Genomic DNA, 71,768 nt, shown 5'->3' with positions numbered 1-71,768 from the left:
ACCAAGATATGAGTCATGTTTTCTCTTGCCGTTCTGAATGGACCAACCATGTCCAGGCACCATACCGCAACATGCCAAGTTATCGTTATCATTTTTAAACCGGATGTTGGGGTATGATTTTGCTTGGCGTACCTCTGGCACCCATTGTATTTCCGGACTAAGTCCTCAGCATCCTCCAAAGAAGTGGGCCAATAGAACCCATGCCGGAACACTTTTGCCACCAGCGCCCTGGATGAGGCATGGTGCCCGCACTCCCCTTGGTGAATTTCCAGGAGCATCTCTTTTCCTTCTTCCGGTTCCACACATCCCTGGAGGACACCGGTAACACTTCTTTTGTACATCTCACCATTGATGATGGTGTACGCCTTGGACCTTCTTTGGATCCTCCTCGACTCGGTTCCGTCTGTCGGTAAGCCACCGTTGATTAGGAATTCCTTAATAGATTTCACCCAAGTTGGTGCTTCCCGAACCAGAAAAACTGGCACATCAATCTCCATGTGGTCCACCATCATGGTTTCCTTCGGTTTCGATCCCGAAGTCCCCGTGTTAGATGAAGCAGTCCCCAGGTTTCTTTCATCAATGTCCATTGGCACAATATGTGACTCCGGTACGAAAATTGACTCGGACTCCGGACTCGGTTTGATCGATGGTTTCCTCAGGTGAGCCAAGGCTATTCCGGAATGAATTTCTTGCCTGGACGAGCCCAACTTGGAGAGTGTGTCCGCGGCTTCATTTTCCAGTCTCGCGGTACATGGCGAAATTCACATCCCTCGAAGAATTTGGCAATCTTTTGCACGTAGAACCGGTATGCGGCCATGTTGTCATCTTTTGCAACCCAATCTCCGGAACACTGCTGTACCACCAGATCTGAATCGTCGTAACAAATGATCCGATGTACGTCAATTTCTTTTGCGACTTTGAGCCCATGGACCAAAGCTTCATACTCAGCGACATTGTTTGATGCCCTGAAGTGTATCTGCAACACGTATCTCATATGACCCCCTTTTGGAGAGGTGAGAACCACTCCTGCGCCGAGACCTTCTTTGAGTTTGGACCCGTCAAAGTGCATCTTCCAGTAATCCACTTGTAGTGACCTCACTTTAAAAAGAGTGCAAGTCCCTGTGCATTAGTGCTAGTCCCTGGATCGAACTGCTAGCACACACAGTTTAAGATGAAATACCAAGTAGCAAAGGTCTTTATTACAACCTAAGATCCAGCGGAAATAAAATAGTTCGATACAACTTGCATAGCTCAAGGGCAGCATAAACATAAATCAGAGTTCAACATCAAGCGGAAAGCAAATAGCATGGAGTCCTCTTCCTTCACGCATGCCACAGGCAGACATGTTGGGCAAAGACTCGTGATCCTAACATCTTCTTCAGCAACTAGGGATACCTGCAACATGAAACGTTGCAGCCCGAAGGAATCAATACATTTGGAATTGTATTGGCAAGGACACTTTTGTGGACTCAAAAGGCATCCTACACCTACGTGCACATCTGGCAGGTAGAGCTCAGGTTCTTTTTGCATAAAGCCAATTTTTCCCTATCGTTTGTCAAAACATTTTTCTTTCAATCTAATTAATAGTAACATTGGTAAATCCCCAATGTACCAATTAATGATAACATTGGTAAAGCCCCAATGTACCATCCTACCCTTGTTCACCCACCAGTTTTTATTTAAGAAATTGGGATGAGGAGATCTTCGAACAAGGACTTGTCGGTTCGCTCAAGTTGTCCATAACCGGGGACACGGCTAAGTACTTAGATTTTACACTCTCGAGAGGTTGTACACCTTTACCCACATGGCCAGGTCAATCCTTCTACCTCGATGCACATTTTGCTCGGAGGACGAAGTGCGGACCGTGGCCGAGACCTTCTGTGTGTAATCACCCGAACCATTCTCTAAGGGCCCCGTTCCACCTACGAGTATCCCTCTACCACCACCCGGCCCCTAGGATCCGGGTTCATACAACATACTTTGTCAAGCCAGAGCCATAATAGCATGTGGTTGTACGGAAAGCTAATGAGCAAGATTTGTCTACAATCTCTTTAAGCCTGGGTGACTTTCCGCAAGTGTGCGCTAGCACCAGGGTCTCGCCCCCTGATACAGCCACCCTCTCCATAACTCCACCATTCACCCAGGTAATTCATTAAACTTAGTTGTTTTTCCTTAACCAATATGAAAACCTTTTTCATGGCATAGCAGGTAACAACTAAATTTAATGGCGGCTAAGGAAGTCTAGGAGTGGTGTAGCTAAACTACTAGGATTTAATAGCAGGCATAAATCATAAACCCTAGACATGTCTACTATAAAAACACTACGGTGCAAGAATTAAAACTGGGACTTTTGGTGTGTGTCACTTGCCTTTTTCAGCGGGAAGAGTTGCAATCTTCGCAGTCACAACGGTTGCAGGTATCACGAGTCGCAATCTACAAGCATTCATACATAGCACGATAAACACAATGCACAACACAAATGCACAAGCATAGACATGAGATGCATATGATATTTACACAAGTTCACTCCATTTAATGATCTCTGGTTGTCACTATATGCATGATGCCATGGTCAAGTTTTATGGTCGGTTTAATTATTGCGAACCATCTATGTCGCACTAGCGAAGGGCAACTACCATTAATTGAAAAAGGTGTTTTGGTACAGTAGACAAAAGATGATTTGGTGCTACTGGTCAGAGGATTCTATTTGGGAGCATACGCAAAAGGAATCACTCGAAAAGAGTGTGCAGATCTCATTTTATGAGTAAAATACTCCGATTAGGCATTTAAATTTGAATGGTTTTCAAACTTCTGTAAGTCCATGTTTTATTATTCCAAAATGTTCCTTATATTTTTAGGAATCCAACGGTATATGATTTGTCATTTTTGGACATACAGAACTCTGGTTGTGATTTTTACAAAGCGCGGACTATCGAAACCGAGACTAAACGCAAACTAGGGTGGTCACTGGACATGTGGTGCTTTCTCACTGGTGGATACCTCTTCGCTGCGGATCACTACTCACGGTCGTTAGATCTTCATAAAACCTATGGCCGAGATCTGATGACAGAAATTGGGAAAAGAAATAAAAGAAAAGGAGAGACTTACGTGGCGCTGACTGGGCGCCAAGGTGGAGGGCGACGTGGCGATGACGTGGTGATGACGTGGCGCCGGCGTGAGGGAGTTGGCCGGCGCTGCCTGGTGGCGGCGACGGCGGCAGGTTCCCGGCGTCTACCGGCCTGGCCGAGACGGGGACGGCGTGCAGAGCGGCGAGGTGGACTAGGGGCGTCGACGGCGCGGCCCAAGGTGGTCCCTGCCGGCGGCGAGGGGTGGCTGGAGTTGGCGCGGCGGCGAGCTTTTCCGGCGAGAGATCGGGGCAGCCTGGGGGCGCAATACGGAGGGAAAAAGAGGGGAATGGAGAGAGGAGGGGCAGGGCTTTATGGGGGCGGCCTCAGACGGGAGAGGGAGGCGCGGGAGAGATCGTGGCGAGTGGGGCGGTGGAGGCTGCGCGTCTGCGTGCGTGCGTGGGAGTTCGTGGGGGCGGGGCGTCGTGCGGAGGTTGGGGAAGGAGAGGCCCGACGTGGTCAGCGCGCTGGGCGCTGCGGCCTGGTGCGGCCTGGCCTGGCTGGGTCGGCCCGTTTCTCCTTTTTTTGTTCTTTTTTTTTCTATTTCTCTCTCTTAATTGATTATGCATTTGAGCACTCAAAAATAGTCGGAAAAATATGAATAAAATATCGTTGGAAACCTTGTAAAAAGGCCATCACTTTGAAACCATTTTTGAAAGAAAAATAAATACTTTTAAAACCAAAGTTCGCATAGACGCATAAGTGGATATTAGCACCATTTTAGGGTTTTCACTTTGCGCTTTTAATTTCATATTTTCCTAAATGCAAAAATGCCATGATGCACATGTATGAAATGCATGCTCTTTCAAATTTAAAATTTTGGGATGTTACAAACCTACCCCCCTTAAGATGATTCTCGCCCTCGAGAATCGGAGTGGCTAGCAAATAGGTGTGGGTGATCTTCACGGAGGTCATCTTCTCGTTCCCATGTAGCTTCTTCTTCGGTGTGGTGGTTCCACTGGACCTTGCAGAATTTGATCGTCTTCGTACGGGTCACTCTTTCTGCTATCTCCAGTATCTTGATCGGCTTCTCTTCATATGTGAGATCGCTCTCCAACTGAACTTCTTCAAGTGGCACTGTATCTCTCAACGGGGTCTCTGCCATTTCTGGGTGACACTTCTTCAGTTGACTTACATGGAACACATTGTGAACTGCAGCTAGAGATTCTGGCAGTTCCAACTCATATGCTACTTCACCTTTGCGAGCCAGGATCTTGAATGGTCCTACAAAGCGGGGTGCTAACTTTCCCTTGACTCCAAATCTCTTCACACCACGTAGGGGTGAGACTCTTAGGTATGCTCTATCACCTATCTCATAGGTCACTTCCCTATGCTTTGAGTCAGCGTAGCTCTTCTGTCTAGATTGGGCTATCTTCAATCTATCTCTGATTAGTCTGACCTTCTCTTCGGCATCCTTGATTAGGTCTGGGCCAAACATGCTTCTTTCTCCTACGCCACTCCATAGCAATGGGGTGGTGCACTTCCTTCCATACAATGCCTCAAAGGGTGCCATACCAATACTAGCTTGGTGGCTATTATTATATGAAAACTCTGCATAAGGCAGATTTTCATCCCAACTTGATCCATAGTCCAATGCACATGCTCTTAACATATCTTCCAAGATTTGATTCACTCTTTCAGTCTGTCCATCAGTCTGTGGGTGAAACGCTGTGCTGAACTCCAGTCTAGTTCCCAAAGACTCATGTATTTGACGCCAAAAGTGAGATGTAAACTGGGTACCTCTGTCTACACAATGCTCTTGGGCACTCCATGCAAACAAATGATTCTCGCTCATGTATATCTTAGCTAACTTGGCACTTGTATAGGTGGTCTTCACGGGTATAAAGTGAGCCACTTTAGTCGGACGGTCGACTACGACCCAAATAGTATCATATCTCGATCTAGTCTTTGGCGATCCGGTGATAAAATCCATGCCAATATTCTCCCACTTCCATTCCGGTACAGGTAGTGGTTGCAACAATCCTGCGGGTTTCTGATGTTCCGCCTTGACTCTACTACAAACATCACACAATGCAATATACTCAGCGATGTCTCTCTTCATATTACTCCACCAGAACCTTTCCTTCACGTCCATGTACATCTTGGTGTTACCCGGATGAATGGAGTATGGTGAATCATGGGCTTCCTGGAAAATCAACTTCCTAAGCTCGGGGTCCTGGGGTACACGGATACGCTTCTCAAACCATATAGTTCCTTGTTCATCCGCATGAAATCCTTTTGCTCGCCTTCGCTCATAAGGACCTTAATCTCTTCTATTTCTTTGTCTAACTTTTGAGCTTCTCTAATTCTGTCCATTAGTGTTGGCTGAACTTCAAGTGATGCCAAATAACCTTTGGGCACAACCTCTAGTCTGAGGTCCTTAAACTTTCACACAGTTCCTCTGGTAATTCTCCAGCGGTGAGGCCGTTTACATAGCTCTTACGGCTCAGCGCATCGGCTACAACGTTAGCCTTCCCTGGGTGGTATTGCAAATTCATATCATAATCTTTTATTAACTCCAACCATCTTCTTTGCCTCATGTTCAGCTCCTTCTGAGTAAATATGTACTTCAGGCTCTTATGGTCTGTGAACACATCACAATGCTTTCCCATCAAGTAGTGCCTCCACACTTTCAGGGTATGAACAACCAGATGCTAGCTCTAAGTCATGGGTTGGGTAGTTTCTCTCATGCTTCTTGAGTTGTCGCGAAGCATAGCACACTACTTTTCCATCTTGCATTAGAACACCTCCAAGTCCTTGACGAGAGGCGTCGCAGTACACTTGGAAATCCTTATTGATATCCAGGCAAACATAGAACCGGTGCACTTACTAGGCGTTGCTTCAACTCTTGAAAACTAGCTTCACACTCATCAGTCCAGATGAATTTCCTCTCCTTCTTCAACAGTTCTGTCATTGGCTTTGCAATCTTGGAGAAATTCTCAATAAATCTCCGGTAGTATCCAGCGAGTCCTAGGAAACTCCGGATCTCTCCTGCATTCTTGGGTGATTCCCACTCGGTCACAGCTGCAACTTTACTCGAATCGACTGCGACTCCTTCTCACCTGAAACTATATGTCCAAGGAATCCAACCCTATCCAACCAGAACTCACACTTGCTGAACTTGGCATACAACTTGTGCTCTCTAAGCTTCTCCATGATTAGGCGCAAGTGCCTCTCATGTTCGGCTTCATCCTTTGAGTATATCAATATATCATCGATGAATACTACTACGAACTTATCCAAATATTCCATGAACACTTTGTTCATCATGGCCATAAAATATGCCGGGGCATTGGTTAGACCAAATGGCATAACTGTATACTCATACAGACCGTATCTAGTGGTGAATGCGGTCTTAGGTATGTCTTGCTCTCTGATCTTCATTTGGAAGTAACCCGATCGAAGATCGATTTTGGAGAACACTTTTGCTCCCTTCAGTTGGTCAAACAGGTCATTGATATTGGGCAACGGGTACTTGTTCTTGATAGTGACTTCATTGAGTGATCGATAATCCATTACCAGTCTCTTGCTAGAATCCTTCTTCATCACAAACAAAACAGGGGCTCCCCATGACGATGAACTAGGTCGGATGAAACCCTTTTCCATCTGTTCCTTAAGCTGCTTCTTCAACTCCTTCAATTCCTCTACATCCATCTTGTATGGTCTCTTGGCTATTGGTCCAGTTCCAGGCAACAGCTCAATGAGAAATTCAACTTCTCTGTCCGGTGGCATTCCTGGCAACTCTTCCGGGAACACATCCGGGTATTCTCTCACAACGAGCACAGTCTCCATGCTAACCCCCTTAAGAGAGTTGACCTTACTACCCTTAAGCTCAAGGGTTGATTTGAAATGGATCCTCTTCATTTCTGGGGTTGTGAGTGTAATTGATCTCTTTGCATAATCTATTATGCCTCCATAAGTGGTCATCCAATCCATGCCTAGGATTACCTCTAGACCTTGGGATTCCAAAATTATCAGTTGGGTTGGATCATGTCTTGGCGGCATTTGTGGTTGTTTAGAATAGATGAGAAACAAGATAGATAGATCTAGGGAATAAAATTTCCTACCCATGCACAAACAAGTCACACAATAAAAAAATCCATAAAATCACGCAAGTAAATATTTTTAAACACTAACAAACTAGTATGGTCATACCGCAATTTGGTATGATCAATGCGTTTTTAAGATATAGTTGGTCTAATAAAAGAGAGAAAGTGGTGGTCTACTCTATTTCCATCTTGGGTGCTTCAAGCTTCTCTTCCACTTCCTTGAGGTCATCAAAGATCGGACGTCTAAAGGATGAAGATTTGTTTTGAAGATGAAATAGGCGAGAATACAAGAAAACCAATTTGCAAACATTTCTTTTCAATAGAGAATGGATTAGATAGATAAGAGGGAATTTCATCATAAGGTCTTCCTATTTCTATCCAAACCTAGGGTCACGAACCTATGGGAAACACAGTGCTCTGATACCATCTGTAGTGACCTCACTTTAAAAAGAGTGCAAGTCCCTGTGCATTAGTGCTAGTCCCTGGATCGAACTGCTAGCACACACAGTTTAAGATGAAATACCAAGTAGCAAAGGTCTTTATTACAACCTAAGATCCAGCGGAAATAAAATAGTTCGATACAACTTGCATAGCTCAAGGGCAGCATAAACATAAATCGAGTTCAACATCAAGCGGAAAGCAAATAGCATGGAGTCCTCTTCCTTCACGCATGCCACGAGGCAGACATGTTGGGCAAAGACTCGTGATCCTAACATCTTCTTCAAGCAACTAGGGATACCGCAACATGAAACGTTGCGGCCCGAAGGAATCAATACATTTGGAATTGTATTGGCAAGGACACTTTTGTGGACTCAAAAGGCATCCTACACCTACGTGCACATCGCGAGGTAGAGCTCGGAGTTCTTTTTGCATAAAGCCAATTTTTCCCTATCGTTTGTCAAAACATTTTTCTTTCAATCTAATTAATAGTAACATTGGTAAATCCCCAATGTACCAATTAACAATAACATTGGTAAAGCCCCAATGTACCATCCTACCCTTGTTCACCCACCAGTTTTTATTTAAGAAATTGGGATGAGGAGATCTTCGAACAATGACTTGTCAGTTCGCTCAAGTTGTCCATAACCGGGGACACGACTAAGTACTTAGATTTTTACACTCTCGAGAGGTTGTACACCTTTACCCACATGGCCGGGTCAATCCTTCTACCTCGATGCACATTTTGCTCGAGAGGACGAGTGCAGACCGTGGCCGAGACCTTCTGTGTGTAATCACCCGAACCATTCTCTAAGGGCCCCGTTCCACCTACAGTATCCCTCTACCACCACCTGGCCCCTAGGATCCGGGTTCATACAACATACTTTGTCAAGCCAGAGCCATAATAGCATGTGGTTGTACGGAAAGCTAATGAGCAAGATTTGTCTACAATCTCTTTAAGCCTGGGTGACTTTCCGCAAGTGTGCGCTAGCACCAGGGTCTCGCCCCCTGATACAGCCACCCTCTCCATAACTCCACCATTCACCCAGGTAATTCATTAAACTTAGTTGTTTTTCCTTAACCAATATGAAAACCTTTTTCATGGCATAGCAGGTAACAACTAAATTTAATGGCGGCTAAGGAAGTCTAGGAGTGGTGTAGCTAAACTACTAGGATTTAATAGCAGGCATAAATCATAAACCCTAGACATGTCTACTATAAAAACACTACGGTGCAAGAATTAAAACTGGGACTTTTGGTGTGTGTCACTTGCCTTTTTCAGAGGGAAGAGTTGCAATCTTCGCAGTCACAACGGTTGCAGTTGTCACAGTCGCAATCTACAAGCATTCATACATAGCACGATAAACACAATGCACAACACAAATGCACAAGCATAGACATGAGATGCATATGATATTTACACAAGTTCACTCCATTTAATGATCTCTGGTTGTCACTATATGCATGATGCCATGGTCAAGTTTTATGGTCGGTTTAATTATTGCGAACCATCTATGTCGCACTAGCGAAGGGCAACTACCATTAATTGAAAAAGGTGTTTTGGTACAGTAGACAAAAGATGATTTGGTGCTACTGGTCAGAGGATTCTATTTGGGAGCATACGCAAAGGAATCACTCGAAAAGAGTGTGCAGATCTCATTTTATGAGTAAAATACTCCGATTAGGCATTTAAATTTGAATGGTTTTCAAACTTCTGTAAGTCCATGTTTTATTATTCCAAAATGTTCCTTATATTTTTAGGAATCCAACGGTATATGATTTGTCATTTTTGGACATACAGAACTCTGGTTGTGATTTTTACAAAGCGCGGACTATCGAAACCGAGACTAAACGCAAACTAGGGTGGTCACTGGACATGTGGTGCTTTCTCACTGGTGGATACCTCTTCGCTGCGGATCACTACTCACGGTCGTTAGATCTTCATAAAACCTATGGCCGAGATCTGATGACAGAAATTGGGAAAAGAAATAAAAGAAAAGGAGAGACTTACGTGGCGCTGACTGGGCGCCAAGGTGGAGGGCGACGTGGCGATGACGTGGTGATGACGTGGCGCCGGCGTGAGGGAGTTGGCCGGCGCTGCCTGGTGGCGGCGACGGCGGCGGGTTCCCGGCGTCTACCGGCCTGGCCGAGACGGGGACGGCGTGCAGAGCGGCGAGGTGGACTAGGGGCGTCGACGGCGCGGCCCAAGGTGGTCCCTGCCGGCGGCGAGGGGTGGCTGGAGTTGGCGCGGCGGCGAGCTTTTCCGGCGAGAGATCGGGGCAGCCTGGGGGCGCAATACGGAGGGAAAAAGAGGGGAATGGAGAGAGGAGGGGCAGGGCTTTATGGGGGCGGCCTCAGACGGGAGAGGGAGGCGCGGGAGAGATCGTGGCGAGTGGGGCGGTGGAGGCTGCGCGTCTGCGTGCGTGCGTGGGAGTTCGTGGGGGCGGGGCGTCGTGCGGAGGTTGGGGAAGGAGAGGCCCGACGTGGTCAGCGCGCTGGGCGCTGCGGCCTGGTGCGGCCTGGCCTGGCTGGGTCGGCCCGTTTCTCCTTTTTTTTGTTCTTTTTTTTTTCTATTTCTCTCTCTTAATTGATTATGCATTTGAGCACTCAAAAATAGTCGGAAAAATATGAATAAAATATCGTTGGAAACCTTGTAAAAAGGCCATCACTTTGAAACCATTTTTGAAACAAAAATAAATACTTTTAAAACCAAAGTTCGCATAGACGCATAAGTGGATATTAGCACCATTTTAGGGTTTTCACTTTGCGCTTTTAATTTCATATTTTCCTAAATGCAAAAATGCCATGATGCACATGTATGAAATGCATGCTCTTTCAAATTTAAAATTTTGGGATGTTACACCACTTCCGGTTTAGGCGGCTTGTATTGCATTTCAGCCCAATCAACCAGGAAATCCGCTAGGGCTTGCGATTTTGTGGCATCTCTTCTTTCGTAAGTCGGTACGTACGGTGACAGCTGAATCGCCCATTTGGCAATCCGGCCGCTGGCATCTTTGTTGCCCATGATTTCCGAGATAGGCGCCTTGCTCACCACCTTCATCGGATGCTCCTCAAAGTAGTGCTTGAGCTTAGTAGCGTCCATGAACACGCCATATGTCATTTTTTGGAAGTGCGGGTAGTTTTGTTTTGAGAGGGAGAGCACCTCGCTCAGGTAGTATACTTGCTTCTGCACGGCTTTTCCTTCCTCCTCTCTTTCTACCACGACCACAACGCTCACAACCCGGTTTGTTGCGGCTATGTAAAGCAACATGGGTTCCCTTTCCAAAGGTGAAGCCAATACCGGTGCTGTGGCTAGCATTTTCTTTAGTTCTTTGAATGTTGCGTCTGCCTGTGGGGTCCAGACGAAAGTATCCGATTTTTTCACTAAGGCATACAGCGGCAAAGCCTTTTCTCCCAACCGGCTTAACCGGCTTAGCGATTTCCGGTAAATTTTTGCACGTCCTTAAGGTCTTGAGGTATGGTCATTCTTTCGATGGCTCGAATTTTTACCGGGTTCACTTATATACCGCGGCTTGATACCAGGAAACCAAGTAACTTTCCGGCTGGAACACCGAAAGTACATTTCTCCAGATTAAGTTTCATCCGGAACCTTCGCAAGTTGTCAAATGTTTGCCTCAGATCATCGATTAAGGTGTCTTTTACCTTTGTTTTTATCACAACATCGTCCACATAGACTTGCACATTTTTACCGATTTGATTATGAAGGCATTTTTGCATACATCGCTGGTATGTTGCGCCAGCGTTTCTCAAACCAAAAGGCATAGTGACATATAAGCCCCGTGCGGGGTAATGAATGCAGTCTTTATTTGATCTTCCTTTTTCAAGGGAATTTGATGGAAACCAGAATAGCATCCAGAAAAGACAACAATTCACAACCGGAAGTGGAATCAATCACCTGATCAATCCGGGGTAGCGGGAACGGATCTTTAGGACATGCCTTTTTCAGGTTGGTGTAGTCAATGCACATGCGCCATGCTTTAGGTGCCTTGGGGTCTTCCTCTTTTTTCTTCTCGACCAGCACCGGATTGGCCAGCCACTCGGTGTGCAGTACTTCCACGATGAAACCGGAAACCAGCAACTTTGTTACTTCCTCTCCAATGATTTTCCTCCTGTCTTCAGCAAACCGGCTTAAAGGTTGTCTCACCGGCTTCGCATCCTTCCGGACATTCAGAGAGTGCTCAGCCAACTCCCTCGGCACACCTACCAAGTCATCAGTAGACCAGGTTAAGATGTTCCGATTCGCACGGAGGAAGTCGAGCGCGCTTTCCTATGCCTCACTCAGGCCGACACAGATACGGACGATGCGCTCTGGGTAAGCCGGATCCAGCACGATATCCTTTGTTTCCTTTGTCGGCTTGAAAGCCGGTGTGCCAAGCTGGTCGCTCATTGCCGCTAAGTTTAGCTGGGAGGATTGAGCCAGCGCAACAGCGGTTTGAATTCTCCTTTTTTCTTCCGCTATCACCAGCGATTCGGCCAGATTTGATCCGGCGGACGCGGTTTCGAGAGACACTTTGTAGTTTCCCACCACAGTTAAGGGTCCTTTTGGTGCCGGCATCTTCATCTTGAGATATGCGGTATGAGTTGAGGCCATGAATTTTGCCAGTGTCGGCCTCCCAAGCAGTGCATGGTAAGGGCTGTCGAGATCAACCACCTCGAAGAGAATATTTCAACGCGACAATTGTCACGCCCCCCGAACAGCACATCAACCCGTACTTTTCCCATTGGCGAACAGGACAGACCCGGAACGATGCCATGAAAAGTCGTGTGGGTCGGCTCCAGCATGTTTGGGGTTATGCTGAGCGTCTGCATCGTGTGCCGGTACATGATGTTTATGTTGCTCCCATTGTCCACCAGCACTTTGCTGAACCGGACTCGCGATGACGGTCCGTGCATGATCGGATCCACCACCAGAACATATCCGCCCGGATTCGGCATCACTTTCAGATGATCCTTGAACGACCAAGTCAGTTCCAGATCTGACCAGAGCATGTATTTTGGTACTGTCGGTATCACTGCGTTCACTTCCATGGAACGGCGGTGCACACTTTACCGGTCCATCGGCTCTGTTACAAACACAACACAACACATATTCGGATCATGGTAAACATTCCGGCCCAAAGGTGCCGGCGGTGGAGCTTGGTTATTGCCTTGTGCCACCTGGTGAACTTCTTGCGGCTGTTGCGGTCGGTTTGGCTGAGCATAAACCGGTTGCGCATTTTCCCCGGTAAGCGGTGGCGGTGGCGGCAACTTTTCGAAACCTTGGTCTCTGGCATCTTTCATCATGCCTCTCTCCATCAACCTCTTGGTCCAGGAGCAATCTTTTATTAAGTGATTCGTCGGCCTTGCTGGATTCGGCGTGTGCCAACGGCACGGCTGATCCATAGAGGATTCCATGGTGTATTTTTCCTGATCTTGCCACGGTTTCTTTTCAACCCATTGCTTCTTCGGACCCGCCCACGGCTGCGATCCGGTTTTCTGTCTTTGGCTTCCGCCGGCACCGGAATTGTTCTGCACCGCGGCTACTTGTTGCATCCCGTATCTCCTATCCGGAAAATCTTCCCTTATTTTATTGTGGTGGTTGTTCCGGTACTGATCTTGACGTGGCTGGGGTTTTGACAAAGGGTCACCCGCGATTGCCGGTTGCATTGGATCTCCCAATGCGTAGCTATCAACCACCCGGATCATCTCAACCAAAGTGGTTGGCATGTTTCTCTGTAGCTTTTGCCACAACGACGAACCTCTCCGGCACCCATTACAGAACCAAGCAATTGCTTGTGCTTCTATCACACCTTCGCAAGAATTTCTCGTGGAGTTCCACCGGGTTAGATAATCCCGGTCGGTTTCGTTCTCGCGCTGCTGGCACATGGCGAGCTGCTGCGGTCTGTTCGGCCTCCGGTACGTGCTGCTGAAGTTACTCACAAAAGCTTCTTCAAAATCAAGCCTGCCGTTTATGCTTCCCTTTGGCAAATTGTTAAGCCAAATGCGTGCCGGTCCTACCAGGAAGGACGGTATGATTCTCACCGCCCAACACCGGTTTCCTCCGCCAGTTGCGGTTCCTCCACCTCCAGCTACGTATACCGCTGTCACATAGTCCGCAAGCCAATCTTCCAGCTTGGTGGTGCCATCGTATGTTTTTGTGTCACGGGGCAACTAAAAGTTGCGTACCGGTGGTTCTTCCCTCATGATCCGTGGGCCAAAGCATTTCGGACCCGGCGGACCCTTAGCTTCAATCATTTCAGATAGATATACCCTGTCCAGCCTGTGCTTCGCATCCCGGTCTGGCAGGCATCTTTCTCCAACACGCTCTCCCAACGGGTTCCGGTAAGCACCGACCCTTTCCATTCCGGAATCGGCTTCATCGTATCGTTCCGGTATCGCAACTTTTCCTCACTGGTACCTGGGTGGAGGCATTTCCTCCTCAGCATAAGCTGCGCTTGCTGCTCGATAATTTTGCCCGGTTTCTCCTTTAACGGCATAAGCGTTTCCGGCATAGCCATTTCCGGCATAGCCACGGCCTGCCCCTTGCATTTTTCTACCGGCATCGTGTTGCCCGGCTTGTTGTTTTCCGGCCAGAACCGGATCGTACATAGTCATTTGTTGTGCATTCGCATCTTTTTCTCTTCTGTCAGGATGGGGGGACGATGCCTGCCCATGTGACTTGCTTCCGGCATTTCTTGCCGAGCGAGCCGATTCTGATGCTGCAGCGTCTTTGTTGATACGAGCCAGCTCAGCGTTTTGTGTCTCGATCATATCAGGTAACTCTCTTACTCGATCTTGCTGCTTTGCTAAAGCCTCACACAAAGCGATTCACACATTTCTACTACAGCCCTAGCAGCTTTTATTGTTTTATTTGGACTGCTGTACTTAGGTTTCTCTACCATGCTCAAAGATACCGACGCACTCTTACCGGAAAGCACTTCCTGATGCAGATCCTGATCTAGGTTGCGACCTCTAAGCCGTTTTCCCGCTACTCTAGTAGGGTTCGCGCTAACAGAAGAAAAGCCATGGGCAACGTTATTGTTGGAGATATGCCCAAGAGGCAATAATAAAGTGGTTATTATATATCTTTATGTTTATGATAAATGTTTGCATACCATGCTATAATTGTACTAACCGAAACATTGATACATGTGTGTTATGTAAACAACAAGGAGTCCCTAGTAAGCCTCTTGTATAACTAGTTTGTTGATTAATAGATGATCATAGTTTCGTGATCATGAACATTGGATGTTATTAATAACAAGGTTATGTCATTGATGAATGATGTAATGGACACACACCCAAATAAGCGTAGCATAAGATCGCGTCATTAAGTTCATTTTGCTATAAGATTTCGATACATAGTTACCTAGTCCTTCGACCATGAGATCTTGTAAATCACTTATACTGGAAGGTTACTTTGATTACATCAAACGCCACTGCGTAAATGGGTGGTTATAAAGGTGGGATTAAGTATTCGGAAAGTATGAGTTGAGGCATATGGATCAAGAGTGGGCTATTGTCCATCCCGATGACGGATAGATATACTCTGGGCCCTCTCGGTGGAATGTCGTCTGATTATCTTGCAAGCATATGAATGGTTCATAAGAGATGACATATCACGGTATGAGCAAAGAGTACTTGTCAGAGACGAGGTTGAACAAGGTATGGAGACACCGATGATCAAACCTCGGAAAAGTAAAATATCGCGTGATAAAGGGAATCGGTATCGTATGTAAATGGTTCAATCGATCACTAAGTCATCGGTGAATATGTGGGAGCCATTATGGATCTCCAGATCCCGCTATTGGTTATTGGTCGGAGAAGAGTCTCAACCATGTCTGCATAGTTCACGAACCGTAGGGTGACACACTTAAGGTTTGCTGTTGTTTTAAGTAGATATGGAATATGGAATGGAGTTCGAAGTTTTGTTCGAAGTCTCGGATGGGATCCAGGACATCATGAGGAGGTCCGGAAGGGACTCCACCTAGCTTGGCCGGCCAGCCAAAGGAGGGAGGAGTCCCAGGTGGACTACACCAAAGGTGGCCGGCCACCCCACCAAAGGGAAAGGGGAGAGTCCCACCCCAAGTAGGATTCGTCCATATGGCAGTTTTGAATTGGGGTCTTATTCGAAGACTTTGGGCAAACCCTTGGGGGTTCCACCTATATAAAGAGGGGCAAGGGGAGGGGGCCGGCCACCACAATCACCACCTTGGCTACACCCCTAGAGGCACCAAGGTCGGCGCCCCCTCTCCCCAAACCCTAGCTGCCCCTCCTCCACATAAAACTCTAGTAGCGCTTAGGCGAAGCCCTGCCGGAGTTCTCCACCACCACCGCCACCACGCCGTCGTGTTGTCGGGATTCCGAGGAGGATCTACTACTTTCGCTGCCCGCTGGAACAGGGAGAAGGACATCTTCATCAACACCGAACGTGTGACCGAGTACGGAGGTGCTGCCCGACTGTGGCACCGTCAAGATCTTCTACGCGCTTTTGAAAGCGGCAAGTGATCATCTTCTGCAACAACGAGATCTAATCTCGTAGGCTTTGGAAATCTTCGAGGGTTATTCTCATCATCTTCTTGTTGCTCCCATCTTCTAGATTGCATCTTGGCTTGGTTTTCGTTCTTGCGGTAGGAATTTTTTTTGTTTTCTATGATACGAATCCCATCAGTGGTATCAGAGTTGTGTCTTTGCATAGATTGGTTGCACGAGTAGAACACAATTGTTTTGTGTGCGTTGATGCTTTGTTGTCTTTAGTTCGTGTACTTTGCATCTTGCGGCATGGTGGGATGAAGCGGCCCGGGCTAACTTTACATGACGGCTTTCATGAGATTTGCTCCACGCTCGACATGCAACTTGTATTGCATAAGTGGCTTTGCGGGTGTCTGTCTCTCCCACCATAGTGAAGATTCAATTTACTCTTTCTATTGACAACACTAGTATCACCGTTGTGGTTCATGTTCGTAGGTAGATTGGATCTTACTCGAAAACCCTAAACCACGTAAAATATGCAAACCAAATTAGAGGCGTCTAACTTGTTTTTGCGGGGTTTGGTGATGTGATATGGCCATGATGTGATGATGAATATGTATGAGATGATCATTATTGTATTGTGGCAACCGGCAGGAGCCTTATGGTTGTCTTTAAATTTCATGTTGATGTATTATTTCAAAGTAGTTGTAATAGTTGCTACATGGAGGAACAACCATGAAGACGACGCCATTGACCTTGACGCTACGCCGACGATGATGGAGATCATGCCCGTTGATGATGGAGATCATGTCCGTGCTTTGGAGATGAAGATCAAAGGCGCAAAGACAAAAGGGCCATATCATATCACATATGAATTGCATGTGATGTTAATCCTTTTATGCATCTTATATTGCTTAGATCGCGACGGTAGCATTATAAGATGATCCCTCTCACTAAATATCAAGATAATAAAGTGTTCATCCTTAGTATGCACCGTTGCTAAGACTTGTCGTTTCGAAGCATCACGTGATGATCGGGTGTGATAGATTCTACATGTGCATACAACGGGTGCAAGCCAGTTTTGCACACGCGGATACTAAGGTTGCCTTGAGGAGCCTAGCATGTACAGACATGGTCTCGGAACACGGGATACCGAAAGTTAGAGCATGAGTCATATGATTGATATGATGAACAATTTGAGTGTTCGCCTTTGAAGTTACATCTTGTCTCGTGATGATCAGACTTGGTGGATTTGGTTCGTCTAATCACTAAGACAATGCGAGGGATATTGTTTTGAGTGGGAGTTCACCTAGTTTAATTTTGTAGAATTAAAATTTGAACTCAATTTGTCATAAACTTAGTCTAAACTTTTTGCAAATATGTTGTAGATCATGGCATCCCCATCAATCAATTTTAACCAGTTCCTAGAGAAAGAAAAGCTTAAAAGCAATGGTAGCAACTTCACCGACTGGTTTCGTCATTGATACGTCTCCGACGTATCGATAATTTCTTATGTTCCATGCCACATTATTGATGATATCTACATGTTTTATACATACTTTATGTCATATTTATGCATTTTCCGGAACTAACCTATTGACGAGATGCCGAAGGGCCAGTTGCTGTTTTCTGCTGTTTTTGGTTCCAGAAACCCTAGTAAGGAAATATTCTCGGAATCGGACGAAATCAACGCGCAGCATCCTATTTTTCCACGAAGCTTCCAGAACACCCGAGAGAGGCCAGAGGGGGCCATCGGGCCCCCAGATGACAGGCCGGCGCGGCCCTAGGGGGGCGCGCCCCCTAGTGTGTCGTCGCCTCGTCGACCCCCCGACTCTGCCTCTTCGCCTATATAAAGGTCCCTGACCTAAAAACGCTACACGTTCGACGAAACCAGAGAAAAACTTCCAGAGCCGCCGCCATCGCGAAGCCAAGATCTGGGGGACAGGACTCTCTGTTCCGGCACGCCGCCGGGACGGGGAAGTGCCCCCGGAAGGCTCCTCCATCGACACCACCGCCATCTTCATCACCGCTGCTGTCTCCCATGAGGAGGGAGTAGTTCTCCATCGAGGCTCGGGGCTGTACCGGTAGCTATGTGGTTAATCTCTCTCCTATGTACTTCAATACAATAATCTCATGAGCTGCCTTACATGATTGAGATTCATATGATGATGCTTGTAATCTAGATGTCATTGTGCTAGTCAAGTGGATTTTACTTATGTGATCTCCGGAGACTCCTTGTCCCACGTGTGTAAAGGTGACGAGTGTGTGCACCGTGTGGGTCTCTTAGGCTATATTTCACGTGAATACTTATTCACCGTTATGAATGGCATAGTGAAGTGCTTATTTATATCTCTTTATGATTGCAATGTGTTTTGTATCACAATATATCCGTGTGCTACTCTAGTGATGTTATTAAAGTAGTTTATTCCTCCCGCACGGTGTAATGGTGACGAGTGTGTGCATCGTGTAGTACTTGGCGTAGGCTATGATTGTGATCTCTTGTAGATTATGAAGTTAACTATTGCTATGATGGTATTGATGTGATCTATGCCTCCTTTCGTAGTGTGAAGGTGACGAGTGTGCATGCTATGTTAGTACTTGGTTTGGTTATGTTGATCTCGTTATGCACTCTAAGGTTATTTAAATATGAACATTGAATATTGTGGAGCTTGTTAACTCCGGCATTGAGGGTTCGTGTAATCCTACACAGTTAGTGGTGTTCATCATCCAACAAGAGGGTGTAGAGTCTAGCATCTATCTATTTATTCTGTTATGTGATCAATGTTGAGAGTGTCCACTAGTAAAAGTATGATCCCTAGGCCTTGTTCCTAAATACTGCTATTGCTGTTTGTTTACTGTTTTACTGTATCTATACTTCCTGCAATATTACCACCATCAACCACACACCAGTCCTGGACAGCAAAGCACTTTTCTGGTGCCGTTTCTATTGCTCGCATTTATTCATACCACCTGTATTTCACTATCTCTTCGCCGAACTAGTGCACCTATTAGGTGTGTTGGGGACACAAGAGACTTCTTGCTTTGTGGTTGCAGGGTTGCATGAGAGGGATATCTTTGACCTCTTCCTCCCCGAGTTCGATAAACCTTGGGTGATCCACTTAAGGGAAACTTGCCGCTGTTCTACAAACCTCTCGCTCTTGGAGGCCCAACACTGTCTACAAGAATAGAAGCACCCGTAGACATCAAGCACTTTTCCGGCGCCGTTGCCGGGGAGGAAAGGTAAAAGGCACTCATACTCCGGTCCCGGGTAAAAGTACTTTTCTGTTGCCGTTGTGTGTGTGTTCGAAGCTATTTCCTTTAGATCCTGCAATTGCATCTTTTTGTTTCTTGTTTACACTAGTTTGGCATAATGGACAACAATGAGCTTCTTATTCTATTTCCTGATTTAAGACATGGATGGTTTGATGCGAACATTAAAAAACCTATGGAACCTTATTTGCATGTTGGTAGTAATATTAGTATGAACGCTTTGAACACCATTGTTGATAATGATATAGAGAGTTCTAAGCTTGGGGAAGCTGGTTTTCATGATCTTTTTAGTCCCCCAAGCATTGAGGAGAAAATTTTCTTTGATGATGCTTTGCCTCCTATTTATGATGATTATAATGATAGTAGTCTTTTAGTACCTTCTGTTATGGAGGATAAATTTGATTATGATTACAATATGCCTCCTATATTTGATGATGAGAATAATAATGATAGCTACTTTGTTGAATTTGCTCCTACTACAATTAATAAGAATAACTATGCTTATGTTGGGAGTAGTAATAATTTTATGCATGAGACTCATGATAAGAATGCTTTATGTGATAGTTATATTGTTGAGTTTGCTCATGATGCTACTGAAAGTTATTATGAGAGAGGAAAATATGGTTGTAGAAATTTTCATGTTACTAAAACACCTCTCTATGTGCTGAAATTTTTGAAGCTACACTTGTTTTATCTTCCTATGCTTGTTACTTTGCTCTTCATGAACTTGTTTATTTACAAGATTCCTTTTCATAGGAAGCATGTTAGGCTTAAATTTGTTTTGAATTTGCTTCTTGATGCTCTCTTTTGCTTCAACTACTATTTCTTGCGAGTGCATCATTAAAACTGTTGAGCCCATCTTAATGGCTATAAAGAAAGAACTTCTTGGGAGATAACCCATGTGTTTATTTTACTACAGTACTTTGTTTTATATTTGTGTCTTGGAAGTTGTTACTACTGTAGCAACCTCTCCTTATCTTAGTTTTCTTGCATTGTTGTGCCAAGTAAAGTCTTTGATAGTAAGGTTCATACTAGATTTGGATTATCGCGCGAAACATGATTTCTTGCTGTAACGAATCTGGGCCTAATTCTCCGTAGGTAACTCAGAAAATTATGCAAATTTACGTGAGTGATTCTCGGATATGTACGCAACTTTCATTCAATTTGAGCATTTTCATTTGAGCAAGTCTGGTGCCTCAATAAAATTCGTCTTTACTGGACCGTTCTGTTTTGACAGATTCTGCCTTTTATTTCGCATTGCTTCTTTTGCTATGTTGGATGGATTTCTTTGTTCCATTGACTTCCAGTAGCTTTGGGCAATGTTCAGAAGTGTTAAGAATGATTGTGTCACCTCTGAACATGTGAATTTTCGATTATGCACTAACCCTCTAATGAGTTTGCTTTGAGTTTGGTGTGGAGGAAGTTTTCAAGGGTCAAGAGAGGAGGATGATATACTATGATCAAGAAGAGTGAAAGCTCTAAGCTTGGGGATGCCCCGGTGGTTCACCCCTGCATATTTTAAGAAGACCCAAGCGTCTAAGCTTGGGGATGCCCAAGGCATCCCCTTCTTCATCGACAACATTATCAGGTTCCTCCCCTGAAACTATATTTTTATTCCATCACATCTTATGTGCTTTGCTTGGAGCGTCGGTTTGTTTTTGTTTTTGTTTTTGTTTGAATAAAATGGATCCTAGCATTCATTGTGTGGGAGAGAGACACGCTCCGCTGTTGCATATGGACAAATATGTCCTTAGGCTTTACTCATAGTATTCATGGCGAAGGTTGAATCTTCTTCGTTAAATTGTTATATGGTTGGAATTGGGAAATGCTACATGTAGTAATTGGTAGAATGTCTTGAATAATTTGATACTTGGCAATTGTTGTGCTCATGTTTAAGCTCTTGCATCATATACTTTGCACCCATTAATGAAGAAATACATAGAGCTTGCTAAAATTTGGTTTGCATAATTGGTCTCTCTAAGGTCTAGATAATTTCTAGTAAAGAGTTTGAACAACAAGGAAAACGGTGTAGAGTCTTATAATGTTTACAATATGTCTTTTATGTGAGTTTTGCTGCACCGGTTCATCCTTTTGTTTGTTTCAAATAACCTTGCTAGCCTAAACCTTGTATCGAGAGGGAATACTTCTCATGCATCCAAAATCCTTGAGCCAACCACTATGCCATTTGTGTCCACCATACCTACCTACTACATGGTATTTCTCCGCCATTCCAAAGTAAATTGCTTGAATGCTACCTTTAAATAATTCAAAATTTATCACCTCTGATTTGTGTCAATGTTTTATAGCTCATGAGGAAGTATCTGGTGTTTATCTTTCATTCTTGTTGGGCAACTTTCACCAATGGACTAGTGGCTTCATCCGCTTATCCAATAATTTTGCAAAAAGAGCTGGCAATGGGATTCCCGAGTCCCAAATTAATTAACTTAAATAGACACTCCTCCATGGTATGTGATTGTTGGACGGCACCCGAAGGATTCGGTTAGCCATGGCTTGAGAAAGCAAAGGTGGGGAGGAGTGTCATCATAATAAAACTAAAATAAAAAAGGCACTCCTTCATGGTATGAGATTGTTGGCAGGCACCCGAGGATTCGGTTAGCCATGCTTTGTGAAAGAAAGGTTGGAGGGAGTGCCACCCAAAAATAAAAATAATTCATGGGAGCCGCTCTTTGAAGGTTTGTCTGGCAAGGGGGTTAGAGTGCCCACTACCATTCGTTGACAACAACAAACACCTCTCAAAACTTTACTTTTATGCTCTCTTTATGTTTTCAAAAACCAAAGCTCTAGCACAAATATAGCAATCAATGCTTCCCTCTCGCGAAGGGCCTTTCTTTTACTTTTATGTTGAGTCAGTTCACCTATCTCTCTCCACCTCAAGAAGCAAACACTTGTGTGAACTGTGCATTGATTCCTACATACTTGCACATTGCACTTGTTATATTACTTTACATTGACAATATCCATGAGATATACATGTTATAAGTTGAAAGCAACCGCTGAAACTTAATCTTCCTTTGTGTTGCTTCAATACCTTTACTTTGATTTATTGCTTTATGAGTTAACTCTTATGCAAGACTTATTGATGCTTGTCTTGAAAGTACTATTCATGAAAAGTCTTTGCTTTATGATTCATTTGTTTACTCATGTCATTTACCATTGTTTTGATCGCTGCATTCATTACATATACTTACAATAGTATGATCAAGGTTATGATGGCATGTCACTTCAGAAATTATCTTTGTTATCGTTTACCTGCTCGGGACGAGCAGGAACTAAGCTTGGGGATGCTGATACGTCTCCGACATATCGATAATTTCTTATGTTTCATGCCACATTATTGATGATATCTACATGTTTTATACATACTTTATGTCATATTTATGCGTTTTCCGGAACTAACCTATTGACGAGATGCCGAAGGGCCAGTTGCTGTTTTCTGCTGTTTTTGGTTCCAGAAATCGTAGTAAGGAAATATTCTCGGAATCGGACGAAATCAACGCCCAGCATCCTATTTTTCCACGAAGCTTCCAAAACACCCGAGAGAGGCCAGGGGGCCACTGGGCCCCCAGATGACAGGCCGGCGCGGCCCTAGGGGGGGCACGCCCCCCTAGTGTGTCGTCGCCTCGTCGACCCCCCGACTCTGCCTCTTCGCCTATATAAAGGTCCCTGACCTAAAAACCCTACACGTTCGACGAAACCAGAGAAAACCTTCCAGAGCCGCCGCCATCGCGAAGCCAAGATCTGGGGGACAGGACTCTCTGTTCCGGCACGCCGCCGGGACGGGGAAGTGCCCCCGGAAGGCTCCTCCATCGACACCACCGCCATCTTCATCAACGCTGCTTGTCTCCCATGAGGAGGGAGTAGTTCTCCATCGAGGCTCCGGGTCTGTACCGGTAGCTATGTGGTTAATCTCTCTCCTATGTACTTCAATACAATAATCTCATGAGCTGCCTTACATGATTGAGATTCATATGATGATGCTTGTAATCTAGATGTCATTGTGCTAGTCAAGTGGATTTTACTTATGTGATCTCCGGAGACTCCTTGTCCCACGTGTGTAAAGGTGACGAGTGTGTGCACCGTGTGGGTCTCTTAGGCTATATTTCACGGAATACTTATTCACCGTTATGAATGGCATAGTGAAGTGCTTATTTATATCTCTTTATGATTGCAATGTGTTTTGTATCACAATATATCCGTGTGCTACTCTAGTGATGTTATTAAAGTAGTTTATTCCTCCCGCACGGTGTAATGGTAACAAGTGTGTGCATCGTGTAGTACTTGGCGTAGGCTATGATTGTGATCTCTTGTAGATTATGAAGTTAACTATTGCTATGATGGTATTGATGTGATCTATGCCTCCTTTCGTAGTGTGAAGGTGACGAGTGTGCATGCTATGTTAGTACTTGGTTTGGTTATGTTGATCCGTTATGCACTCTAAGGTTATTTAAATATGAAAATTGAATATTGTGGAGCTTGTTAACTCCGGCATTGAGGGTTCGTGTAATCCTACACGGTTAGTGGTGTTCATCATCCAACAAGAGGGTGTAGAGTCTAGCATCTATCTATTTATTCTGTTATGTGATCAATGTTGAGAGTGTCCACTAGTGAAAGTATGATCCCTAGGCCTTGTTCCTAAATACGCTATCGCTGTTTGTTAACCTGTTTTATCGCATCTATACTTCCTGCAATATTACCACCATCAACCACACACCAGTCCTGGACAGCAAAGCACTTTTCCGGTGCCGTTGCTACTGCTCGCATTTATTCATACCACCTGTATTTCACTATCTCTTCGCCGAACTAGTGCACCTATTAGGTGTGTTGGGGACACAAGAGACTTCTTGCTTTGTGGTTGCAGGGTTGCATGAGAGGGATATCTTTGACCTCTTCCTCCCTGAGTTCGATAAACCTTGGGTGATCCACTTAAGGAAACTTGATGCTGTTCTACAAACCTCTGCTCTTGGAGGCCCAACACTGTCTACAAGAATAGAAGCACCCGTAGACATCAGTCATGTGAGGATTTTCCTTAATGGCGGAAATCTGCAATATGTGCTCGATGCACCGTTAGGTCCCCCACCACCACCTGCAGTATCCGAGGACGAAAAGAATGTTTATGAGACTCGGGTAACTCGGTACTCTCAAGTTCAGTGTGCCATCCTATGCAGCCTAGAGGCGGAGCTCCAAAAGCGTTTTGAGCACCACGACCCTTATGAGCTGGTCAATGAGTTGAAAACGATATTTCAAACTCATGCGGCCGTGGAAAGCTATGAGGCCTCGAAACACTTCTTTGGCTGTATGATGGAAGAGGGCAGCTCCGTTAGTGAGCACGTGCTCGCTATGTCCGGGCATGCGAAGAAGCTCAGTGACTTGGGGATAGTGGTTCCTAACCAGCTGGGTATTCATCGTGTCCTCCAATCACTGCCACCAAGTTACAAGAACTTCGTGATGAACTACAACATGCAGAACATGAACAAGGAGTTACCAGAACTCTTCTCCATGCTGAAAGCTGCTGAGATTGAGATACAGAAAGAGCACCAAGTGTTGATGGTCAACAAGACCACCAGTTTCAAGAAGCAAGGCAAACCTAAGAAGGGCAACTTCAAGAAGGGCAGCAAGAAAGCTGCTGCGCCTCCTGAGAAGCCTAAGGCTGGCCCTAAACCTGATACTGAGTGCTATTACGCAAGGAGAAGGGGCACTCTGGAAGCGTAATTGCCCCAAGTACTTGGCTGATCTGAAGAGCGGCCTTGTCAAGAAGAAGAAAGGTATATCTGATATACATGTTATAGATGTCTATCTTACTGGTTTAGTGCCTGGGTATTTGATACTGGTTCGGTTGCTCACATTTGTAACTCGAAACGGAACTACGGAATAAACGAAGCCTAGCGAGGGACGAAGTGACGATGCGCGTTGGAAATGGATCCAAGGTCGATGTGATCGCTGTCGGCACGCTCCCTCTACGTCTACCTTCGGGATTAGTTTTAAACCTCAATAATTGTTATTTGGTGCCTGCGTTGAGCATGAACATTATATCTGGATCTTGTTTAATGCAAGACGGTTATTCATTTAAGTCAGAGAATAATGGTTGTTCTATTTTTATGAATAATATCTTTTATGGTCATGCGCCTGAGACAAATGGTTTATTCTTGTTAAATCTCGATAGTAGTGATACACATGTTCATAACATTGATGCTAAACGAATTAAATTGAATGATAATTCTACTTTTATGTGGCACTGTCGTCTTGGTCATATTGGAGTGAAGCGCATGAAGAAACTCCATTCCGATGGACTTCTTGAATCACTTGACTTTGAGTCACTTGATAGATGCGAAGCATGTCTAATGAGAAAAATGACTAAAACTCCATTCTCTGGTACAATGGAGCGAGCTACAGACTTATTGGAAATCATACATACCGATGTGTGCGGACCAATGACTGTACCATCGCGCGGTGGTTATCGTTATGTTCTAACCTTCACGGATGATCTGAGTAGATACGGGTATATCTATTTTATGAAACATAAGTCCAAAACTTTCGAGAAGTTTAAGGAATTCCAAAGTGAAGTAGAAAATCAACGTAACAAGAAGATCAAGTTTCTGTGTTCTGATCGTGGAGGCGAATATCTGAGTTATGAGTTTGGCATGCATTTAAAGAAATGCGGAATACTTTCACAGTTGACACCGCCGGGAACACCACAGCGCAATGGTGTGTCCGAACGTCGTAATCGAACTCTCTTAGATATGGTCCGTTCTACGATGTCTCTTACTGATTTGCCATTATCTTTTTGGGGTTATGCATTAGAGACAGCCGCATTCACTTTAAATAGGGCACCATCTAAATCCGTTGAAACGACACCGTATGAATTGTGGTTTCAGAAGAAACCTAAGCTATCGTTCCTTAAAGTTTGGGGTTGCGAAGCTTATGTAAAAAAGTTACAACCTGACAAGCTAGAACCCAAAGCGGAGAAATGCGTCTTCATAGGATACCCTAAAGAAACTATTGGGTACACTTTCTATCACAGATCCGAAGGCAAAATCTTTGTTGCCAAGAACGGAACCTTTCTTGAGAAGGAGTTTCTCACTAAAGATGTGACTGGAAGGAAAGTAGAACTCGACGAGGTTACTGAACCTTCTCTCGTAGATCAGAGTAGCACAGTACCGGAAGATGTTCATGTGCAGCCTGCACCGGTAAGAGAGGAAGCAAATGATAATGATCATGAAACTTCGAACGAGGAAACTACTGAACCTCACAGATCGACGAGGGAACGTACCACTCCTGATTGGTATGATCCCTGTCTAAATGTCATGATTGTGGACAACAATGATGAAGACACTGCGACGTATGAAGAAGCGATGATGAGCCCAGATTCCAACAAATGGCACGAAGCCATGAAATCCGAAATGGGATCCATGTATGATAACAAAGTATGGACTTTGGTAGACTTACCTGATAGCCACAAGGCTGTCGAGAATAAATGGATCTTCAAGAGAAAAACAGATGCTGATGGTAACATTACTGTCTATAAAGCTCGACTTGTTGCAAAGGGTTTCCGACAAATTCAAGGAGTTGACTACGATGAGACTTTCTCACCTGTAGAGAAGCTAAAGTCTGTGAGGATTTTGTTAGCAATAGCTGCATTTTTCGATTATGAGATTTGGCAGATGGATGTCAAAACGGCATTCCTTAATGGTGACATTGAGGAAGAGTTGTATATGGTACAACCCAAAGGTTTTGTTGATACTAAAAATGCTGACAAGGTATGTAAACTTCAGCGTTCCATTTATGGACTGAAGCAAGCATCCCGGAGTTGGAACCGACACTTTGATAAGGTGATCAAAGACTTCGGGTTTATACAGTGTCATGGAGAGGCCTGTATTTACAAGAAAGTGAGTGGGAGCTCTGTAGCATTCCTGATATTATATGTGGATGACATATTATTGATTGGGAATGATATAGAACTATTAAGCAGTGTAAAAGGTTATTTGAATAAGTGTTTTTCAATGAAGACCTTGGTGAAGCAGTGTACATTTTAGGCATCAAGATTTATGGAGATAGATCAAGACGCCTAATAGGGCTCTCACAAAGTACATACCTGGACAAGATTCTAGAGAAGTTTAGAATGGATGAAAGTAAGAAAGGGTTCTTACCTATGTTGCCAGGTAAGGTCTTGAGTAAGACTCAAGGTCCGACTACGACGAGAAGAAAGAGAGAGGATGAACAAGATCCCCTATGCCTCGGCAGTAGGTTCTATCATGTATGCCATGCTGTGTACTAGACCGGATATCGCACATGCTGTTAGTTTGACCAGCAGATATCAAAGTGATCCAGGAATGGAACACTGGACAGCGGTCAAGAATATCCTGAAGTACTTGAAAATGACTAAGGATATGTTTCTTTGTTATGGCGGTGACCAAGAGCTCGTTGTAACCAGTTACACCGATGCAAATTGGAACAATGATCCTGATGACTCTAAGTCTCAGTCTGGGTACGTGTTTATATTGAATGGTGCTGCAGTAAGCTGGTGTAGCTCCAAGCAGTGCACGGTGGCGAAGTCTTCAACTGAATCGGAATACATAGCGGCTTCGGAGGCTTCATCGGAAGCGATATGGATGAAGAGGTTCATTGTTGAGCTTGGTGTGGTTCCTAGTGCATTGGACCCACTAGTCATCTATTGTGACAACATGGGTGCCATCGCCAATGCACAAGAACCAATGTCACACAAGAAGCTGAAGCATATCAAGCTGCATTTTCATTCGATTCGCGAGTACATCAAAGATGGAGAAGTAAAGATTTGCAAAGTACACACAGATCTGAATGTGGCAAATCTGTTGACTAAAGCTCTCCCTAGGGCAAAGCATGACCAACACCAGAATGCCATGGGTGTTAGGTACCTTACAATGTAATCTAGATTATTGACTCTAGTGCAAGTGGGAGACTGTTGGAGATATGCCCAAGAGGCAATAATAAAGTGGTTATTATATATCTTTATGTCTATGATAAATGTTTGCATACCATGCTATAATTGTATTAACCGAAACATTGATACATGTGTGTTATGTAAACAACAAGGAGTCCCTAGTAAGCCTCTTGTATAACTAGCTTGTTGATTAATAGATGATCATAGTTTTGTGATCATGAACATTGGATGTTATTAATAACAAGGTTATGTCATTGATGAATGATGTAATGGACACACACCCAAATAAGCGTAGCATAAGATCACGTCATTAAGTTCATTTTGCTATAAGCTTCCGATACATAGTTACCTAGTCCTTCGACCATGAGATCATGTAAATCACTTATACCGGAAGGGTACTTTGATTACATCAAACGCCACTCGCGTAAATGGGTGGTTATAAAGGTGGGATTAAGTATTCGGAAAGTATGAGTTGAGGCATATGGATCAAGAGTGGGATATTGTCCATCCCGATGACGGATAGATATACTCTGGGCCCTCTCGGTGGAATGTCGTCTGATTAGCTTGCAAGCATATGAATGGTTCATAAGATATGACATACCACAGTACGAGTAAAGAGTACTTGTCAGAGACGAGGTTGAACAAGGTATGGAGACACCGATGATCAAACCTCGGACAAGTAAAATATCGCGTGACAAAGGGAATCGGTATCGTATGTAAATGGTTCAATCGATCACTAAGTCATCGGTGAATATGTGGGAGCCATTATGGATCTCCAGATCCCGCTATTGGTTATTGGTCGGAGAAGAGTCTCAACCATGTCTGCATAGTTCACGAACCGTAGGGTGACACACTTAAGGTTTGATGTCGTTTTAAGTAGATATGGAATATGGAATGGAGTTCGAAGTTTTGTTCGGAGTCTCGAATGGGATCCAGGACATCACGAGGAGGTCCGGAATGGTCCGGAGAATAAGATTCATATATAGGAAGTCACTTTCCATGTTTTAAAATGATCCGGTGTTTTTATGGAAGGTTCTAGAAATGTCCGGAAGAAATCACCATGGAAGGTGGAGTCCCTCCGGGACTCCACCTAGCTTGGCCGGCTAGCCAAAGGAGGGAGGAGTCCCAGGTGGACTCCACCAAAGGTGGCCGGCCACCCCACCAAAGGGAAAGGGGAGAGTCCCACCCCAAGTAGGATTCGTCCATATGGCAGTTTTGAATTGGGGTCTTATTCGAAGACTTTGGGCAAACCCTTGGGGGTTCCACCTATATAAAGAGGGGCAAGGGGAGGGGGCCAGCCACCACAATCACCACCTTGGCCGCACCCCTAGAGGCACCAAGGCCGGCGCCCCCTCTCCTCAAACCCTAGCCGCCCCTCCTCCACATACAACTCTAGTAGCGCTTAGGCGAAGCCCTGCCGGAGTTCTCCACCACCACCGGCACCACGCCGTCGTGTTGTCGGGATTCCGAGGAGGATCTACTACTTCTGCTGCCCGCTGGAACGGGGAGAAGGACGTCTTCATCAACACCGAACGTGTGACCGAGTACGGAGGTGCTGCCCGACTGTGGCACCGTCAAGATCTTCCGCGCGCTTTTGAAAGCGGCAAGTGATCATCTTCTCGCAACAACGAGATCTAATCTCGTAGGCTTTGGAAATCTTCGAGGGTTAGTCTCATGATCTTCTCGTTGCTCCCATCTTCTAGATTGCATCTTGGCTTGGTTTTCGTTCTTGCGGTAGGAATTTTTTTGTTTTCTATGCTACGAATCCCATCAGTTATACTCACATAGGGTCAGGTTGAGTTCTTGCTGGGCCTTGACGATGTTCGCTGCGCCGGAGAGCAGCTTCTGTCGCTGCGCCTCCAGTTCGACTTGAGCTGCGGCGGGGTCGATGTTTTGCGGGATGGGCGTGGCCAACACGCTCATGGCCGCTTGTAGCGGGGTCGTTTCCGGTAGCGCGGTAGATGTTCCGACGACGACCTCGTCGCGCTCGGTCGGCAGCTTGGCCGTGCGCGTAGACTTGGTCTGCGCTGCGCCCTCCACAATAGCTTCTTTGTCGGCGCCTCCTGCGCCAGCCATCATCACCTCCACGCTGCCGGCGGCGCGGTCGGAGCGCGGCCCGCAAGCAGCTGAAGACCTCGGCGGATCCGGCGCCACCAGCACCGGCGAGGGGTACTGGCGCTCCTTCACGGTGCCGAGGTAGATGCAGTGGCTGCCGAACTCGATGACGCGGCCGTTCTACGGGTAGCGGCCGTCGTTGGCGAAGTAGCCCACGTTGTCGTCGATGAAGTCCAACAAGCCGAGGCGGTAGACGAGGCCAGAGACCACGCGCTCGCCGGAGATGGTGAGAAGGCCCGCCCGGATATGAACTCCAGCAAGCGCAGCTGCTGGCCCCATGGTGGGCGCCAACTGTCGCCGTGGGGAAACAACAGATGCCATAAGATGGCTTAAGTTGGGGCCGAATGTGCGCTAGAGGATCCGGGGAAGGGTGTTGTTAACAGGGAAAGAGAGAAAAGAAACCGGAATGTATTGCTAAACTTGTCCCTTGGCCAGAGGTTGAAGATGTACAGTACAAGATTCCTTCTACTTGCTACTGAACAACCTAACTCCTCTCTGGATCGATCGTCCGTCCCTCCCGCGCAGGGGTGTGCTCCCTCTCCTTATATAGGGGAGAGGGTGGCTTACAAGGGAAGAAACCCTAATGGAATCTAGGATGAGCTAAGCTACTTTATAAAGCTACTTTGGCCCCCCTGGCGCCGGTTCTGGCTTTAATCAAGGAGCGATGACCTCGTCCGGTATCTTTTGAGTCATCATCTGCTTTGGCGCCAGGGCTTCGTTTAAAGCTGAACTGCTTCGCTCATCCTTGTCCTCTAGTCCTTGGTGGAATCTTTGACCAAAGTGCCGACATGCTACAGTAACCCGGGTACCGGGAAACTGGTACCTTTCCTTCTGAACTCCGGTACCTTTGCACTTAGTAACATGAACCCTGTGAGTCAGTACCTTGGTATACCCCTCTTGGGATACCGGTTGGTACCAACTCCGGCTAGCTGAACTTGACCTTAGAATCCGGATCACTCTTTGATCCGGTTTACCAGCACCATATTATGGCTAACTTGTCATAGTCTTGGCCTACCGGGGGCCATCCCCCCGACAATATTGTCACTATCCAATCACTAAAACCATGCTACTCCATCTAACACACACATCACCCCACACATGCTCTTGCATAGATGTTGGATCAGAAAATAAACTTAATAACGGGGTACATAATATGCATCAATGAATACATCTCACCAAATAATAAGATCAGATCTCATAAAACAATGTCATAGAATATGGATCCACCACATAGGTATTACAAATATGACCATAATCACGATAGGCAGCTCATATGGCACTAAGAACTATGAAGAACATGAGAGAAATAGATCAAGCTACTGCCACAAACCCGTAGTCTAGAGGTGGACTACTCCCTCTTGGTCATGGTGATGATGAAGACTTTGGAGAAGGTGGAGATCCCTCCAGCGGTTATCCCGGCGGAGTTTCCCCCTCCAATCTTCTCTGCAGCAGCCTCCCTTGGTGTTTCTGTCTTTCTACGGCGCTCTCCTCCCGAGAACTCTTCGGGACCATATATATATAGGGGTTTTTAGGGCAAAATACGTCGGTTCGCGAAAGAATTAGGGCAAACGGACAATCTAGGGCTGAACGGGGGTGGGTGGCGTGGCCAGACTTCTGGGCCACGCCACCTATGCTCGTTTGGCCCTCGGGCCTCTCCAGGTATGCTTCCAGGGTCCACGTTGTTTCTCCCGATGAAAAAATGATGCTCCAAAAATCCCAGGTTAATTTGACTCCGTATAGTTCTCTGAAAAATACGCGAAACAAGATTTTCCTGTTCTGCAGGGTTATAAACCAAACAAAGAGGGATCATTGGTAAATCCCCATAAATCAATGTAAAACATGGTATTATCATCATATATGTTGCAAATATGTGGGAATTCAATATGATAAAGGACAAAGTTCACGTATGTATTTTACATGCATTAGTACTCTAACATGTCCACACATAAACATGAAACTGAATAGTTATAGTTATAAACTCATAACTGGTTATTGGAATGGAATCACATTATCGAAATTCATCTGTTTCACGCATACCTCATCATGCATTGATGGATTGACAAAACAGTAGATGATTTGAAGAGTACATGAGAGATTGAAGTAACACGACAATAACATGACACACAAATGAACACATTATAGTAACATGAGATCATGAAGATAGAGAGCTAATAAGTACTTTATCTATTATGGTCGAAATGAAAAACTTACAACACAAAAATTGTGTAAATACCGAGATGAATCCACTTCTCAAAGGAATTTTTATATGATCGACCATGTGCATTGAATTTGATGATCTAGTCTAAAATACTCCAAATATAAACACAAAATCCGAAAGTTAAAATTTACCAAATATGAAATAGATTGCAGACATGAAATATGTTCATCTTTTTTTCTGTAGAGCTAATCACGAATCGAAACACTCGCGCAGATTAGATATTGTGAGGGCCGATTGAAACATTTCTAGAGATACTAAGCCCTAAGTGCTTTGCTCTTCATGTTGCTGCAGCCCACCCACTTTTGAGGCAACCAAACACTTTGAATTTTCAGCTTGTGGATCTAGTTAAGTATGCATATCCAGTTGTACCAATAAATATAACATAGTGTAATACCAAAATAGACTAGACACGAAAAGACGTTCTTAGTAGGAGCTGCCGGATCAGCTGCAACGTAGTGATCTAATGCGTTCGTTAACTTCGACTTCTTGTACTATCGCTGATTACACTTTCCGGTGATCTATTAATAATCATCAATAACAGTATAAGCAGATCCAAAATAATAAAAATTACAAGTAGGTCTTTAGACCACCTAGCGACGACTAGACTGACACGAGCTAAAGGCGCGCCGCCGTCCTCGCCCCTCCATCACCGGAGCCAAGCAAAACGTGTCGTAGTAGAGCTTATTGTAGTAGACAAATATGAAGTTGTCGTGCTAAGCCCTATATAAAAACAACACACCAGAGCAATCGTCGTTAAAGATGACAACCATGGATTGGAAGAAACCGACACCAAGGAACACAAAACTGACCGCATACTCCTAGTTATTTTTTAATGGTTGAGAAGGAATGGCGGTAGGCTTTTCTTTTGTTCGAGAGGTTTGGTTGCCCTATGCAGCTAACCAAGCTTGGGACATTGGAGTCGGGCGGTCAAAGTCAAGCGAAGTGCATCCCAACCGGATCCAACCCGCTACCCTCCCTCCCACGACATGACCTCATCATCCCCATTTTTATGGCCTTGGCCCACTGGAATATCGGCAATACGATGTAACAATAAATATATCCATCTCCGCTGATAAAAAGAAGAAAAAACATCCAGCTTAGCTTCTAGCCTAGACTCTATAGAGAGACAAGTAAAATCCGAATCCCTTGCGAGATTTCTGTACGCGAGGAGCAGTTGCTTTGCCTCTGCTTTGTTCTTCCTCCGTACTGTACCTCCTCTTCTCCATCGAGGAGAGAGGGCTGCTTCAAGGTTCGCTCTTCTCCATCTCCTGCTGTTCCCTTTTACCATTTTCACCCTCTCTTCTCTATTTCTTTTCCTGCGCGTCTGTGCTATGCAAATCGAGCTATCGAAGCATTTGTAGGGCTTCTTGGCTGGGCTTCCGCTGGCGATCTTTCCGATTCTAATTTTATGTGCTTTTTTTCTCCAGATTCTACAGCTTGCAGGCACTTTCCTCATCCCCAATCGCTCCCGAAATTTCTCCTTCCCCGAGCGACCAAACCCTTGAGGGCGGCGGCGGCGCTGTCGATCGAGCCAAGAATCCCAAGATTTCATTTTTGACGAGCTAGACGTGCTCCTGGAGGGGTTTCTTGGGAACCATATTTTGTTCCGGATCCGTGGAGGTCGACGATAACCTGGGTTCTCTTTCACCGCCTAAAATTGTCTTGGCAAGGGTTTCTTGACTCTTCAAGGGTCGTCTTAGGCCTTGTCAATCTTGGCCCGGACTCTGTGGGCCACGGCTGTGTTAGGGCTCTGCGGCTTGGATGGGGTCGGCGGGGGAAGTTGTGGAGATCAGCTCCGACGAGGAGGACGTTCCCATGGCCAGGAAGCCGATTGACGACTGGCTTGGGAAGTTGTTGAATGACGAGGCTGATGAGATAAATGTGGATGATTTCTCCGATCTCATGGTGATGGGCGAGTTGTCCGCACCACCCGTGCCGCCGCAGAAGATGGCCAAGCCTGGTGGTTGCGCTGATGATGATGATGATGATGATGATTGTGTGGTTCTCGATGGTGACCCTGATAAGGCGATTACAGTACGAGAGGAGAAGGGGGATGGGGGAGATAGCAGCTCGGATGAATTGCAGATAGTCGGGGGAAAAGGACCGGTATTTGTTTTCTTCCACTTCATCCATAGCAATGTGTTTTGTGCATACCATAGAAACAGTACGTTGTTATATTGGAGGGAATGCAAAGAGATGAAATGCTTTATATCGTGTATGATCATGGTGTGCTGATTTTGTTTGATATCTATGTGTGGATTTGGATCGCGTTACAGATGTTGTTTAGAGAGCTTATGTTAATTTAGTATTCACTACTGTAGAACTTGCTTTTTTTATTAAGATACTACAAAAGTAAGGATGCATTATTGTACTTGAAACATGGAAGTAGTTTGCCTAATACAAACAAGTACAATAATGCATCCTCTACAAACAAAAATAATCTGCTTGTTTGTATTGTCAAAAATAATGACGGTTTTAATTCATGTTAAAGTTGGCGATGATTATTACAATTTGCCTGTAGGCTGTAGTAGCATTCCTCTACTATTTACCTGAACGATTTTCAATTCTTCTGCAGGTAGCATGCAGGGACTTCCCTCATTCGCGCCATTTATGTTCTAACTTGCCCTTCAATACTACTTTTCATGCGAAGCATTGTGGCATGGTAAGTATCACATGTTAACTACATATGTTTGTGATATGATACGATGAAATCTAGCAGAGACGATATATATTTTAATTCTTTTCATTTTATTTTAAAATTGCAGTGTCACTGTTTTGTATGTGATGCTCCAGCTCCATGTAATTCTTGGGGTCAAGGTGTCTCGCTTGATGATCATTGCCATGCAACGGATAAGGAATCAAGGTGGAAACTGCTGAGGCAAGCATTCAAGTGCAAAAGCCTGCCAGCGTCTCATCCAGAACAACGCCAGAATGCTGTCTGCCCAACAATGTCACCTAGACATCAGGATATACAGTGTCAAGTCTCAGTCGCACAATCAGAACTACCTTTACTATCAAATATTAGTGGTTCTTCTTTTGCCAAAGGAAGCCCTCTTCTTAATGTTATGAACCAAAACCGACCAAGGCACACTTCAGTCAGAGTCTCGCTGAATGTAGAAAGAACTATAAGTACACAAAGAGGATCCCTTGCAACAAGGGCGAGGAGAATGACAGGCAATATCTGCACCTCTCAGAACACTCATTCACGTGGAAGTTTCAAAAGAGTAGGGACAGTCTCTCCAGGCCACACTATCCGAAATGCTAACCAATTTGGTTCTACTGCTTCAACCAGTATCCGGCCCTTGATGAACAAGGCATTGCCACATGTATCCCAGCCAGTTGAAGCTATACCAAGAACTAATACTCCACATGTATCTCAGCAAGTTCAAGCTATACAAAGAACTAATGCTTTCGGTGGTGCTGTTCATAAAAATGCCCCTCAGAGATCTCTCAGTGCACCAATAGTACAAGGTCAGCTGGCACCTTCTTGTCAGGTTACCTCGAATGGAGTGCATGGTATAGGAGCACAACTTCCACGGTGCACCTCGCTTATGACTCAGAGAACACAGTTCCTACCGGAGCAAGTAGTGGATGTTTCCACACAGAGCTGGCAAGACATACTTGCTAGTGTGGCATCCGAAATGGGGGTATTAGATGATTCTGAATACAATTCAAGTACTGCAGAGTCTCAGCAGCCTGTGAGGACTTCCTCCCAACCTCTGGATGCTGGTGCAAACCAAAGGGAGGAGGGTCTTCACACGGAGTCTGTTGCGTCAACCTTAAACCTGATGACTTCTAATGGGCATGGGTTGCCTAGTCACATGACTGGTGCTGATATTCAGGCAAATACTCCTGTGCAAACAACACAAACTTTGTACCATCTGAATTACGACAGCAGTCTTGGTCCACATGAAGCTCATCTCGATGGTGGTTCCGTAAGCCCCCCTGCAGACGAGTTATTGGCAGAAGCTGCTCATCACAGGGAATCTTCAGGGTTGGATTCCACGGGCCTTATATTTGACTTTGAGCTTGAAGATTGGACTTAAGCAGCCCATTCTCACGGGCTTAGCATTTTAAGAATCTTGTGGACAATAAAACCGGTGATGGACCAGCTGGTCCGTAGGTTTCCTTCCCAGGAGAGGTGAAGATGTTCCTTGTACAGTATCTAGGTTCTGTCGTAGAAATATTATGTTTGATGAGTTACTGTTTGTTTTCTATCAGTCGCATAGGCCTTATGTTAGGCCTTAGATGCTTGTAGCAGTTATCTCCTTATCGCTTTGTAGAAGAGTAGAATTACAATTCCCTACCTGTTGAGCATATTTATATGGGCCATATTCTAGTGCCAAAATTGCATCTTTATGTTACATCTTGTTGATTGCCTCCTGATTTTGTGAGGCATTTGGTTGTGCTTGATTATATTGTTTAGAAAAGTACCTCCTGAAAGATCTTCCTTGAGGAGTTAAGTTTGTGTTGGTAGTCTGCTGAAGGTATGGCGTGGTTATGTTTGGTCACGTGGCTGGGCGCAAATTTCAGTTTGGCGTGGCCAATAGTAACCTTTGATGGCCGTTTGAGGCACGTTGGCTGGGACTGCTTCTAAAAGATGGATTGGCGGTGTGTGGCTGACCGGACGGGATTCCATGGTGTGCATTCTGGTTTGGTTTGGTTTATGCGTGCGGGCACTAGGCTGATTTGGAGTCTCCCTGATGGCATGTACATTGCACATTTGCACTTGCACAGGAACAAGCTTAAATAATCGCAAAAAAAAAAGGAACAAGCTTAAATTGTGGGGAAATACTGCCTTCCCTGACAACACTGCATCGCTCGCTGATTTTATTCACTCAAACAGTACCTCTGGATGCATACTTTCAACTTTTAATACGAAACTTTATCACCGACGCTCACCATGTTTCAGTCCCATGGACTCTTAAGCAACAGCTGAGGACATGGTGCATTTCTCTAAACCTTTATTTCTTCTCCACACAATTTTCAGAATGCCTAACACAAGTATTTAGACAAGCGTGTATCAGACTGCCATGGTAGGCCCGTGCGCGCACCGATCGCTCTGCATTTTATGGCCGCCTGCAACATTAACAGAAAGCTCAGTGTACATCTCAGTTAGGATCATCGAAAGAATACAGCTACTAGTACTTCTTTCGTGGCGTTTACATAGCAGATGGATTATTACCACTTGGCAGGCGAAAGGCAGCATCTTCTCGGGTGGCATATCCGTGGATAGTCCTATTAAGAATCAATAGGGAAGAAACGGTAAAACTTTGATAGTCACTGTTTGTTTGATAAGAAAAAAATTACTGTCATTTAGTCACTGCAATCTTCTTGCTCATCTGGCAAAAAATAATGAATAAAATACGCAATCTGGAATAGGTTAATATGCCTCTCACCATAAAGTACTGCTCCTATAAACGCGTCGCCACAACCAGTGGTGTCAACAAGCTCTGGGCTAGGAATTTTTTCTGCTGTTCCTATGAGCAATCTTCCAAATATAGTACTAGTAACAGTACCATGCCCTCTTGAAGAGAGTCCCATGAACTAAAATGATAAAATTGAAAATTGGAATACCAGTAAGTAAATTTCTCGAGAATTTTGATCACACAAAAGATATTGTCAGTAAACAACATTGATATTGCCAAATTTCCATACCTTGGATGATACACAAGTTGGCAGGTTGTCATCTTTAAGCACTTTCAGCCTCAAGGACTCGGCAACATCCTCTATATCTGCTGCATCTATTTCAGAACTATTGCCTGTTCAAGCACATACCGGATGGCCACAAAGTATATAAAACTGAGCTTGAGATATCAAAGACAGCAATTACAAATCATGTAGATCCGTCCTGGTGTCTATCTTATAAAGAGAACGCATAAAATTGAGAAGTGAACACAAGGAATATTGCATCGAGACACAAGGTTCAGTACTGATCACCTTCGCTCCTCTCAAGCATCATGCATCCATTTTCTCCAATGGTTGCAATCATGAATCTCACATGAGGATATTGCACAAGGATCTCTAGAAGTGCCGAGGGAATGCATGAGATGGACGTCCATTTCTTTAAAAAGAAGACACCACTGAAATTAGTGTGAAAAAACGAATGAAAGTGTACTAAAAGTATACAGCTGAAAGAAAAGGCAAATATTCATGTGTTATCATAACCTCAAAATACCTCTGGAAATTTCCCCGAACAGACAATGTAACTCGCTAGGCCAAGCAAACTTTCGAGTTCAGCCTTTGTTCTTTCTGGTTCCGCATCAACCAGTATTGGAATCTTCATTAGATCAGCCTGTACACTTCTGGTATTTATCATGCAACATACTAAACAAGTATTTGTTTCTTTATACAGGTTTTATATAGCTCCACTGTAGAACACTAGTCATCTACAGAATTTGATTTTCAATCTTTTGAAGAGGAAGGAAAAAGTCCAGTGCTCGGCTCATCTTTTCCCCATACTTTTTTGGGCTCACTTAAACCCCTAAACTACCATATCTCAAAGAACTTACCTGTCGGCCAGTTCTGCAAAGATAACATCGTGCCAGAAGTTTCTAAAAGAACTGAAAGAAAATCATACATGTAAGTTGAGGGATGAAGTACGTGGGTGTGTTTTCTTGTTCAAAAATATAGCAATTTGCAATATGTGCAAAATAACAGTAATTATGTTACTTTTTTCCTGAAGTCATCAATGGTCACATTATTAAACAAAATGACGGTGTGCATAATGTTACATCACAGCCTGCATACACGAATTATTTTTCAGACTTTCCGAAACTTTTTAGCGTTACAGAATCTGGGCAGGCGGTATAGTGCTCAAGATATGATAGTTCAGGGGTATAGTTAGCTTTAAAGATGTTTTTCAGAAAATGGGAGCTGTTTGGGAAAAGTGAGCCAAACAACTAGTTTACAGAGGAAACATGAACTTTTTTTTTACTTTAAACAATTAATTTTCAAATAGGGATGCACTTGGACTTTTGAAGATTTAAAAAGACATATATTATACTTATATGTATCAGTGAATTATTGTTGCGGCAACTTGAAAAATGAACTTACCTGCTTAGCAACAGCCAGTGCCATTTCATGTGAATATCCATCTAGGTATAACAAGTTTACATCTTGCAGTGCAGCTGACAGATTTGACATTGATAAATCATTAGGAACCATTGGAGGGTAGCCTGCCGTGATTATGCATGTACGAGTTTTACTACAAATGTAGAAAGTTATATAAGTATATGTATGGTAAAAAAATTACAGGACAAAGTAAATTGCAAAAGTTGAATAAAAACAGTCCCATAATCCTGGAAAAGAAGATCAACAGCTTCAGCCACGTTGAAACTGATTCAGAAGCCAGTAAAATGATGAAATGTGGATACAACAGGATAAATTGTTATGCATAAAGTGTCAGGTGATGGGCAGAAAATAATTTCCATGTATTTTCTTAACTGCATATATTCCTGTTGTCTGATCTAAATATGCAGTATCTGCGAACAACAGAACGAACTCTGTGGAGGCCTTTCAGTAGCGATGGAATTAAGATAAATAGGAAACTATTCTTCAATAAATTTGTCTACATGTACTGACACAGAGTAGACAAATGACCAGCATATCCACTCAGGTATGCAAGCTGTGGCTGTCTTGACTGCTTTAACTTACCTATAAGCTAAGTGCTAGTAGTTGGCTTTAAATAGTGATGATGAAGAGAAGATATGCTCTCACGTTTTCTTATCAATAATGACATAGACAAATGTTGTGTTTCCACCATCAGAGATCTGCAAAGCAAAATGCCACAAATAATATGAGTCGTAAAAGATGAAGGATAGTCCAATATGATATTTTACTAGGGAATTCACATTCACCTCTCATCTGTTAATGCTTTTTTTTGGGGGCGAAAACTCATCTGTTAATACGTAATATCCCAGACAAGAGATACCAAGAAGGTGGTTTAAGAGATATTCTTTAGATATATATTACTAGAAATATTATTGAGCTGGCCTTACCGGTGTTTTCTATTCATCATGTTAATAGTACCCAGGTCAGTATTTCAGTTTTCTTTCACTGTTCAGACATAAATTCAATGGTTCTGAAAGGGAAAGTTTCTATCTTCCGGGTGGCAGCCACAGATACCTGGGCCCCGAAAACACGATGCTACCAATCTCAATGTTTCTTTTGGGGGAAGAGGTGTTGTGCCTATAACTAAACCATCACTTGTATGCAATGCGCATGATGATCAAAGATGCAGAAAGTACTGTTCGTGATCCAAGCCTTACTATAACATGCGACACATCGATTCCAGCTTCCTGGAGTTCCGAAAGAACAGTTCCTCCGATTTCATCGCTGGCCACCTGAAAAGACATCTTAAGTGAGCGAAACGCGTCTTGTGGAACATCAGCTGAGCAAGCAAAGTTGAGCAAAGTTTTCCCATCTTGATGGAATACTCATAGTGTCAAAATGTCAAATCAGTGGATGCGACACCACAACAGCAGGTCGAGCAAACTACGCACCTTGGAGATGAGCCTCGTGTTGAGGCCCAGACGAGCAGCGCCCGTCAGCGCGTTCCCGGCATTCCCGCCGCCCGATATCTGTGCACACCATCACCAAGAACCAGCAGGGAGCAAAGCAAATGGTCACTGCAAATTCAGCTCATGCAAAGGGGGAACCCGCCCAAATTCCGCAGTGCTACTCTGCAAAGGGGACAGTTTCCCCACTCCCCTGTTTCTAGCTTCTTCTTTTTTGATTGTCCTTGTAGCTTCTTGGTGACCCAGCCGTAAAAAGAAGGACATGGTTACCTGCAGTTCTCCGCTGCGGATCTTGTCGTCGGGCCGCGGGTACGCGTCCACGGTGGCCAGGTAGTCCAGCGTCAGAGCATCCCCACTCGTTTGGGCTCCCCACGCCCAAATCCGGCGAAATTTAGCGCCGGATGGATGTAGTTTTTGGCCTGGGGAGGCCCATTTTTCCAGCCGCGAGCCCATGGACGCGCACCCACCGCGTGCATAGCGACGGTGCAGTCACCGGGAAGGGCAATCGTCGGAGTTCCTCGCCGCATTGAACCGTCGCGAAGTGGACTGGAGAGCCGAAACGACTCGTCGGGAACGGTCGAAGTGGCCTCGATGCGAGAACCGCCGTAATGGAGCACGAACTCCGCGGAAGAGCAACCGGCGCTCTCTTTCGTCGAGAGACCTACATAAACAGTTTTCGACGGGCTGAGCCATTCATCCGTTCTCTCGTCACCATCCTCCGTCAACCATGAGCGATATCTCTTGGCCATCGGACACCGACAGCGAGGGGAAGCCGCCTCGGATGGCGCCATTGGTGGGATCCAGCTGCATCGTCCAGACAGCGACGATTCCCCCGCCGGCCGGCCGAGGACGAGTTTGACGACGAGGAGGAGGACGAAGAGGCCGTGGAGCAGGCCGAGGAAGAGGCCGAGGAAGAGGAGGAGGAGCAGGAGCGAGGAGGAGGAGCGAGGAGGAGGAGGACGAAGAGGCCGATGAGGACGACGACGAGGAGGACTCAACTTCCTCCGACGAGGAGGTGACGAGCCGGAAGCATCGCCGCGACGACGATGAGGCGGGGCCTTCTAAGAAGAAGAAGAAGTAGTTTAGTTTTAAAGTTTTTATATGTAATTTCTATGTTTATTCGAATTATATTCGAAATATATATATAATCTATCTATGTTGCACCACTTGAGAGTTCAAAGCTTTCGTTCGACGAGGGTATTGCCGTAGATCGGGAAGACGAGGGTTTTGCCGTAGATCGGGAGGACGAGGGTTTTGCCGTAGATCGGAGGCCATTGTCGCCGACAAGTTGGGGCCACGCCCGCTTTTCACTCGTCCGGAGTCCCCGAGCGCTCCCGGGGGGCCGGGATGGCGTGGGATCGCCGGATGGATTTAGGCCCAAATCCGGACGAAAACGAGGAACCGGGGGCGCGACTGGGCCGAATTACGCCGTCCGGATGGAAAAAACGCTCGCCGGGGGCCTGTTCGGGGGGACGAGTGGAGATGCTCTCACCAGCCCGCACCCCAACTGCAAAAAAGAAACTCAAGACCGATCGATCAGGCCAGAAAAACGAGCAAAGCACATGAGCACTGGTCAGTGGTCAGTGAGGAGTGAGGCGGTTAGAGCATGTCTAACAGGCCCCGTATATTTTCGCTCCTTAAAACGCGAGTAGAGGGCCCTGTATTCACTTTTCGGCGGCCGAAAACTCGGACGATCTAGCAGAATCTGTAAACTCACCCTGTAAAATGGAATATTCCTAGAATATGCCAAATCGAAAAAAAAAATCTCCCCTTCATCTTCCTCCTCTAGCCAACTGTTGGCCTAGCCACCAAGCTCCCCGCCCCGGCCATGGCTGCCCCGCCCGGCCGCCTCGCCTCGCCCGGCTCCGGCCGCGCGCCGCGCGCCGCTCGCTCGCCTCGGCCCGCCCGCCCGGCCGCGCCTCCGCCCGCCGCCGCTCGCGCCTCCCCGGCCGCCCTCGCCTCGCCCGCCCGGCCCCGGCCACGCCGCCCCGGCCGCCCTCGCCTCGCCCGGCCCCGGCCGCGCCGCACCCGGCCGCCCTCGCCCGCCCCGCTCCCGACCTTGCTGCGGCCGTGCTCGCTCCGGCCAGCCCCGCCCGCTCCGGCCATGCTCGCGCCGGCCACGGCGGCGCTCGCCCAGCCCCGCCCGGCCCCGGCCGTAGCTCGCCCCGCCCGGCCGCGCTCGCCGGAATTTAGCCGGATTCCGGCGAGGCGATCCGCGAAGCGGCTACATTTTCTGAAATTTCAGCCCGCCACGAGTGAGGGGTTGGCCTCGTATTTGGCCTCCCACCCCGCACAAGTAGGGGCGAAGACTCGCCCGTAATCGAAACCAGTAAAAATCGAAGCGGGGGGCGTTTTTACGGGGTCTGCTAGACGGCCGGGTAGAGCTCAAACCCGTATTTTGGCGGTTATTATACGGGTTTGGGTGTTTTAAGGGGTCTGTTAGACCTGCTCTTAGTGTATGAGGTGAAGTGTCGCACCACGACGCGGTTTGCGGCGAGGGCGGAGGCGGGGGCACCCCGCGGCGCCGCGGCGGGCGTGCTTGCACCCCGGGCAACGTTAGGTACGGAGGAGCAGAGGAATCCGCGGCGGCGGGGCGGCGGGGCGAGGATGGGAGGGTACGGGGTCGGCGAGTAGTGGAGGAGCTGCATGGTGGGGCCACCGGCCACGGGCTGGCCGCCGGCGGGATGTGGACGGAGAGCGTGAGCCGGGACAAGGACGCTTGCGGCGTCGCGGAAGTGGGCGGACTTCAGCAGATGGTGAGCGTGAGAGCATCTCCACTCGTCCCCCCGACGAGGCCCCCGGCGAGCGTTTTTTCCATCCGGACGGCGTAATTCGGCCCAGTCGCGCCCCCGGTTCCTCGTTTTCGTCCGGATTTGGGCCTAAATCCATCCGGCGATCCCACGCCATCCCCGGCCCCCGGGGAGCGCTCGGGGACTCCGGACGAGTGAAAAGCGGGGAAGGGCCCGATCCGTCGGTGACTCGACGCACGAACCCCACCGCCACGTCGCTCAAAATCTCCCCCACCCCTCGTATCTCTCTCGCCGCCGGCACCACCCCGCCGGCTTGTTGCCCAGATTGCGCCGCCACTCCTTCCCCACTCGCCTATATTCCGCCGTGTTTGGACGACGGTCTATCCGGCCGCTCTTCCGCCGGCCCGTTTTCCGGCCTGCTTGCTCGTCGTCGCTCGCGGCTCGGGTTGCCTCGACCACGCCCGTCGGTGTTCGTCCATTTGCCTCGCCGGCCATGGACTCGGACGAAGAGGAGGAGCGAGATGTTCGTCGAGCTTATGCAAGAAGAGATGGCAGCGAGCCGCCCAAGACGAGGAGCACATGATGATCCTTGGTTGCTTGGCAAGCATGTACGGCGGACCGGCAACTCGTCGGCGTGGTGGGTCGGCACGAGGTCGCCGGAAGTGCAAGCCGAGACAGCGAATGGAGGGCTACCGCATGTTGTACGCCGACTACTTCGCCGACAATCCATTGCACGGTGAGAGTGTTTTCCGGCGTCGTTTCGGGATGAGCAGAAGCTATTTCTGGAAATTGTGTATGCCATCCGCCACTTTGATCCCTACTTCGGATGCAAGGCGGATTGCACTCGGTTTGGTTGGATTTTCGTCACCGCGAAGTGCACGAGTGGCTATGAGGATGCTAGCGTATGGAGCTCCCGGTGATACCGCAGATGACTATCTTCGCATGGCGGAGTCCACCGCCCTTGATTGTTTCTACCGGTTCTGCAGGGACGTCATAGCAGGTGTTCGGGGACTATTACTTGAGATCACCCACTGTCGAAGACACTCGGAGGATCCTTGCAACAAATGAAGCTAGAGGTTTTCCGGGGATGCTTGGAAGCATTGATCTGCATGCATTGGCAATGGAAGAAGCTGTCCGTTTGCGTGGCAGGGAATGTACAAGGGTCACAAAAAAGGCTGCACTCGTGATACTTGAAGCAGTGGCTACCCATGATCTTTGGATTTGGCACTCTTTCTTTGGTATGCCTGGATCCAACAATGACATCAACGTCCTAAACTGCTCCCCGGTCTTTTCCAAGCTTGTTGAGGGTCATGCTCCCCCGGTGGACTATGTGATCAATGGTCGGCACTACAACAAAGGATACTACCTTGCAGACGGTATCTATCCAAAGTGGGCAACATTTGTGAAGACGATCTCCAATCCTACACAACATGATTATTGAAGATGAGCGAAAGCATCCGGTTCCTCTGGCTGAGCAAGAAGCACCATATGAGAGAGAGGGTCCTCTTGCACAGCCTAATCACCAGGTGCCTCCATCATGGGCCGCCTTCATTGCTATGCGCCAGGAGATTCGAGACTCTACAATGCACCAGCTGCTGCAAGATGATCGGGTGGAGCACATATGGAGGCTCCGAGGCAACGCCAACGCCGACGCCAACTAGTCTGTCTTAATTTGTTTGAAAAATTGTGAAATTGTGTGCTTCATTTGTTTCAGCACTTGTTAAACATTGTACTGTTATCGCCGAATTTGTTTCAGCAATTCTCGTCATCTTGTTTGCCGAACTTGTTAAATTTTATGTTGAATTTGTTTGAAATATGTCAAATGGTCGAGGTTGGGGGTTTCCTGCCGGGGGGACGGCTGGAACTTCGGCGCTCCCCACGCCAAATCTTCATCCAATCCGGACGAAAATTTCGCCGGATTTGGGCGTGGGGAGCGCCAACGAGTGGGGATGCTCTGATGGGTCCAAGCTTGCATCCGACTTTTGTCTTGGTGCCGAGTATACTTGGGAAAGTGGTTTGTTCTCTTGTGTGCGTGTGGGATTCAGCTTGCGATCACAGGTTCCATGGCCGCTCGAGCTGTTCGAATGATCGGAGTTCAAGTTTTGCTCGAGCGCTAGGCAAGGAAAAAAATAGCGCACCATAACAACATAGCGTCGGACGAAAAATATGCTATTGCTAATAGCGCGCTAGCACGCTATAGCGCCGAAATGATGTAGCATGGGCTATCTAAAAACGCTATAGCGTGCTATTAGCGCCGAAATAGCGCGCTATTTTATTTCCATGGCTAGGAGTGAGAAATGAACGTGAGCCCGTATCCTTGAGCCTTCAGGCAAACGATTTGTGTGGGATGAGATAGTTATGAAACTTTGACCATGAGCACGCATTGTTTGTTGACCATAACTCGTGAACCCAGTTACCATATGAAGCACATTCATTCTATATCTATGAAGAATATGTTTCTTTCTCTCGTTTGATGGAGCCTTTGTGTTGAAAATATCTATCTGCTATTGTTTGTTGACCATAACTCATGTACATACAACCCATCATTGGCTAACTCTAGAATTTTATTGTACATTTTTTTTCAAAGTTTCAAAGTTAGCCAATTATAAGTGTTTGAAAATAAATGGCTACATGTAGCTTGACCCTCCATTTTGAGTTTTCGCTTTTGACGCAGCTTATAAAAAAAATGTGGTGCAAAAATAAGATTGTTGCCTTTTCTTAAACAGTGAACAAAAAAATATCGATTTTCAGCGAAACATTAGGTGCGCACATAGAGTATGGAGTTATACATGCGAAATTACTTTCTTGATTTGACATTTTAAATTTTTTTATTTATAAAAGGAGCATAAGCACTCAAGATCAAAAGATGGATTTCCGAACATCGAACGCCGGTGTTTTGGCTCTAGATGCATATCCTCATTTTATTTGAAATGCATTTTCAATATATTTAAAATCTTTAAAAAATCAAAATAAAATGTCTGTGTGCATCTCCACATCCTATCCTATCTTCTCACAAAGTTGTTTTAGCAAATTAGATAAAGAAAACATATAAGATCAAAAGGGGATATTTGGTGTTTTCTTCAAAATAAACTTTAGAAGAGCTTACGATAAACCCAAATACTCATTCGGTCCCCAATTAGATGTCACGGATTTGTTTAGATTTACATATACTTGTATAATAATACACGTTTAGATGGAATCTGCGATATAGAGGGAGTAGATGTTTTTGCATCAGACTTTACATATAAAATGATATGTACATAAGTGGCATGAATGCATCGCACATTTTGTTTAGCGAGATAGTGATAACCCCCCTCTCTCTAATGTTTTTAACACTAGGGCGTGTTTGGTAGGGTGAGGCAACCCAGAAAATCTGTCATCATCCCACTTTTACCATATGAGATAGTGTTTGTTAGGTCGGGCCATTGGGCAGAGCTAAGCCCACCTCATACAAATAAGGGCTCCTGGCCAGGTTGTGAAGCTCAAATCGACCTTCACAACCCAGCTTAGCTTAGCCCCCCTACAAAAATATATATGTTGACTCTTCTTATTACCCAAAAGCATCCCCAGAATCTTCAGCTCCTCGTTTTATTCAGTTATGAAATGGCTCATTTCAATGGAGATTTATAGCATCAAAAGTGGATAATCAAGTTGGTTGACTCATCCAACATCTTGACTCATCCCACATCTAGACCCGAAAGGTGCGTTCATTTTACGGTATGTTGATGATACAAATCTGATTAATTCTGATTCGTGGAATATGATCTGGAGAAACTTGTGTTTATTAAACTTATTTATGCTTATTTCAATAACTATATCTAGAGTTAGTTTTAGAAAAATAAAGTGAGATTTTCTGTTTTGTAAAGCAAAGAATGAAGAGAATTAGTGCAAACAACTATTTGGTTCCAAGAGTTATTCTCTAGCTTTCATTTTTTATCGTAATTACTACTTTATTATGCGACATAGTGGTTACATTCAGACTGAATTAAATCAGTGAGAAATCCAGGTATTACATCAAAGCGAATAAAATCTAAAGTGCCTAGAGCTTCTTTGGCATACCTATGCGCCGCATTGTTTGCATCACGTCCAATAAAAGAAACTTGACTCCTTTTATATACTTGGGTGTCTCTATTTATTATACTCCCTTCGATTCAAAATAATTACCTAAAAATAGATATATCTACACACTAAAACATGTTTATATCTATTTTTGGACAATTATTTTGAACCAGAGGAAGTATAATATTTTTAATTAAAGAATGGAAGCAGGACGAGGACCGAGGTGGAAGTTTCTCTCATACGAAAATCATCTTGTTTTTATAAATTCTATATTTATTTACTTTCCATGTTCATATTATCTTTTCTAGAAACATGATAAGAAAAAGACCACAGTGTTATAGTGTTTTTTTTTTGCAAAGGAACCAACTTAAAACAAAATGCTGATGACTTGATGGAATATTGTACTTACACAGAAAGAATATTGTACTCCATCCGTTAAAGAATGTCGATTTTTTTCTAAATTTGGATATTTTTTGAGGGTGCTTCTAAATTTGGATGTATTTGAAAAAGTTCAATAATTTAAATTATCGAGAACTCCATATTTTTAGAATGAAATTTTCCAAAAAAAGGTGCTTCAGATTTGAGAGTTCAAAAAATGACGGCAATTATGTTTTTTTTTAGCGAACAACAAATCAATTCAGCGAATGGGGTTTTCCCTTATCATTCTCCTATATCTAAAATGGGCCGAGAACCTGTCATACAAGCCCAGCCCAGCCCAGTAGCACCCAAATCCTCCCTCGCTGGACCTATAAAGTACAACCATGCCCAAACCCACCAAACCCTAGCTTCCCCCACACCGTCCGCCCTACTCCCGCCGCCGCCGACGCGCGAAGCAAAGCAGGATGCCGGCCGGCCATGGTCTGCGGTCGCGGACGCGCGACCTGTTCGCGCGCGGGTTCAGGAAGAAGGGTTACATCCCGCTCACTACCTACCTGCGCACCTACAAGGTCGGGGAGCACGTCGACGTCAAGGTGAACGGCGCCGTACACAAGGGCATGCCGCACAAGTTCTACCACGGCCGTACCGGACGCGTGTGGAACGTCACCAAGCGCGCCATCGGCGTCGAGATCAACAAGCAGGTATAGATCGATCCCCCCTTTATGCCCTCCTGTTTGCGCTTGTACCACTGCTGTGGTTCCTTGTGACTGAACGTCCATGACCGGGATGATCTTGCTTCAGAATGGTGACACGGTTGAGCTGACTCCCATTTGTAGAATCGTTGCGACTTGCGTTTGATAGATCTTTGCAAGTGCGCTTTTGATTTCGTAGTAGCCGCAATAGGACTTTACCGCCTCTCGTTAGAAGATTCCTCATCAGCTGCGTAGATCCGAAGTATTGCTTAGATGATTTTATGGTGGCAGTATGTGCGCGGATGAAATTTCGGCTGATTTTGTTACGTTTGTAGAGGAACGTGTGTCACTAATATAAGATCACAGTATTTCTTGTACATTCTCTGAAAATGTTTAGTTGCTTTCATTGCATATAACTAGTAAACTAGGATGTAACCAGTTTAATATTCTCTATTGATGTATTTGTACAATACTAGGCTTCATTGATTGACTGCCTGTGCGCTTTGAAACTGTTAAAACATCTATTGCATGCACCATATTGCTAAATCAGCTTTACATGGATAAGCTTGTGTAGTGTTCAATACTACCTTACAAGCTGGCTCATAAGACTACTGATAGTCAGACATTTGCTTGTTGGCACAATTAAAATTTGTACCACGCTTTGCATACGAATTCTCTATGGTCCTATATATTTGACTTCAGTGCCTGTTATCTCGTGTCTGATGTAGTACTATCGTAGTTAGTTTGATTTCTAGTTCATACTTAGTATAACTATATAAAGGTATACATACTCCAAATTGTTTATCATTCCAAATAAACCGTCAGTTATTTGCCAATAAAAATAGTTCAATTCTTTGATTTAATAGTAATGCATTAGAAAATCTATGCTTTTGGATTGAGCTTGAAATGTTTTCAGTCTTTGTTCCTTTATATCTTATGTTTATATTGGGTTCTGTAGTAATCAAAGTGAACCAAAAACTTGCTTTATGCAGTGAAGTTCAGAACTAATGTATTTACTGGTCCATTTATGTCAGGTTGGAAACCGCATTATCAAGAAAAGAATCCATGTCCGTGTCGAACATGTGCAGCCATCCAGGTGCGCTGAGGAGTTCCGCCTGAGGATTGCCCAGAACGACAAACTCAAGGCAGAGGCCAAGGCACGTGGTGAGGTTATCAGCACCAAGAGGCAGCCGCTGGGCCCCAAACCCGGCTTCATGGTCGAGGGTACTACAATTGAGACGGTCACTCCCATTCCCTACGATGTGGTCAATGATCTCAAGGGTGGTTACTAGGATGTTTGATCTATCTGCCTGCATGCCAGTTCGATCAATATCTATGTTGCTCTTGTGAGTAGGATTTGCTCTCTGAGCAGTAGTCTGGGTCTTAATTCCTGTCAAGAAGATTCTCCGGTGTAGGTCTCTATCCTGAGTTTTGCAGAAATGCTATACTGTGCTATTTCCTTAAGAATGATGATGATGTGCTCTGTTGAACTATAGTTACATTGCGAACCTTAAAAGATGCTCTTGCTGTACTAGTGAGTAACTGTGATGAGTTGCTGGCGTTTGGGGCTGTCAGAGCATCTCCAACAGGCGCGCTATATCGCGGCGCGCTAAAACCAAGAATCCGCGCGCGGTAAACAGATATGGCGCGCTGTGCCGTTTTTTCCTCCGCCGGGCGCCGCAAAATACAGCGCGTGCGCGCGCAGGAAAAATGGTCCTCCGCCAGGCGCTGCAAAATACAGCGCGCGCGGGCGCGGAAAACAGATTTCTAGTCTATTTTGCATTCACAATTCATGAAAGAAATGACACAATTCATGAAATAAATGACACAAAGTGCAACAACATCACATAGTTCAACAAGGACACACAAAATGACGTAGTTCAACAATGACACACGACATATGGTTCAAATGGACAAAGTGAAACAATGCATATCACAAATGCATATCACACTTCCGCATTTTCCAAGTCAACACCTTCTTCTTCGTCCTCGTCATCTTGGGTTGAAGGAGGAATAGTAGCATTCATGGAAGACACGAAGCCTCCCGGTGGTGCTCCCATACTCCCGTACACACCACTCACGGAGCCTCCCATGGTCCCTCCAAACACTCCTCCATAGCTTGATCCTCCCATGCCGGCCATGCCTCCATAGCCTCCCATGCCGGCCATACCTCCCATGGAGGGCATGGGCATGCTTCCCATGCCGGCCATGCCTCCCATGGAGGGCATGGGCATGCTTCCCATGCCGCCCATGCCTCCCATGGTGGGCATGGGCATGCTTCCCATGCCGCCCATGCCTCCCATGCCTCCTCCAAACATGCCTCCTCCAAACATGCCGGTGGTGGAAGTGTTCATGTTGGCTAGCAACAATCTCTTTTTGGCCAACACTTCATCGCGAAGAAGGTTGACGTACTCCTTTTGCCTCTCATCCATATGGGAAGTATCCATCAAGAAAAGCTTCCTCTCCTCCTCCGCTAGGCGTGCATGCTCCTCGGTGGCTTGCCTCTTCTCCTCCAAAGCCAACTTCCTCTCCTCGTTGGCGGCAATCCTCTCCTCCAAAGCGGCTCTCCTAGCTTCAATAGCATCCATAGCCTCTTTCTCCAAGTTTCGTTGCATCTTTCTATCTTCATTTGCTTGCAACCTTGCATTTGCAATCCTCTCCATAGCCATGGCAATGTCATCATCTCCGGCCTTCCTTCCCTTCATTTCCTTGGCGGTCTTCCTACCGGGCACATTCCTCCGCCCATTGTTGATGGAGTGAGGAGTGGAGCTTCTCTTCTTCCCTTCATCACTTGAATCATCATCGATGATTGTTGCATCACCGGTAGCATTGGCCGCCATAGTTGCCGCATCCAACTTGCCGCGCGTCTTCCACTTCTCTTCATTCCCTAGCACTTCATAGCAATGATGCAAGGTGAATGGCTTGCCAAGAATCTTGTTGCCTTTCTTGTTCTTCTTTCCCACATCCCTAAACAATCCTTGAGCCATGGAGTTCTACACATATGCGCAAAAGAAAATAGATGAGCCATATGAAGTACAACCGTATTCTTCTCATATGAGCCATATGGTGAACATAGTAGAGTCACTTACCCTATCATTCTCATTAGTGCCACTCGGATTGAGAACATCGATGTTGGCTTGCACGCCCGCCCATTTTTGGCAATCGGTGTTGATACCGGACCAACGGGACCGAAGTGAGCGCATGGTTCGCTCGATCCCACTTGTGTTTGTATTGAAGTACTCCGTCATCCTCATCCAATATGTTTCTCTTGTTTGATCGGTACCGGTTGTTGGATCCATTCCAATTGTCAACCACGTCTTGCAAAGCAACTTGTCCTCCGCTATGGTGTAGTTGGCGGCCCGGCCGGGAGGGCGAGGTTCAATCAACCCTTCTCCTTCCTCATCTACATCCTCATATTCCTCCTCCCCATAGGCGGCTTCATCGTCATGCAAGAACGAGGATCCAACATTCATTGTCTCCATGAATGCCGCATCATCCACTCTACATTGCAATGAAATTCATTACCATCGGCTAGGTATGCATCTAAACCACAATTCGACAAAAAAGAAGTGTTTTTTACCTCTCGGGCATTTCACCATCCACCATATGTGCGCCGCGCGGTTGCTCGGACGGAGGCGTCGGCTGGGTCGGCGGAGGAGGAGGAGGAGAAGGCGCCCGGTTCGGCGCCGGAGGAGGAGGCCGTCGGCGGGGGACGGGCGCCTTCGCTTTCTTCGGTGGCGCGACGGCGGCGGGGCCGACGTGAGGCCGTTTCGTTGACGGCGCCTTCCCCCTCCTCGGCGCGGGCCGCGCGTTGCCGGTGCCTCGCGCGGCCATCCGCGCCGCGGCAGCGCTGCGTGTAGTGCCCGCGCGGCGGGACGAACAGCCGCCCGCGCGGCCAGTCCGTTGGGTTCCGGCGTCGGCGCCGCCGCTAGGGTTTGGCGCCGGCGCGGCGGAAGTGGCGGCGGCGGCGGAGGGTGTGACAGAGTAGGGAGGGGTCGGCGGGTTGCCGGAGGGGTCGTCCATCGTCGGGATCGCCGGCGGCGCGCGGAGACGACGGATTGGGCTCGGGGCAGCGACGCGGGGAGGAAGTTTCAGCGCGGGGATTTTTCGCGGTTGGACGAGCGATGCCGCGCGGCTGTAGCCGACGCGCCGGATATGCCGCTCCGGATTGTGCAAAACGCCGCGCGCCCTAAAAATTTTACAGCACCGCGCCGTTTACCGCGCCTGCTGGAGCGCCTGATTCTGTCCCGCGCGCGCTATATCGGACGTTTTTATGCCGCGCGGCCTATATAGCGCGCCTGTTGGAGATGCTCTCAGCTATCTGACTGATTTATTTACTTGGTAGTGCATTCTGAATATTGCTTGTGCATTAGTTGCATCATATCTTTTGTATTGCTTCCATGCGTGTTGTTCAATTTTTGGCTCATATCACAAACTTTTATTTCTGGCCTTTTCGAGAGGTGGCTGAGAGAAAGTGAAACTGACCTGTCGTTGCTCTGTAGCAACAGTGTAAGCAGAAAAGTTTTCACTCTATAAGCCATTCTTTCCCCGCAACAAAAAAAAAAGGTGTTGCTTTAGCAGGTTCTCGGCCAACCAACGACCCTCGAGATAGGCATCCCCTACTTGATAGAATTCTACACCGCTGTATAAGGTTTAGGAGGTAACCCCAGCCAATCAAGGAAACACCTTGATGTTAATTTTGAGAAGAAAGGTTGGTTTGTTGGTGAGTTCAAACTGCTTGGCGAAGTTAAGAATATATCGTGGATGCATCTTTCATAATTCATAGGAGTTGCAAGTCCAGACTCCAGAGCCAATCATTTTGGCAACACTCTTCGATGGTGTTGATCATACTTATTGGGAGGAAGCGAGAGAACAATTTGGACCCCTCTTTCTTAGGGACGAGTAGAAATAATTGTTTTCAAATGGATCAGTAGTGATACAAACTAATGGTGAACATAGATTCAAAATTCATAGTTATATTTTCAAATAGATCAATACCATCGCTTGAAATTATAGTCTGTTCAACCGAGTTATATGCTAAACTAGATCTAAATACTACAAATGACTTAGAAATTTTTTAATATATAATATCCAATTAACACGCCCCATGCTAATCCATGTACTGACAACTAGCGTTACTTAACTGTATTCAATATTCAAGATGCTACAAGACAAAAAATTGCAGTCTCTCGGGACAATAAGATAGTACATAAAGGGCAGCCGGCTTCTTGTTGATGGGCATCTTTTATATTTTTTGAGACGGCAGCAGGCGAGGATCACATTATCATACAAATGATTTCATGCTAATGAACCTGCAGTCGGCAAACAATGTATATAAATGCAATGTAGCAGACCAGAGGTGTCTTTCGACTCTCAAGAAATATATTCTTTTGAAACGAGAAATTAAAGACTTTTAGGGGAATCAATTCGTCATCTGGTCTAGGCATATGCTTAACTTTTAGTACTTCCTCCGTCCTTAGGTTTGTCCAAATTGGGATATATCTATATTCTGAAAAGATACATTCAAATTTAGACAGACTTTCGACATCTTTTTATAGACAGGGACAATAGTATAATTCCAAGCAAAAATAGGTGCTTCCTTATTGGTGCGACATGCCGTAGCATCTCAATACTTGAGATTCCATGTAAGGATAGAAATCGTACGTGTTCACAATATATAGAGAGCTTTTCAGTTGTACATATTCACACCCTGAGCTGCTTCAGCTTGTTGGTGGCCAGTGCGGCCAAGGAAGGGCGATGAAGGGAAGCCAGAGCCATGAGTTCGAGACTGATGTCCCAGCCTCTGAGCTATGGGAAGTATATGGCACGCTTCGTGTGGGAGAGTTGGTGCCTGAATTGCTTCCGCACATCTTCGCAAAGGCTGAGCTCGCCAGTGGAGATGGTGATGTCGGCACAATTTGGCGGCTGACATTTGCTCCCGGTGAGATTCTGAGACCAATATTGCATACTACTCAAGCTGGTGGATGTATATTTATATGCAATAACAGTTTGCTTCTTGCTAGGTATTCCTGGGCTAGAGACCTACACGGAGAAACTTACCAAAGTTGACAATGAAAACTACATCAAGGAAGCAGAGTCAATCGACGGAGACATTATGAAGCTCGGGTTCCTCTACTACATGGTCAGGTGTGAGATCATTGGGAAAGGGCTTAGGTCTTCGGTGATAAGATCAACTATTGAGTATGAGATCGATGATGGCCATCCCGAGCTTGAAGCTATGGTCAGTACTGCAATTTTGGCTGCAGTGGCTGAATCTTTGTCAGGCTATATCAAGATGGAGAAGATGGCTCACAGTAGTTCTTGAAATTGCTACCTTGCAGCAAAATGTATCTGTACTTTCATGAGAAATAAATGCGTGGTTGAAAATGCATTCATACTTTGTGAAGCGAATTTGAGAATCAGATCAGACAAGCTCTCTCAGACAAATGTTGGAACACGTTAATTCAGATAGTGTGGTGTAAGTTAACTCTACAAAATTCAAACTTTTATTCAACTGAATGTACCAACAATTTTATGCAGATATCAGAAATCATGGAGGAGTAATATATTTCGATATATTCATCACGAATTACGTCCTTTTAGGCTATAGAGCAAGTTCAAAGTCCTCTGAGCCGTACGAGGCACAAAAAATATTTGCATAAAGATAACGTAGTTGTATTACATACTAATAGTAGATAGTAAGTTAACTTTACTGGAATATACCACAACTACTTTTATTAATAGTGCCCAGGTCTTATAGTCAAGACCTTAAATTCCAGTAGTCCAAAGTCGCTCGAGTCGCGGCAGCGACTTACGAGGCTAGTCTGATACAACCGATAAAGTAGCCGTATTCCATAGGTATGGTGGGAGGAGGCAATAATGATTGTGTGACATGTCAGAGTTCTCACGAAGAATAAAACCATGACTCCGTTCAAGAAATGGAAAAGGAAAAGATTGAAAGTCTCCTGCTTACAGAAGTCCATGTGTCAATACTCAAGAAGCACAAGCTTGGACAAAAAACTGAGACCATCAGGTTCTCTCTCTTAAATGTACCGAGATAATCGCATATTTGTTTGCGAAAATCCGTTTTTGTGTGTACTTATAAGGTGTTTGATGAAAATTCTAACTAATATCACTGTGTGTACTATTTAAGGAGAAGCAGATGGAGCTGTAAATTAGTGTGCTATGAATAAATAATAGGGGTAAAATTACCTACAATAATACCTACTTTGCTGTGAAATTTGGTATTTTCTAATTCTTATTGATCTATTGGTGCAAGGTTTCCATTTCTCTTTAATTTTTTTTGAACAGGTGTGTCACGGAAGAAGAAGAATATGAAGTTCTATAAAAGATTGGGCCCTAATCTTTATGTTCTATATGTAACGGTTAGAATTTTTTCTCTGAACCTTAGTGCAAGCAAGGGATTTCTCTTTGTTCAAAGAAAAATACTTTTGCAGTCCTCCAATATTTCTAAGGTTTTCCTCCAACTTATATTTGTTGGGTATTGTCTACAAACCGTGATCAGTATTTATGCAAATATCAAAACTGATGGAGAAATACACTCAATATATTTCGATATATTCATTATGAACTATGTTCTTTCAGGCTATAGAGCGTAGTTTAAAGTCCCCTGATCCGTAGAAGGCCAAAAGGGTGTTTGCATAAAGCAGCTGTGTTCCATAGTTCAGATAGTAATTTAACTACTAGAATATACCACAACTACCTTTATTAATACTTTCCCGAGTCTTATAAGTTAAGACCTAAATTTCAGTAGTCTTAAGTCCCCTGAGCCACGGTAAGGCGACTTAAGCAAAAAATAATAGTAGAGCAAACTGTTGTCTGTATCACATTGTCATGTCATATATAACCAATCTTGTAGCTAAGATATATAATAAGTAGATATAAAAATGTAGTACTTTATCAATAGATGATCCACCTCAAACTGTCACAATATTGTCTAGTAGCTGACTCTTAGCTAAGAGCTGGTTTATCTTCTCTCTCGTCTTCTCTTTCTTCCAACTCAATAAAAATATAATATTTAATTTGTATAGCCAGCTGATGTAAGTATACTTGCTCTTAGGAGGCCACTCTGCCACTGCCACCAAAACTCCCGTCCATTCCGCCACCCTTGACAACAGCCACCGAGCGAGAACATGAGCTTTTATCTATTTTTGAAAGGGGAAGCTATCAATGAGGAAATTGCACATAATACCAACTGTTGGAGCTTTTGTTGGAGAAAACCACAACTCAAAATATTTTTTGCAGAAAACACCAATGTTTAGGTTAATTAATTGCACAAAACACAAATACCAGAGATGCATGGTACAAATGTACATGTCATGGAGATACTTTGCTTTAAGGAACATAGAAATCTTGGTTGATCCTTTCCAAAACTCGAAACAGCCGAAAGGATGAGTGTTGAAGATATGCCCGAGAGGCAATAATAAATTAGTTATTGTTATATCTTAGTGTTCATGATAAATGTTTACACCCCATGCTACAATTGTATTAACCGGATACATTAATACATGTGTGTTGTGTAAACAACCAGAGTCCCTAGTAAGACTCTTGTAAAACTAGCTTGTTGATTAATAGATGATCATGGTTTCCTGATCATGAACATTGGATGTTGCTAATAACAAGGTTATGTCATTGGGTGAATGATATAATGGACATACACCCAAATAAGCGTAGCATAAGATCAAGTCATTAAGTTCATCTTGCTATAAGCTTTCGATACATAGTAACCTAGTCCTTTGACCATGAGATCATGTAAATCACTTACACCAGAAGGGTACTTTGATTACATCAAACGTCACTGCGTAAATGAGTGGTTATAAAGATGGGACTAAGTATTTGGAAAGTATGAGTTGAGGCATATGGATCAAAAGTGGGATTTGTCCATCCCGATGACGGATAGATATACTCTGGGCCTTCTCGATGGAATGTCGTCTAATTAGCTTGCAAGCATGTGACAAGGTCACAAGAGATGACATACCATGGTACGAGTAAAGAGAACTTGTCGGTAACGAGGTTGAACTAGGTATGGAGATACCGATGACCGAACCTCGGACAAGTAAAGTATCGCGTGACAAAGGGAATCGGTATCATATGTTAATGGTTCAATCGATCACTAATTTATCGCTGAATGTGTGGGAGCCATTATGGATCTCCAGGTCCCTCTATTGGTTATTGGTCGGAGAGGAGTCTCGATCAGGTCCGCATAGTTCACGAACCGTAGGGTGACGCGCTTAAGGTTCGATGTTGTATAGTAGCTTCGGAATATGAGATGGATACCGAATTTTGTTCGGAGTCTCGGATGGGATCCAGGACATCACGAGGAGGTCCGAAATGGTCCGGAGAATAAGATTCATATAAGGGAAGTTGATTTCTAGGTTTCAGAAAAGTTCGGGATTTTTCCGGTGGAAGACCAGGAAGGTTCTAGAAGGTTCCAGGGGGTCCACCAAGGGGCTCAAGACCCTAGGAGGGCCAACATGGGCCGAGGGGGTGCAGCCTAGCCCTAATGGGCCAGGGGAACATGCCCCTCAAGGCCCAAGTCGGCAAGCCCACTAGGGTTCCCCAAAACCCTAAGGGGGATCAACTTGGGGGGAGGAAAACTTCCCCCCTTTGGCCGCCGGCCCTAGATGGGTTTGGGGCGTTGGGGGGCCACCCAAACCGACCTCCCCCCTATATAAAGAGGGGAGGGGGCAGGGGGCGCATCACCTTGAAACCCTAACCCTGGCCGCCCCTCTCTCCTCCACCACGACTCTGTACCGGCTTGGCGAAGCCCTGCACTTTTTTTTCTCCTCCACCACCACCACCACCACGCCGTCGTGCTGCTGGGATTTCGAGGGATCTACCACACATCCGCTGCCCGCTGGAACGGGTAGAGGAAGGACTTCATAGACACCGTACGTGCGACCGAGTACGGAAGTGATGCCGGATTGCAGCACCAGAACGATCGACTACATCAACCACGAGATTTGATCTCGTAAGGCTTTGGGTTTTCGAGGGTTAGTTTCTCATCTCTCTTGTTGCTCCGATCTTCATATATTAGATCTTGCCTTCTCCTAGATTGGATCTTGGATTTGTTCTTATTCGCGGTAGAATTTTTTGTTTTCCATGCAACGAACCCATCAGTGGTATCAAAGCCGTGTTTATGCATATATCTGTTGCACGAGTAGAACACAATGAGTTGTGGGCGTTGATGCTTTTGTTGTCTTTAGTTATGTGTACTTTGATCTTGCGGGATGGTGGGATGAAGCGGCCCGGGTTAACTTTACATGACCGTGTCTCATGAGACTTGCTCCACGCTTGACATGCAACTTGTATTACATAATTGGCTTTGCGGGTGTCTGTCTATCTCACCATAGTTAAGATTCAATTTACTATTTCTATCGACAACACTAGTATCACCGTTGTGGTTCATATTTGTAGGTAGATTGGATCTTACTCGAAAATCCTAAACCACGTAAGATATGCAAACCAAATAAGAGGCCTCTAACTTGTTTTTGCAGGGTTTGGTGATGTGATATGGCTTTGTGATGATGACTATATTTGATGTATGAGATGATCATTATTATATTATAGCAACCGGCAGGAGCCTAATGGTTGTCTTTAAATTTGTTAAGACCTGCGTGTCTAATTATCATGTAATACCTTTATTTCAAGTAGTTATTATAGTAGCTATAAGTGATGGACAACCATGAAGCGGCGCCATGGACCTTGGTGCAATGCTGGTGATGATGAAGATCATGCTTGTGTGCTTTGGAGATGGATATCAAAAGCACAAGAAGAAAGGTCATATCATATCACATATTATGAATTGCATGTGATGTTAGTCCATTTTGCATCTTATCTTGCCTAGATAGCGACGGTAGCATTATAAGATGATCCCTCACATTAATATCAAGATAATTAAGTGTTCTCCCCTCGTATGCACCATTGCTAAAGTTCGTCGTTTTGAAGCATCTCGTGATGATCGGATGTGATAGATTCTACGTTCAAATACAACGGGTGTAAGCCATTTGCACACGCGGAAATACTTGGGTTTGCTTGACGAGCCTAGCATATACAGACATGGCCTCTGAACACAGGAAACCGAAAGGTTGAACACGAGTCATATGGATGATATGATCAACATGTTGATGTTCACCATTAAAGCTACATCATCTCACATGATGATCGGATTTGGTGTAGTGATGATGGATCGTGTGCCACTAAACAACTATGAGGGATGTTGTATTAAGTGGGAGTTCATTAGTAATTAGATTAAAACTTGAACTAATTATCATGAACATAGTCTGAATAGTATTTTTAATTAAATCGTAGAATTGGCATTCATTATCTACCATCCGCTAGTCTTGTAACTGAGATAGAAACACTGTTAAGTCTGACAAGTAACTTTACGGACTGGTACCGTATTGTTAAAGAATCAAGAAATGATTAAGTCCTATTGCAAACTTTTGGTAAACCTCACATTGCTAATTCAAAGAGCAATGGTTTCAATTAGTACCTAAAATCATCTTGTCTCCGTAAAACTTGAAGTTCAAATCCGTTTGAAAAGTAAGGAGCTGGAAATTTTGTTTTCAGAAATAAGCGAGGTATGAGATATATGTGATATCTAAGACCTTATTGCAAGATGATAGAATATAATGTAGTGAGACTACATAAACTCATAAGTTTTATGAGAATGTACGAAGGTTGAAGACGCTAGGCGTCCCGATCCTCCAACTAGTTGGGCACTTACGATATTCGCATATCCATGAAGTGATTGTCTTTAGTATGCACTGTTGCTAAGACTCGTCGTTTCGAAGCATCATGTGATGATCGGGTGTTATAGATTCTACGTGTGCATACAACGGGTGCAAACCAGATTTGCACATGCGAATACTGAGGTTAAACTTTACGAGCCTAGCATGTATAGACATGGTCTCGGAAAGATGTCATGATTTGATGGATAAAATTTATGAGTGAAATTGTTCATCACATTAAAATGTTACTAATAGTTAAATTCGGAACACTTGTCATGTGATGATCAACTTTAAAGTAAGAACCTCAAGGATATTGGTATTTGACCAACAAACCTAGAAGTTATTGATGTTGAAGTGTTTTCTGAATAATGAGGAAAGCCAAAAAGGAAACTACAAAAGTTTTTGGCAGAAAGAAAGAAAAGACTAGAAAGTCTAGTTCAGGTGTATATAGATGATATACATGTTATGAATGTATCCTTCGTTTGGTCACATAATGAAATTCTTAGGTATTTGTACCATATTGGTTGGTATGAGATGTCATACAACACAACGCAATAAAAGAATATTATGGCCTAAGTGACTGACAAGGAATGTGGTGATAATGCACGTCTGGAACAAAAATAAAGAGTTATTATGTTCGTCGTTGGCATTCTACCTAGCCCTTCAGATTTATAATAAAGAACCTTATAATTGTTATTTTGTTCTGGTCAAATAAAAACAATGAGTTGTTCAAATTATGACAGTATTCCATGTACGATGGATAAGTTATTATAAATTTTTATGGTGAAACACACATGCATAACACTAACGCTAAAATGCCATAAGGCAAATGATGTGAATTCCACTTATTTGTGAAACCGCCATTTAGGTCATGTTAGAAAGGAACACATGAAGAAACTCCATGCAAATGGATTTTTGGAGTCATTCGATTTTTGAATCGTTCGGCGCTTGCAAATCTCTTCTCAAGAGAATGACTGAAATACTGTTCATAGGCCAAGAGTTGAACGGTTAACTAGCTTTGTGGAAACATACATGATGATGTATATGGTTCTTAGGCATAGTTGTGTGCGTAAGATTCCTCTACTTCATGAAAACTTCCAACAATGAATTGAGTGTATATATAAGGATATATTCAATAAGAAAGAAGTTTGAAACATTTGAATAGATTCAAATAAATTTCACCATGAAGTAGAAATCATCGTAATAGAAAAGTCAAATATCTATGATTGGATCATGGTGGAAATATTTGAATCACGACTTTTAGCGAACATCTAAGAGAGTTATGAAATTGTTCTACAACTCACGTTTCTTGGAGTATCATAGTGATGATGGAGTATCCGAGAGACGTATCCAAACCTTGTTGGGTTAATGATGATATAAAATAAAATAACGCCATTATATTTTTGTGGATTATGCTTTAGAGACTACCGCTTTTACATTAAATAGAGCATCATCATAATCCGTTGAAATGACACCATACGAGTTATGGCATGGGTATAAACCCTAATAGTCCTTTCTTAAATTTTTGGTATGCGTAGCATAAGCAAATGAGTTTACAACCAAAACGAGATGAATGTCTTTGTTGTTGTCCCAAAGAACAAATTGAGAATTCTTTCCACTATGAAGTCAAAGACAAAAGTGTTTGTTAATGTTACTTTCTTATTTCCAAGAAATTGTTTTCTAGCGAAGTATTTGAGTGGGAGGACAATGGAACTTGATAAGGTTTATGAACCTGAGCATGATGATCAGAGTAGTGCAACATCGGAAATGGTTCCGGAAGCGGCCACGACAATCATGGCTCCCATGACTACAAAGTGTTATAGTCATGGAGATCGAAGTACCTATTGAACCTTGTAGGTATGGTTTACTTTGTGATCAAATAAATTATTTGTGGACAAAGGATTGATTTTGAACAATAATAAACCAACTACATACAAAGAAGCTGTGATGGGCCCTGACTCCGTTAAATGGCTAAGTGCCATGAAATCCAAGATAGGTGAATAATTTTTGAAAGTAAAATGATCTATAAAATTGATGGACTTGGATGCAATATCCTTGAAGAAGCTCGACTTGTCGAAAAGTTGTTTACAACAAAGTTCAAAGAAGTTGACTACGATAAGAAAGTACTATTAGATCTTCTATAGTGATGCTTATAGTCTATGTGGATTATTCTAGTAATCGCTACATATTTCTTTTATGAGATATGATAGTAGGATGGAAGAAATACATTCATTACCAGAAGTGTGTATAAAGGATGTATACTAGATACAAACCAAGGGTTTTGCTAGTCCGTGGAATACTAGATAGGTATACAAACTTCAATTGGATGAAGTAAGTATCACGGAGTTGGAATCTTCACCGGATGAAATAATCAAAGAGTTTTGATTTCATCAGAAACGATGAAGATGCTTGCATTTGCAAGAAATTAAGTGGGAGCGCTGAGACATAGTTATAATATTATATGTGGATGACATATTATTGATTATAAATGATGTAATTATGTACTTGATGTGTTTAAAAGGTTTCATTGTGAATTAACTTCAATGAAAGGATATTGACTAAAACATATTTAGCGTCAAGATCTATGAAGATAGATTGAATCGCATAGTAAGTTTAAGTCAAAGTACATAGAATGGATATTAAAATAGTTCAATACGAAAACATTAATAAGGTGTTCTTTTCATGTGAAGGTTTAACAAGACTTGAGTATATTTGACACTCAATGAGTAAAAACATATGAGTGATTTTAGATCACGAATAATATGTACACAATCAGATATCCTGTGCTCTAAAGAGTTAGGAGCATATACCAGAATGATTCATGTGATGATCGTTGGACAACAGTAAGAATATCCTTGAGTACTTTGGAAGAGCCAAGGATATATAGTTTTGTATGAGGTAATGACAAACAAATCGATGTAAGGCGTTGCACCGATATTAGTTTGGTCACATATAAAAATAAATTTCGATCTCAATTAGGCTAAGTGTTCATTAATAGGTAGCACAATGAGCTAGAAGAAGTCTATGCTAGATTTAGATGAGTTCTAAATATTGTGACGGATTCTACAAACGAATGCAGAGTATATCATTGTTTTGACAATGACCAAGAGTGTTTGAGTCGAGGACTTCTTTGAGACCTTGGTGTAGTTTCGATACTGTCAGAATTTTGAAGCTATATTGTGTGTGACAATATTAGTGACATATTTCAGACCGCGGAATTAAGGTTCCACCAGAAGACTAAGCATATACGATTAATGCTGACTCATTTGAAAAATGAGTGATGCGTGGAGACGCAAATAAATTGCAAAATACATACGTTTCCGAGCGTGTCAGATTCATTGACTGAAACCTCTCCCGTGAGCAAAACATGATAAGCACCAGAAGGCCAAGGTGTTATATCTTTACAAATGTAAACTAGACTGTTGACTCTAGTGCAAGTGGGAGACTGTTGGAGATATGCCCGAGAGGCAATAATAAATTAGTTATTGTTATATCTTAGTGTTCATGATAAATGTTTACACCCCATGCTATAATTGTTAGAGATATGGCCAAGAGGCAATAATAAAGTGGTTATTATAATATCTTTGTGTTTATGATAAATGTTTGCATACATGCTATAATTGTATTAACCGAAACATTGATACATGTGTGTTATGTAAACAACACGAAGTCCCTAGTAAGCCTCTTGTATAACTAGCTTGTTGATTAATAGATGATCATGGTTTCGTGATCATGAACATTGGATGTTATTAATAACAAAGTTATGTCATTGGGTGACTGATATAATGGACACACACCCATATAAGCGTAGCATGAGATCAAGTCATTAAGTTCAACTTGCTATAAGCTTTCGATACATAGTTACTTAGTCCTTCGACCATGAGATCATGTAAATCACTTACACCGGAAGGATGTTTTGATTACATCAAACGCCATTGCGTAAATGGGTGGTTATAAAGATGGGATTAAGTATTTGGAAAGTGTGAGTTGAGGCATATGGGTCAATAGTGGGATTTGTCCATCCCGATGAAGGATAGATATACTCTGGGCCCTCTCAGTGGAATGTCGTCTAATTAGCTTGCAAGCATGTGACTGGGTCACAAGAGATGACATACCACGGTACGAGTAAAGAGTACTTGTCGGTAACGAGGTTGAACTAGGTATGAAGATACCGATGATCGAACCTCGGACAAGTAAAGTATCGCGTGACAAAGGGAATCGGTATCGTATGTTTATGGTTCATTCGATCACTAAGTCATCGCTGAATGTGTGGGAGCCATTATGGATCTCTAGGTCCCGCTATTGGTAATTGATCGGAGAAGAGTCTCGATCATGTCTGCATAGTTCACGAACCGTAGGGTGACACACTTAAGGTTCGATGTTGTTTAAGTAGATATGGAATATGAGATGGAGACTGAATGTTATTCGGAGTCCCGGATGGGATCCAGGACATCACGAGGAGGTCCGGAATGGTCCGGAGAATAAGATTCATATAAGGGAAGTCGCCTTCTGAGGTTCGGAAAAAATATCGATATTTTGACCAGAGCTTCTAGAAGGTTCTAGTGGGCCACCGATGGGCCCACCACCTCGGGAGGGGCCACATGGGCCGAAGAGGTGCTGCCTAGCCTAAATGGGCTGGGCGCACCATGCTAACCAGCCAAACCCCAAGCAAGCTTAAGGGACAAGTTTCCATAACTTAAGGGCTAAGTTTCCCCGAAACTTGAGGGTCAAGTTTGCCCTTTTGTGGGCGGCCCAAGGAGGAAAGGTAAGGGTCAAGGCATCCCATGGCTGCTCACTCCCCTATATAAGGAGGGGAGTAGCAAGGGTGCTAGGGGTCCAAGAACTAAGAAACCTTAGCCACCATCCTCTCTTTGTCCTTGCTCTTGTACCGGCTTGGCGAAGCCCTGCAGGAAATCTTCTCCACCACCACCACCACGCCGTCGTGCTGTTGGGATTCCGAGAAGGATCTACTACATCCGCTGCTCGCTGGAACGAGGAGAGGACGTCTTCATCGACACCGTACGTGTGACCGAGTACGGAGGTGCTGCCCGCTTGCAGCACTAGAAGGACTACATCTCGAACTTGAGTTCGGAAAGAGTACGACTACATCATCCACGAGATTTGATCTCGTTAACACTTCTGATATTTGAGGGTATGCCTCTCATCTATCTCGTTGCTCAGATATGGTAGATAAGATCTTGGTGGTATTCGTTCTTGCGGTATAAATTTTTTGTTTTCCATGCTACGAACCCATCAGTGGTATCAAAGCCGTGTCTATGCATAGATCGGTTGCACGAGTAGAACACAATGGTTTTGTGGGCGTTGATGCTCTTGTTGTTTTTAGTTAGTGTACTTTGCATCTTGCGGGATGGTGGGATGAAGCGGCCCGGACTAACTTTACATGACCGCGTCTCATGAGACTTGATCCACGCTTGACATGCAACTTGTATTGCATAAGTGGCTTTGCGGGTGTCTGGTCTCCCACCATAGTGAAGATTCAATCTAATCTTCTATTGACAACACTAGTATCACCGTTGTGGTTCATGTTCGTAGGTAGATTGGATCTCACTCGAAAACCCTAAAGCACGTAAAATATGCAAACCAAATTAGAGGCATTTAACTTGTTTTTGCGGGGTTTGGTGATGTGATATGGCCATGTGATGATGATTATATTTGATGTATGAGATGTTCATTGTTGTATTATGGCAACCGGCAGGAGCCTAATGGTTGTCTTTAATTTTTGTTAAAGACATGCGTGTCTATTCATCATGTAATAGCTTTATTTCAAGTAGTTATTATAGTAGCTATAAGTGGACAACCATGAAGCAGCACCACTGACCTTGACGTCATGCTGGTGATGATGGAGATCATGTCCGTTCTTTGGAGATGGAGATCAAAATCACAAGAAGAAAGGCCATATCATATCACACATTATGAATTGCATGTGATGTTAATCCTTTATGCATCTTATTTTGCTTAGATCGCGACGGTAGCATTATAAGATGATCTCTCTCACTAAATATCAAGATAATAAAGTGTTCATGTGTGATAGATTCTACATGTGCATACAACGGGTGCAAGCCAGATTTGCACACGCGGATACTAAGGTTGCCTTGACGAGCCTAGAATGTACAGACATGGTCTCGGAACACGGGATACCGAAAGGTAGAGCATGAGTCATATGAATGATATGATGAACACTTTGAGTGTTCGCCTTTGAAGCTACATCTTTTCTCGTGAAGATCGGACTTGGTGTAGTGTATTTGGTTCGTGTGATCACTAAGACAATGCGAGGGATGTTGTTTTGAGTGGGAGTTCACCTAGTTAATTTAAGAATTAAAATTGAACTCAATTTATCATAAACTTAGTCTAAACTCTTTGCAAATATGTTGTAGATCATGGCGACCCCCTCCATCAGTTTTAACCTGTTCCTAGAGAAAGAAAAGCTTAAAAGCAATGGTAGCAACTTCACTGACTGGTTCCGTCATGTGAGGATTTTCCTCAATGGTGGAAACCTGCAATATGTGCTCGATGCACCGCTAGGTCCCCCACCTGCACCTGCAGTATCTGAGGATGTAAAGAATGTTTACGAGACTCGGGTAATTCGGTACTCCCAAGTGCAGTGTGCCATCCTGTGCACCCTAGAGGCGGAGCTCCAAAAGCGTTTTGAGCACCACGACCCTTATGAGCTGGTCAATGAGCTAAAAACTATCTTTGAAACTCATGCGGCCGTGGAAAGCTATGAGGCCTCGAAACACTTCTTTGGCTGTATGATGGAAGAGGGTAGCTCCGTTAGTGAGCACGTGCTCGCTATGTCCGGGCATGCGAAGAAGCTAAGTGACTTGGGGATAGTGATTCCTAACCAGCTGGGTATTCATCGTGTCCTCCAATCACTGCCACCTAGTTACAAGAACTTCGCGATGAACTACAACATGCAGAACATGAACAAAGAGTTACCTGAACTCTTCTCCATGCTGAAATCTGCTAAAGTGGAGATACGGAAAGATCATCAAGTGTTGATGGTCAACAAGACCACCAGTTTCAAGAAGCTGGGCAAGCCTAACAACAAGGGCAACTTCAGGAAGGGCGGCAAGAAAGCTATTGCGCCTCCGGAGAAGCCTAAGGCTGGTCCTAAGCCTGATACTGTGTGCTATTACTGCAAGGAGAAGGGGCACTGGAAGCGTAATTGCCCTAAATACTTGGCTGATCTAAAGAGCGGCCTCATCAAGAAGAAAGGTATATTTGATATACATGTTATTGATGTCTATCTTACTTGTTCTCGTAGCAGTGCCTGGGTATTTGATACTGGTTCGGTTTCTCACATTTGTAACTCGAAACAGGAACTGTGGAATAAACAAAACCTGGCGAGGGACGAGGTGACGATGCGCGTTGGAAATGGATCCAAGGTCGATGTGATCGCTGTCGGCACACTCCCTCTACATCTACCTTCGGGATTAGTTTTAAACCTCAATAATTGTTATTTGGTGCTCGCGTTGAGCATGAACATTATACCTGGATCTTGTTTAATGCAAGACGGTTATTCATTTAAGTCGAGAGAATAATGGTTGTTCTATTTATATGAATAATATCTTTTATGGTCATGCGCCTGAGATGAATGGTTTATTCTTGTTAAATCTCGATAGTAGTGATACACATGTTCATAACATTGATGCTAAGCGAATTAAATTTTATGATAATTCTACTTATATGTGGCATTGTCGTCTTGGTCATATTGGAGTGAAACACATGAAGAAACTCCATTCCGATGGACTTCTTGAGTCACTTGACTTTGAGTCACTTGATAGATGCGAAGCATGTCTAATGGGAAAAATGACTAAGACTCCATTCTCTGGTACAATGGAGCGAGCTATAGACGTGTTGGAAATCATACATACCGATGTGTGCGGACCAATGAGTGTAGCATCGCGCGGTGGTTATCGTTATGTTCTAACCTTCACGGATGATCTGAGTAGATATGGGTATATTTACTTTATGAAACATAAGTCCGAAACTTTTGAGAAGTTTAAGGAATTCCAAAGTGAAGTAGAAAATCAACGTAACAAGAAGATTAAGTTTCTGCGTTCTGATCGCGGAAGCGAATATCTGAGTTATGAGTTTGGCATGCATTTAAATAAATGCGGAATACTTTCACAGTTGACACCGCCGGGAACAGCACAGCGCAATGGTGTGTCCGAACGTCGTAATCGAACTCTCTTGGATATGGTTCGATCTATGATGTCTCTTACCGATTTGCCGTTATCGTTTTGGGGTTATGCATTAGAGACAGCCACATTCACTTTAAATAAGGCACCATCTAAATCCGTTGAAACGACACCGTATGAATTATGGTTTGGAAAGAAACCTAAGCTGTCGTTCCTTAAAGTTTGGGGTTGCGAAACTTATGTAAAGAAGTTACAACCTGACAAGCTAGAACCCAAAGCGGAGAAATGCGTCTTCATAGGATACCCTAAAGAAACAATTGGGTACACTTTCTATCATAGATCCGAAGGAAAAATCTTTGTTGCCAAGAACGGATCCTTTCTTGAGAAGGAGTTTCTCACTAAAGAAGTGACTGGAAGGAAAGTAGAACTCGACGAGGTTAATGAACCTTCTCTCATAGATCAGAGTAGCGCAGTTCCGGAAGATGTTCTTGTACAACCTGCACCGATAGGAGAGGAATCAAATGATGATGATCATGAAACTTCGAACGAGAACACTACTGAACCTCGCAGATCGATGAGGGAGCGTACCACTCCTGATTGGTATGATCCCTGTCTAAATGTCATGATTGTGGACAACAATGATGAAGACCCTGCGACGTGTGAAGAAGCAATGATGAGCCCAGATTCCAACAAATGGCAAGAAACCATGAAATCCGAAATGGGATCCATGTATGATAACCAAGTATGGACTTTGGTAGACTTACCTGATAGCCGCAAGGTTTTCGATAACAAATGGATCTTCAAAAGAAAAACAGATGCTGATGGTAATATTACTGTCTATAAAGCTCGACTTGTCGCAAAGGTTTTCCGATAAATTCAAGGAGTTGACTAGGATGAGACTTTCTCACCTGTAGCGAAGCTAAAGTCTGTGAGGATTTTGTTAGCAATAGCTGCATTTTTCGATTATGAGATTTGGCACATGGATGTCAAAACGACATTCCTTAATGGTGATATTGAGGAAGAGTTGTATATGGTACAACCCAAAGGTTTTGTCGATCCTAAAAATGCTGACAAGGTATGCAAACTTCGGCGCTCCATTTATGGACTGAAGCAAGCATCCCGGAGTTGGAACCGACGCTTTGATGAGGTGATCAAATACTTCGGGTTTATACAGACTCATGGTGAGGCCTGTATTTACAAGAAAGTGAGTGGGAGCTCTGTAGTATTCCTGATATTATATGTAGATGACATATTATTGATTGGGAATGATATAGAACTATTAAGCAGTATTAAAGGTTATTTGAGTAAGTGTTTTTCAATGAAAGACCTTGGTGAAGCAGCGTACATTTTAGGCATCAAGATTTATAGAGATAGATCAAGACGCCTAATAGGGCTTTCACAGAGTACATACCTGGACAAGATTCTAAAGAAGTTTAGAATGGATGAAAGCAAGAAAGGGTTCTTGCCTATGTTGCCAGGAAAGGTCTTGAGTAAAACTCAAGGTCCGGCTACGGCAGAAGAAAGAGAGAGGATGAACAAGATCTCCTATGCCTCGGCAGTAGGCTCTATCATGTATGCCATGTTGTGTACTAGACCGGATATCGCACATGCCGTTAGTTTGACCAGCAGATATCAGAGTGATCCAGGAATGGAACACTAGACAACGGTCAAGAATATTCTGAAGTACTTGAAAAGGACTAAGGATATGTTTCTTTGTTATGGAGGTGACCAAGAGCTTGTTGTAACCAGTTACACCGATGCAAGTTGGAACACTGATCATGATGACTCTAAGTCTCAGTCTGGATACGTGTTTATACTGAATGGTGCTGCAGTAAGCTGGATGAGTTCCAAGCAGTGCACGGTGGCGAAGTCTTCAACTGAATCTGAATACATAGCGGCTTCGGAGGCTTCATCGGAAGCGGTTTGGATGAAGAGGTTCATTGTTGAGCTTGGTGTGGTTCCTAGTGCATTGGATCCATTAGTCATCTATTGTGACAACATGGGTGCCATCGCCAATGCACAAGAACCAAGGTCACACAAGAAGCTAAAGCATATCAAGCTGCGTTTTCATTCGATTCGCGAGTACATCGAAGATGGTGAAGTAAAGATTTGCAAAGTACACACGGATCCGAATGTGGCGGATCCGTTGACTAAAGCTCTCCCTAGGGCAAAGCATGACCAACACCAGAATGCCATGGGTGTTAGGTACCTTACAATGTAATCTAGATTATTGACTCTAGTGCAAGTGGGAGGCTTGTTGGAGATATGCCCAAGAGACAATAATAAAGTGGTTATTATAATATCTTTGTGTTTATGATAAATGTTTGCATACCATGCTATAATTGTATTAACCGAAACATTGATACATGTGTGTTATGTAAACAACACGAAGTCCCTAGTAAGCCTCTTGTATAACTAGCTTGTTGATTAATAGATGATCTTGGTTTCGTGATCATGAACATTGGATGTTATTAATAACAAGGTTATGTCATTGGGTGAATGATATAATGGACACACACCCATATAAGCGTAGCATGAGATCAAGTCATTAAGTTCAACTTGCTATAAGCTTTCGATACATAGTTACTTAGTCCTTCGACCATGAGATCATGTAAATCACTTACACCGGAAGGATGCTTTGATTACATCAAACGCCATTGTGTAAATGGGTGGTTATAAAGATGGGATTAAGTATTTGGAAAGTGTGAGTTGAGGCATATGGGTCAATAGTGGGATTTGTCCATCCCGATGACGGATAGATATACTCTGGGCCCTCTCGGTGGAATGTCGTCTAATTAGCTTGCAAGCATGTGACTGGGTCACAAGAGATGAC

The 71,768-nt window shown here is 44.5% G+C and overlaps 4 protein-coding genes across 4 annotated transcripts; 3 read left to right on the top strand and 1 right to left on the bottom strand.

The window, feature by feature from the left end:
• The first annotated feature begins 33,494 nt into the window (after positions 1–33,494).
• On the top strand, positions 33,495–36,986 carry LOC124705357. The gene is made up of 4 exons (XM_047237090.1): positions 33,495–33,871; positions 34,050–34,728; positions 35,198–35,284; positions 35,388–36,986. Exons 2-4 carry the CDS (start codon positions 34,384–34,386, stop codon positions 36,666–36,668), a joined length of 1,713 nt encoding a protein of 570 aa, XP_047093046.1. The 5' UTR covers positions 33,495–33,871; positions 34,050–34,383; the 3' UTR covers positions 36,669–36,986.
• A 386-nt stretch (positions 36,987–37,372) lies between these two features.
• Positions 37,373–43,789, bottom strand: LOC124647451 (fructokinase-like). The gene is made up of 12 exons (XM_047187396.1): positions 43,587–43,789; positions 41,412–41,496; positions 41,127–41,204; positions 40,893–40,967; positions 40,342–40,394; positions 39,679–39,829; positions 38,801–38,917; positions 38,563–38,686; positions 38,281–38,384; positions 38,022–38,169; positions 37,808–37,860; positions 37,373–37,701 (listed from the first exon to the last, which is right to left on the bottom strand). The coding sequence occupies exons 1-12, from the start codon at positions 43,787–43,789 to the stop codon at positions 37,618–37,620; spliced, it is 1,275 nt and encodes a 424-aa protein (XP_047043352.1). The 3' UTR covers positions 37,373–37,617.
• A 4,965-nt stretch (positions 43,790–48,754) lies between these two features.
• On the top strand, positions 48,755–50,551 carry LOC124705354 (60S ribosomal protein L21-2). The gene is made up of 2 exons (XM_047237088.1): positions 48,755–49,029; positions 50,055–50,551. Exons 1-2 carry the CDS (start codon positions 48,793–48,795, stop codon positions 50,310–50,312), a joined length of 495 nt encoding a protein of 164 aa, XP_047093044.1. The 5' UTR covers positions 48,755–48,792; the 3' UTR covers positions 50,313–50,551.
• A 4,226-nt stretch (positions 50,552–54,777) lies between these two features.
• LOC124647450 (norbelladine synthase-like) lies at positions 54,778–55,345 on the top strand. Its single transcript, XM_047187395.1, has 2 exons — positions 54,778–54,961; positions 55,044–55,345. Exons 1-2 carry the CDS (start codon positions 54,778–54,780, stop codon positions 55,343–55,345), a joined length of 486 nt encoding a protein of 161 aa, XP_047043351.1.
• The last annotated feature ends 16,423 nt before the right edge of the window (positions 55,346–71,768 follow it).

Source organism: Lolium rigidum, chromosome 4 (genome assembly GCF_022539505.1).
Source record: "Lolium rigidum isolate FL_2022 chromosome 4, APGP_CSIRO_Lrig_0.1, whole genome shotgun sequence".
Lineage (NCBI taxonomy): Eukaryota > Viridiplantae > Streptophyta > Magnoliopsida > Poales > Poaceae > Lolium > Lolium rigidum.
The sequence above is the reverse complement of the archived record's forward strand: the minus strand, read 5'-3'. Positions and strand labels throughout refer to the sequence as shown.

What these genes read in the sequence shown, in the direction of transcription:
- LOC124705357 (XM_047237090.1), top strand. Translation starts at nt 34,384, where the DNA reads ATGGGGTCGGCGGGGGAAGTTGTGGAGATCAGCTCCGACGAGGAGGAC. An exon ending in TAGTCGGGGGAAAAGGACCG is followed by an intron (nt 34,729 to 35,197) that starts GTATTTGTTTTC and finishes ATTCTTCTGCAG; the next exon opens with GTAGCATGCAGGGACTTCCC. An exon ending in ATGCGAAGCATTGTGGCATG is followed by an intron (nt 35,285 to 35,387) that starts GTAAGTATCACA and finishes TTAAAATTGCAG; the next exon opens with TGTCACTGTTTTGTATGTGA.
- LOC124647451 (XM_047187396.1), bottom strand. Translation starts at nt 43,789, where the DNA reads ATGCAGCTCCTCCACTACTCGCCGACCCCGTACCCTCCCATCCTCGCC. An exon ending in TCGATGTGTCGCATGTTATA is followed by an intron (nt 40,395 to 40,892) that starts GTAAGGCTTGGA and finishes TTTGCTTTGCAG; the next exon opens with ATCTCTGATGGTGGAAACAC. An exon ending in CACTGGCTGTTGCTAAGCAG is followed by an intron (nt 38,918 to 39,678) that starts GTAAGTTCATTT and finishes AGAAGTGTACAG; the next exon opens with GCTGATCTAATGAAGATTCC.
- LOC124705354 (XM_047237088.1), top strand. Translation starts at nt 48,793, where the DNA reads ATGCCGGCCGGCCATGGTCTGCGGTCGCGGACGCGCGACCTGTTCGCG. An exon ending in GCGTCGAGATCAACAAGCAG is followed by an intron (nt 49,030 to 50,054) that starts GTATAGATCGAT and finishes CATTTATGTCAG; the next exon opens with GTTGGAAACCGCATTATCAA.
- LOC124647450 (XM_047187395.1), top strand. Translation starts at nt 54,778, where the DNA reads ATGAAGGGAAGCCAGAGCCATGAGTTCGAGACTGATGTCCCAGCCTCT. An exon ending in GCGGCTGACATTTGCTCCCG is followed by an intron (nt 54,962 to 55,043) that starts GTGAGATTCTGA and finishes GCTTCTTGCTAG; the next exon opens with GTATTCCTGGGCTAGAGACC.